The sequence below is a fragment of the Oncorhynchus tshawytscha genome, linkage group LG09, assembly GCF_018296145.1.
Source record: "Oncorhynchus tshawytscha isolate Ot180627B linkage group LG09, Otsh_v2.0, whole genome shotgun sequence".
NCBI lineage: Eukaryota > Metazoa > Chordata > Actinopteri > Salmoniformes > Salmonidae > Oncorhynchus > Oncorhynchus tshawytscha.
Window position 1 is genome coordinate 74,156,432 of NC_056437.1, and position 72,089 is coordinate 74,228,520.

The window sequence follows — 72,089 nt, forward strand, 5'->3', positions numbered from 1 at the left end:
CCCTAACCCTAGCTTCTTGTCCACATCCTGGTTCAACACTAATCCTCAACCCTAACCCTAGCTTCTTGTCCACATCCTGGTTCAACACTAATCCTCAACCATAACCCTAGCTTCTTGTCCACATCCCGGTTCAACACTACCCCCAGCCTCAACCACAACCTTAACCCTAGCTATTATATCCTACTTTACTCTTTGAATACCATGAGGCACTGGAGCTTGGCTTCAGGTAACACCAACTTAATTTACCCACTGGTTTCATCTTAGGTGTTCCAATTTTTCCCATACCAACATGGATTTATTAGGACTGTACACGAGACAGACACATTGTGCCTTTGTCAACAGGTAAAGGGAAACTACACCATTTTAATTTCCTTCAGGATTCTTTATTGAAGTGTCAGTTTGGTTTTGCTTTGATTAACATAGTAATGGTCATTTACAGTGAACTTATTACAAAACAAAACCAACATAACAGAAAGGGAGAAAAAAAACTCCACGATTTCAATGTGGTCACAAACACAAGTCCTGCAGTCAATCACCTTCAGCAGGGTTTTAAGAAACCTGAGACATCTGGTTTTCAGGGATACAGTATCTTCAACCTAGCTTCTTTTCCCCCTGAAAGCCAAATGTGGGGCTTTTACACCTGCTACATTAGGTCATACAGTCACTAACTGTCTGGTGCTTCCTCTTGCAAGATTTTATAGGGTAGCGACTCACTGAGGGGTCTGGCCCTCTTAGACTCCCTGCCTGCTCCTCCCTCTAGCCTGGCTGTAGGCCACTCCTCCACTGTAGGGAACAACACTAGTCTGTCATATGATGACACCATGCATTTAGGATGGACAGAATCCTTGTCTCCTTCACCCTTGTGCTCACTCCCTCAACCCCTTATTAAATTTGAGTCTCCTTTACACAGAGAACCTTAGCTGCTCACCCTGGCGGCCACCCTATAGGGATGGCCAAGTTTATCCGCGGCTAAGTTGATATTCCACTATTTAAAAAAAAAGGTGCTATATAGAACCATAAATGGTTATTTGGATGTCGCCATAGGAGAACCCTTTGAAGAACCCTTTTTGGTTACAGGAAAGGGTTCTCATATGGGGACAGCTGAAGAACCCTTTTTTCTAAGAGTGGAAGGTAGGGAACTTGCTATAAACTGCCAATCAGCTCAGATCTAAGAGCTGAGGCTGTCATACAGTGTAGTCAAGTTTGTGGTCATACACACATCCTTAAAAATACTGATATTTTGACCTGATGAAGATGTTCTGGCTTTACCTGATTACCAAGAGCTGTAGAGCAACATCCGGGTAGGGAGGAGCCTGCCTGGACAGCACCCAATCACTATCTGCTCACTGTTCTGCTATTGGTGGACGACAACAAGTGAGTTGGCTCATTCACATCATCAGTGCAGAGACTATCCTCATCATCAGTAGGGAGGGTTAGGTGACAAACAGAACTGTGAACACACAAACCAGCACGTCTACTGTACATTCAATCACACACACTCCAGGGACCACGCATGGATGGACTAGCTAAGGTGTGGCATCGCAGTGATGCTAGGCAGGATGCACATGTACTGTAGTCCATTTCAAATAAACGCATCACAGCGTAGACATTTACATAATATATCAATAAGTCGACTGTTTCCCTAAAAGGCTTCAAAGCACATTTGACCCAGGTTGTTGACTGGTCTACTATGAGCTCTGTAAGAGGTCATTGTCCATCTCTGTACAAAAACACATCCTTCCTATTTCTCCAGAGGTGGAACATGTTACTACTCTAATTGCCCAATGCTAACATTAATACTATTTCAAATGGTACATTCTGACAAATATGGCTTAACAGGCTAAAAACCAAAGATGTTGAATATGTTCTGTGATGTTTTCTACTGAAACATCGGGAGGGTACTGTATTGTCCACATCCTGAACATGTGAGAAAGCTATGCTGAATAGTTTTTAGTGTAATGAGTGTACATATCATACAGAGCACACACAGAGAGGAGCAGAGCAGGTCTTGCTGCAGAGCCTGTCCACATAACAGGGTCATGATTAGGATTTTACATTCACACCTCTCAGCCTCCACTCATTTTCAACGGTTTCATACAAACCATAGGAATATAAAAAATAAGTCGATAAACACCTTATTCATATATTCACGTAATACATATTATGTCTAGGATCCTAACTGCTGCAAGTTGCTGCGAACGGAACAGACACAAAAAATATGTTGAGGTGACCTGCGCTGGAAGCGGCTGATTTTATTGCATTTCATTGCAAGGTGCGATCATCATGCTCTATATATTTTTGCTCTATATATTTTCAAAATGCTCTTATGTTTTCTCTCTTTTTTTCTATGATGTATTACTGCTTGAGCTTCAAAGGGCGCTGGGTGATGATGTCAGAGACCTAAGCTTTGGTTACCACGCCACACATTACATGGGTCCAATGACGTTTCACCTACTGGGAACATCTTCCCTGACCGTAACCTCACCCACCGTCTAACCTGAAATCGTGACTTTCCAGACAGGGAAATATCATTGGACCTAAAGGAAGAGAAGCACCATAAGAAGCACCCACCCACTGGGCACAGACGTCACTTCAACGTCTATTCCACGTTGGTTCAACGTAATTTCATTGAACTAATGTGGAAACAACGTTGATTCAGCCAGTGCCCAGTGGGTAAGAAGCTACAGCAGCGGGGGGCGGCACAGTACAGCACTGTCCTACAGAGCAGTCAGATGCAAAAATAGTCTAGTGTGGTGAGAAGAAGTACAAGACTGGCATTGACATTGTTGTGGTCCTCTACACAATATGCCTGTGTGTGTGTGTGTGTGTGTGTGTGTGTGTGTGTGTGTGTGTGTGTGTGTGTGTGTGTGTGTGTGTGTGTGTGTGTGTGTGTGTGTGTGTGTGTGTGTGTGTGTGTGTGTGTGTGTGTGTGTGTGTGTGTGTGTGTGTGTGTGTGTGTGTGTGTGTGTGTGTGTGTGTGTGTGTGTGTGTGTGTGTGTGTGTGTGTGTGTGTGTGTGTGTGTGTGTGTGTGTGTGTGTGTGTGTGTGTTTGCATGTCCGGATGTTCATGCGGAGCAGCTCTTTTCCTGAAAGACATTTGTAATGAGTCCTGACCAGGCTGGTCGACAGGGCTGCTGTTGGTAGGGGCCCCTACACGCCGGGGCCTCTGATTCTGAAATAGCACCCCGATTTCAGCCGCATGTTCACTCTCTACTGGAAGTCAAACAGAAAACGAAGCGTGGAATGAGGATTACTAGCAATATAATAGGTTGTCCTGTCCCTGGTTTAACATCTCCATTCCCTTTTCTGCAGTGCACCAACGGCCAGTCTCACACCAACACGAATAGCACTACCGCTGGGAAACGTCAAACTACCACGGCTTCTTAGCGCTACCCAGCCATTTCACATGTTACTCTGAGGATTCTGAACAAGAATATTGGCGATCGTCTTATATTCCCGAGTTAAATGTCACATCTATTCAGTATGTTTTGTTGATCGTACATGACTGCTTCATTGATTGGTTTGGGAATCGGGTTAGGAATCGCAGAGCATACTGTAATTGGCCAAGCTGCTATCTAATGAAACGAACCATTAATACATGTTCCTCTTCATTGATTGGTTGGGAATCGGGTTAGGAATCGCAGAGCATACTGTAATTGGCCAAGCTGCTATCTAATGAAACGAACCATTAATACATGTTCCTCTTTTGTATAGGTATGCACTTTCATAGGCTGCAATACAACAAATATATGTTTATATGCCTTCCATTATTCTTTAGATATGTCATGTCAAAGCTTAGAGCTCCATGCTTTTTATAGCTTCTTCAATTGGTGTTAAGCAGGACAGGCTGTTTGCAGATGCCAGATTGTGCGTGTTGTTGTTGTTGCTGCACCGTTGCAGCATCTCTCTGTGGTGGATCCTAGCTCACTAGTCAAAGGATGGGGCGAGTGGGATAGTTTGGATGGCTTTATCGAAACGGCTGCAAGAGTGGATGGTCGGAAAGAGATACACAGTAGAGATGGCATTGATCTATCAAGTGATCTCATTGACAGACCTGCAAACCAGAAGAGGCTGCTGAATACGTGTTACTGCGTGTGAAATCTAATTCCCTCAGTTTAAGTCTCAAATCCTCAATGAACTCATGGGGTTATTTCTGATCTTGTTTTGCTCTGTCGAGGCACTTCAGTTGGTCAGCCTTTCAATACAGTGTGAGCCTGGTCGGTCGTCACTCACGCAATCCGGGCTTGATTTGATCCCCGAAGCCTGCAAAACTATGAACACATTAGAAAAACAACACTAGGTCGAGCACCAGGCTTAAGATAACACATACCTGGGGAAAGGAAAACAAAACCGAAAAGCAAATCAAAAAGTTAAAGGAATTATAAAACATAAACAGGTATTGTGGTTGTTGTAAGCCCCAAAACCTCCCCAGTTCAATCCCTCCCACCCCCTCCTCCCTCCCGCCGTTCCCCAGCCTGAGGTTAGTCACTCCGAAAGTCTTCCTCTATCGCTGGATATCGCTTCTTCTCCAGGGTCCCTGTCAGGGGCCTGGAGCTGCTGCCTCCAGGGGACTCCAGGAAGTTCTTGGGCTCGTTGGTGTGGTAGCTGCCCTTGTACCGGTACAGATAGATGTAGATGCTGTACAGACCTATGAACAGCAATATCACGGCTGCGGCGACGACAACTAGAGGGAGAAACACACACAGTCAAGGTGTGGTTAAAACAACAGTGTGTAGCAAACAGCTGAAAACCCATTGTTCCTCACAGTAGGGTTCGATGACTCACGTTGGAATTGCCACTGTGAAAAGATGTACCTGTATCTCAGTGGATGGTACAAATATCCCTTTCAATCAATACCATTGTGACTCAGTTGGTTCTCTGCCAAACTCACTTAACTTCCCTTTAGAGACAAGCGGTATCCTTTCTTATACAGCCACATATTGTTATGAGGGAACCATCAATCTCAAAGGATGTCTAATAACTGGAGGACGTCGGCAAGGGGACAGCAGGACCGGCCCAGACATCAGAAATCAAACTCACATGTTCTGTGTTACCATAACAACCCTGTACAGATGTCTCCAGTACATTAAGCTGAAGCATATATCTGTGATGAATAGTGGAGGGAGGGGCAGCTCTAAATATAGTTGATCCGGGTGAGGATCTCAGACAGGGATAGAGTGCAGACTACAGACTCTCTGAGCTGCTGTCCAATCCCATTTTCTTTGCCTCTCATGATCAACAGATAAAATAAAATATCCTTCTTTACATTCCAGCATTTGTTCTGGTACATGTCACATTTTTAGCTTTTAGCGTGAGGACGTAAAGCCTATTCTGGAATCTGATGGTCTCAGATTTTAGGATTAGGGGATTTTAGGAAAATGAAAATGAGAATTTCAACTACTACTGATCTGTGTCAGTAGGGGAGAGAGAGAGGTAGCAAGAGAAAGAGAGAGAGAGAGAGGTAGCAAGAAGAAGAGAGAGAGAGGTAGCAAGAGGAAGAGAGAGAGAGAGAGAGAGGTAGCAAGAGGAAGAGAGAGAGAGAGAGAGAGGTAGCAAGAGGAAGAGAGAGAGAGAGAGGTAGCAAGAGGAAGAGAGAGAGAGAGAGGTAGGAAGAGGAAGAGAGAGAGAGAGAGGTAGCAAGAGGAAGAGAGAGAGAGAGAGAGGTAGCAAGAGGAAGAGAGAGAGAGAGAGAGGTAGCAAGAGGAAGAGAGAGAGAGAGAGGTAGCAAGAGGAAGAGAGAGAGAGAGAGGTAGCAAGAGGAAGAGAGAGAGAGAGAGGTAGCAAGAGGAAGAGAGAGAGAGAGGTAGCAAGAGGAAGAGAGAGAGAGAGAGAGGTAGCAAGAGGAAGAGAGAGAGGTAGCAAGAGGAAGAGAGAGAGAGGTAGCAAGAGGAAGAGAGAGAGAGGTAGCAAGAGGAAGAGAGAGAGAGGTAGCAAGAGGAAGAGAGAGAGAGAGAGAGAGGTTGCAAGAGGAAGAGAGAGAGAGAGAGAGGAAGAGAGAGTAGCAAGAGGAAGAGAGAAAGAGAGAGAGGTAGCAAGAGGAAGAGAGAGAGGTAGCAAGAGGAAGAGAGAGAGAGAGAGGTAGCAAGAGGAAGAGAGAGAGAGAGAGAGTAGCAAGAGGAAGAGAGAGAGAGAGAGGTAGCAAGAGGAAGAGAGAGAGAGGTAGCAAGAGGAAGAGAGAGAGAGGTAGCAAGAGGAAGAGAGAGAGAGGTAGCAAGAGGAAGGAAGAGAGAGAGAGGTAGAAAGAGGAAGAGAGAGAGAGAGAGAGAGGTAGCAAGAGGAAGAGAGAGAGAGAGAGAGAGAGAGAGAGAGAGAGCAAGAGGGTAGAGAGAGAGAGAGAGAGAGAGAGAAGAGGGTAGAAGAGGAAGAGAGAGAGGTAGCAAGAGGAAGAGAGAGAGAGAGAGGTAGCAAGAGGAAGAGAGAGAGAGAGAGGTAGCAAGAGGAAGAGAGAGAGAGAGAGAGGTAGCAAGAGGAAGAGAGAGAGAGAGGTAGCAAGAGGAAGAGAGAGAGAGAGAGAGGTAGCAAGAGGAAGAGAGAGAGAGAGAGAGGAGAAGGTAGCAAGAGGAAGAGAGAGAGAGAGAGAGAGTAGCAAGAGGAAGAGAGAGAGAGAGAGAGAGGAGAGAGAGAGAAGAGAGAGAGAGAGAGAGAGAGAGAGAGGTAGCAAGAGGAAGAGAGAGAGAGAGAGAGGTAGCAAGAGGAAGAGAGAGAGAGAGTAGCAAGAGGAAGAGAGAGAGCAAGAGAAGAGAGAGAGAGAGAGAGAGGTAGCAAGAGGAAGAGAGAGAGAGAGAGGAGAGTAGCAAGAGGAAGAGAGAGAGAGAGAGGTAGCAAGAGGAAGAGAGAGAGAGAGAGAGGTAGCAAGAGGAAGAGAGAGAGAGAGAGGTAGCAAGAGGAAGAGAGAGAGAGAGAGAGGAAGAGAGAGAGAGAGGTAGCAAGAGGAAGAGAGAGAGAGAGAGAGGTAGCAAGAGGAAGAGAGAGAGAGGTAGCAAGAGGAAGAGAGAGAGAGAGGTAGCAAGAGAGAAGAGAGAGAGAGAGAGGAAGCAAGAGGAAGAGAGAGAGAGAGAGGTAGCAAGAGAAGAGAGAGGAGAGAGGGAGAGAGAGAGGTAGGTAAGAGGAAGAGAGAGAGAGAGGTAGCAAGAGGAAGAGAGAGAGAGAGAGAGGTAGCAAGAGGAAGAGAGAGAGAGAGAGAGGTAGCAAGAGGAAGAGAGAGAGAGAGAGAGTAGCAAGAGGAAGAGAGAGAGAGAGAGAGCAAGAGGAAGAGAGAGAGAGAGAGGTAGCAAGAGGAAGAGAGAGAGAGGGAGAGAGAGAGAGGTAGCAAGAGGAAGAGAGAGAGAGAGAGAGAGGTAGCAAGAGGAAGAGAGAGAGAGAGAGGTAGCAAGACGAAGAGAGAGAGAGAGAGGTAGCAAGAGGAAGAGAGAGAGAGAGAGGTAGCAAGAGGAGAGAGAGAGGTAGAAGAGAGAGAGAGAGTAGCAAGAGAAGAAGAGAGAGAGAGAGGTAGCAAGAGGAAGAGAGAGAGAGAGAGGTAGAGGGAAGAGAAGAGGAAGAGAGCAAGAGGAAGAGAGAGAGAGAGGTAGCAAGAGGAAGAGAGAGAGAGAGAGAGTAGCAAGAGGAAGAGAGAGAGAGAGAGCAAGAGGAAGAGAGAGAGAGAGCAAGAGGAAGAGAGAGAGAGAGAGGTAAAGAGGAAGAGAGAGAGAGAGAGGTAGCAAGAGGAAGAGAGAGAGAGAGAAGAGGAAGAGAGAGAGAGAGGTAGAAGAGGAAGAGAGAGAGGAAGAGGAAGAGAGAGAGTAGCAAGAGGAAGAGAGAGAGAGAGGTAGCAAGAGGAAGAGAGAGAGAGAGAGGTAGCAAGAGGAAGAGAGAGAGAGAGAGTAGCAAGAGGAAGAGAGAGAGAGAGAGAGTAGGTAAGAGGAAGAGAAGAGAGAGAGAAGAGGAAGAGAGAGAGTAGCAAGAGGAAGAGAGAGAGAGAGAGGTAGCAAGAGGAAGAGAGAGAGAGAGAGAGTAGCAAGAGAAAGAGAGAGAGAGAGGTAGAAGAGAGAGAGAGAAGAGGAAGAGAGAGAGAGAGAGAGAAGAGGTAGCAAGAGAAGAGAGAGAGAGAGTAGCAAGAGGAAGAGAGAGAGAGAGAGTAGCAAGAGGAAGAGAGAGAGAGAGAGAGAAGAGAGAGAGAGGAAGAGAGAGAGAGAGGTAGCAAGAGGAAGAGAGAGAGAGAGGAGCAAGAGGAAGAGAAGAGAGAGAGAGAGAGAGAGTGAGAGGTAGCAAGAGGAAGAGAGAGAGAGAGAGCAAGAGGAAGAGAGAGAGAGAGAGGTAGCAAGAGGAAGAGAGAAGAGAGAGAGAGAGAGGTAGCAAGAGGAAGAGAGAGAGAGAGAGAGAGCAAGAGGAAGAGAGAGAGAGAGAGAGAAGAGAGAGAGAGAGAGAGAGAGGTAGCAAGAGGAAGAGAGAGAGAGAGGTAGCAAGAGGAAGAGAGAGAGAGAGAGAGTAGCAAGAGGAAGAGAGAGAGAGAGGTAGCAAGAGAGAAGAGAGAGAGAGGTAGCAAGAGGAAGAGAAGAGGAGAGAGAAGAGGTAGAGAGAGAGAGAGCAGAGAGGAGCAAGAGAGAGAGAGAGGTAGCAAGAGGAAGAGAGAGAGCAAGAGGAAAGAGAGAGAGAGAGAAGAGGAGGAAGAGAGAGAGAGGAGGTAGCAAGAGGAAGAGAGAGAGAGAGGTAGCAAGAGGAAGAGAGAGAGAGAGGTAGCAAGAGGAAGAGAGAGAGAGAGAGGTAGCAAGAGGAAGAGAGAGAGAGAGGTAGCAAGAGGAAGAGAGAGAGAGAGAGGTAGCAAGAGGAAGAGAGAGAGAGAGAGAGGAGGTAGCAAGAGGAAGAGAGAGAGAGAGAGTAGCAAGAGGAAGAGAGAGAGAGGTAGCAAGAGGAAGAGAGAGAGAGAGAGGTAGCAAGAGGAAGAGAGAGAGAGAGAGAGTAGCAAGAGGAAGAGAGAGAGAGAGGTAGAAGAGGAAGAAGAGAGAGAGAGAGCAGAGAGAGAGAGAGAGAGAGAGGTAGCAAGAGGAAGAGAGAGAGAGAGAGAGAGAGGTAGCAAGAGGAAGAGAGAGAGAGAGAGAGGTAGCAAGAGGAAGAGAGAGAGAGAGAGAGAGAGGTAGCAAGAGGAAGAGAGAGAGAGAGAGAGAGGAAGAAGAGAAGAGAGAGAGAGAGCAAGAGGAAGAGAGAGAGAGTAGCAAGAGGAAGAGAGAGAGAGAGAGAGGTAGCAAGAGGAAGAGAGAGAGAGAGAGGTAGCAAGAGGAAGAGAGAGAGAGAGAGAGGTAGCAAGAGAAAGAGAGAGAGAGAGAGAGAGAGGTAGCAAGAGGAAGAAAGAGAGAGAGAGAGGTAGCAAGAGAAGAGAGAGAGAGAGAGAGAGAGAGGTAGCAAGAGGAAGAGAGAGAGAGGTAGCAAGAGGAAGAGAGAGAGAGAGAGGTAGCAAGAGGAAGAGAGAAAGAGAGAGAAGAGGAAGAGAGAGAGAGAGAGAGAGAGAGGTAGCAAGAGGAAGAGAGAGAGAGAGGTAGCAAGAGGAAGAGAGAGAGAGAGAGGTAGCAAGAGGAAGAGAGAGAGAGAGAGAGAGAGTGAGAGGAGGCTTAATCTGAATCTTGAGGTAAACTAAGGTCAGGACTCACAGATGAACACTTACATTAATAAATTTCACAAAAATCATCAAAGTATAGTTTCATGAGAAATGAGACATTATTGTGAATCGTAAGCAGTAAAAACTTACCTGTCAACCAAAACAGGCCTAGGTCATCGTGGATATATATGTATTCTGAAATTTAAAAAATACATCAATTATGTTATTATGGGGAATTTATATACTATCATCACTAGGTCATAATTGCTGATGGGATATGTAGTCCCATGTAAAGTAGATCTACTGATGGCTTCTGGGATATGTCGTCTCACCTATAGAAGTGAACCAGTGGTCCGCCTCCCAGGGGACATATCCATGGACAGGAGGGAAGGCCCCACAGTTAGACTCGGAGACGAAGCCCTGCACGGTGACCGGCGGTTCCGTCTCGTTCGGCCGGAAGAGGGTCTTAAGAGGTGCGTAGATGTTGTACCTCACCCCAGATATACAGCCCACCAGGCCAGGACTGTTATGCCTCTGGATCTCATAGTCAATGTCACCCACCTCTGAGGGGGTTAGAGAGAGGGACAGAGGAGTTACAATGTGCACATCCACCTCAACTAATTCCCAAACTTACAGTGGGACAACTGATACCTTACTTCCACGGGTAACAGTTTATTTGGATAGTCCATCTGTAGATGCTCCACAGACTATCAGTGACATTTCAACTATCTACTAACCCTAGTTCTAACCCTAACCCTAACCCTAACCCTAACCCTAAACTTAACCCTAACCCTAACCTTAACTCTTACCCTAACCATTATTCTAACCCTAATCCTAATCCTAACCCTAAACTTAATCCTAACCCTAAATTTAACCCTAACCCTAACCTTAACTCTTACCCTAACCATTATTCTAACCCTAACCCTAATCCTAAACCTAAACTTAACCCTAACCCTAACCTTAACTCTTACCCTAACCATTATTCTAACCCTAGCCCTAATCCTAATCCTAACCCTAAATTTAACCCTAACCCTAACCTTAACTCTTACCCTAACCATTATTCTAACCCTAACCCTAATCCTAATCCTAACCCTAAATTTAACCGTAACCCTAACCTTAACTCTTACCCTAACCATTATTTTAACCCTAACCGTAACCATAACCTCAGCAAGCAGTTGCTTATCAACAGATAGTTTGTTGATAGTATGACCATCTGCAGAGCACCTACAGATGGACTCTCCGGAATATCCAAATAAAGTGTGACCAAATCAATTCTCAATAGGAAAGCAGAAATGTTTCAGCTGGGGTTTAAAGTTTATCCAGAACTCAGATTGGAAGGCGTGGGCTTACTTGAGAAATCTTGTTGTAATAAATATATAAGATAAATGCTTCATTCACAAAACCAATTTACATGAGAGGAAAGTTTTTCTGGAACATGCTTATTCCTGACATTGTCTGGAAAAATGCATGGTTAAGACCTTACAAATACTGTATACCAAACAAAGGTAAGGAAGTTCACTTCAACATTTTACATAAGATATATCCATGTAATTCTATGATGTCCAAATTTGTGGCTATTGATGATATCTGCGTTTTCTGTGAAAAAGAAGGTGAGAATCTGTCTCACTTGTTCTTTGAATGTAAATTTGTGTCAGAATTATGGGAAAACCTTGCAAAGTACTTATTTACCATTATGAACACTGCCTATAACTTGAACATAAAAGATATAATATGTTACTATTGCAATGATAACAAAACCACTGAAATTATTGTTAATTTCTTTATTCTTGTTGCCAAATACTTTATACACAAACAAAAAGTCTATTCCAAAATTACCAATTTTTCTGATTGAATTTAATTATCTTATTAAAACACTAACCCTAGTGAATAACAAGAACATCTTCATGAATCATTATAATAAGATACAGTATTTTCAGAGTGAATATAGTTGCACTTAAATTGTTTATTTTTTGTATTTTATTTGTATTTATATTTTTTGTATGTTTGAGCATTGTTAATACCTGTGTTTGATTTGCTAGACATGTTGGATGTAGCAATGCAAGTTGATTTTTGTATTATGAATAAAATACATTTATAATAAAAAAAAATAATAATAAAATAAAATAAATGTTTCAGCTGGGGGGGGGTGAAGTGTAATCTTACCCATCACTCTCCCCAGGAAGATGTTCTTGGGTGAGTCAAACCTGCCGTCCTCCACTAGGGTGATCTTCTCCACTATCGGCTCCATGTAGTCCACCTAGGAGTTACACACGTCAACACAAACACATTGATATTCACGCACAACCATAAACCTGTCAACACGAACAAATAAATCAAAGACTGAAAATACACAAATGCACACAACTCACAAACCAAGTAAAGTGGTACCAGACCATCCTGGTTTGTGATTGACTGTTAAACGGTGGTGAAGGAGGTAGGTAGTGTTAACAGGTGTATACATTGGGGCGGAGCGTCAGCGTACCTGTGTCCTGATGGTCCTGTTGTGTCTGGTTATGTTGACGTAGTGGGGGTATCCATCTGCCAGGTTCCTGAAGGACAACTGGTACTTGTGGGTAATCAACCCCAGCCTATACCTCATGTCTAAGGTTCCTGTGGAGGGATGGGGCAACAATACACTCCACAGTTCATAACGTAAGGCATTAAAACATTATATTTCCATGAACTATTGTGAGAAGTATGGCTTGTGGCTGCTTCGCGTATTGTCGTCTCTACCTTCTTGCCCTTTGTGGTGTTCTCTGTGCTCAGTAATGTTTGTACCATGTTTTGTGCTGCTACCATGTTGTGCTGCTGCCATGTTGTGTTGCTGCCATGTTGTTGTCATGTTGTGTTGCTACCATGCTGTGTTGTCATGTGTTGCTGCCTTTCTATGTTGTTGTCTTAGGTCTCTCTTTATGTAGTGTTGTGGTGTCTCTTGTCGTGATGTGTGTTTTGTCCTATACATATAGATTTTTTTAAATTCCAGCCCTCTCCCCGCAGGAGGCCTTTTGCCTTTTGGTAGGCCATCATTGTAAATACGAATTTGTTCTTAACTGACTTGCCTAGTTAAAGTACAAAAGTATAAAACATATTGTAAAGTACAGTGATATATTTTTGTCCAAGTCCTATCTTGCTTTGTGTTTCCACTCAAATAAATTGGATGACTGAAGAACATACCACAGGAGGTTGGTGGCACCTTAATTGGGGAGGACAGGCTCGTGGTAATGGCTGGAGCGGAATCAGTGGAATGCCATTCCATTTGCAACCTTCCAGTCATCATTATGAGCCGTCCTCCCCTCAGCAACCTCCTGTGGAACATACAGTAATCCAACTTCAATCAGTGACAGTAAAATCTTCATTCAAAAGCCAGTTCAATTCGAATACTCTCTGCCTTGAATCTTAACCATAATCACCCATCATGTTAAAGCGCTCCTCCCTGCCAAGCGTTCCTACCATCTTTCTTCAGGATGACAGCCATGTAGTCCTGGACGAAAGAGCTGATGTAGAGCAGTACAGCCGGGGTCTGGAAGGTACTGAAGCTGAACTCTATCTCATCACTGGTGTCGTTGTAGCCCAGGCTGAAGTTGTGGTAGTGGGGGTCCAGCCAGTTAGCCCACCACTCCTCATTGGTCGTAGGCTTCTTTCTGATGTTGTAGCGCAACCACGAGCCTATCTCAAAGTAGGCCCCAATGTCTAAGGGGGTACAAACAGGATCAAGTTGAGCTAAATGCCCATATTTGGTTATCGCCAACACTGTTAAAATAAATCAAGGTTTTTGTTACTGTAACCCAGTGTGCTTAAGGCCGTCGTAGTGATTCTGGGGCTCCATGAATAACCGAGGTAACCCAACCTGTGTGGAGCTCACCTTTGTGGCAGTAGAATCCGTCGAAGGCAGTGTTGCCGCAGTCACAGGTGTAGGCGGCGTAGCCCTCGATACACTGGGCGGCGTTTCGACACGGTATGGTTGCGTTCAGACACTGGCCCGTACAGTTCCGCCGTATACCCTGTTCCTCATTCGCTTTGCCTTCCAAGTCAAGGGTTGCACCGTTCATTCGTAACCCTCGGAGGCAGCCCAGGAATGGCCACAGCGTGCGATTGGCTGCGCCTGGATATATTGGGACACCGTCAGTTAATCATCACGTTGTAAAGTTGAGCATTTTGGATTAAGAAGAATAAATATGTGTTCGTTATAAGAAAAGAAAAGAAAAACATATGTTTCCCGTGCTGTAGTGCTGTTTAAACTGATAAGAATGGACTACATCAACCAATGGGAGAAGTCCAAAATCCTTGTCGACCACCACCCCGCCCTCCCCAGCCCCAGCGGCCAGGTGACGTACCCACGAGGAGAGGGTGGGTGAACTCCATGGTGACAAAGGTCTGGCCAGGGAAGCGTCTCACAGCCCATGGCTGATAGTCCACTTTGATCCTGGCCAACTTCACGTTGAGCTCTGCCTGGACAAAGTGCCACTCGTTGTCGTTTAGAGGCACCGGCGAGCGTAGCGTCACGTTGAGGATGCCGTCTCCCACCATGAATATGAAGACCAGGTTCTGGGTGGCTGGGAGAAGAAGAGACAAAACAGAATGAGGGATGAAATATATTATAGAAATAAATACCGGAAAATATTGATAATATAATTTCGAAACCTTTTCATTCATCAAGTTTCACAGCAACAACATTTTTTGAAAATTGTAATTCGGAAATTATGTTTCCTGCCTTGGTCCTATGTGGCTTAGTCGGTAGAGCATGGCACTTAACATGCCAAAGGTTGTGGGTTTGATTCCTGGTAGGGCCACCCGTATGTACATTTTATACACGCATGACTGTAAGTCACGTTGGAGAAAATCGTATTTTAAATAGTGTATATTATATAAGTAATTTCATGTGATTCACACTAGATAATCTGTGGTAATTTACTGTTGAGCTCAATGCGTATGAAGTTACGGAGCCAGTCGTCTGAGTTCTCCAGGAAGACTCCATGGGGGCGGTAGGTTTTAAAGTGGAAGGAGATGTCGACGGTGCTGCCTGGCCTGAAGGTGGGGAACTCGATGTAGGTGGGCTTGGTGAACGATATGGTATTCCAGATGCTCCCTGTGAGTACAAAGAGGCCATGAGATCCAAACCAGAACCACGATAAACAATCATTTGACTAATTATATACCGCAGAATGGTTTAACTACAACTCACTGTCGCCGTGGCAACGTAGGGGCCCGAGGCTGATGTGGGCCTTTGACCCCGTCCTGTTGGTGTCCCCCACCACCACCTTCCTCACTGGGAGGTGGTCCTTCCACATCAGATAGCCCTTGTCTGAGTACCTGCACAATAGGTTCCATTTGTACAGTAATGTATATCAATCTATGGAAACACTTTTCTAAAAGTTATAGAAAATAGTCTTTCAAATCCTTTCTCTCTCACCATTGGCGGTAGTCAGCGTCACAATTACAGTGAAACCTGGCATCAGTGCAGGTCTGGTTGATAGCACAGCCACACTTCCCACTCTCAGGGAAAGCCCCGCCCCAGTACTCGTGACTCTCGTTATTTCGACCAATCCAGAAACTGTACGGTCTCCCATCTGAATGACATGACAATAGAGCAATGGAATATGATTATTATGATTTCATCATTGAAATGTTCTATGATATATATATATACAAATAGGTACAGATTCAGGTGCTTTCAATAGCTACCTTTGCCCATAGGCCATAACCACTCCTACTCACTGGGCGTGTTGAGGATGCGTGACTTGTAGCAGGAGTAGTCGATCCACTGTTCACAGTACATGGAGGTGTTGGCCAGTGCTGTGACATCGTCCCAGGAGGCATTCCAGTAGTTGACATCTCCTATGTAAGGACGGTCCACCGTGCTACCGGTCACCTTGATACCGTCGATACGGTCATGCATCACTATCGTCCATGCCTTGTCGGCTTTGTCAAGAGACAAGGAAGGGGTTGACATTAAAGGGTAAAAATGTATGATTGTGTAAGTGAGAAAGAGAGAGAAAACTAGCGAGAGACAAAGTGAGAGAAAGCACATCTACTACTGAGGAATCTGTTTTTGTGCCATGCTGTGTCCAGAGAACTGATATTATCACAGACAGCTCTAATGCAGTAGACCCTGACTAATCTAAGGGATTTACATGGAACCTACAGTAATAGATGTTGGTTAATTGGATAGGATTGGATGGAGAATACTCTGTCCCCACAACCAATTACTGATCTGGCCCCAAACTGGTTCTCCATTGTCCTTGTTGGAGTTCATTATTACATGATCAACATCCAACAGATGTGGCCCTGCTGTCTCCTCTGCTGCTGCTGTTGCCTTGTCATTCCTCATGGAACACACAGTCAACATTCACCTCAACCTGAACACAGTTTAATATCAGGGTCTCTGCCTCAACATGTTCAATAACAGTCCATTTCTGAATGGTACTGTGAGCACTGACTACCGTTATGTTCGATATGCACCATGGAATCATGTTGGTCGGATGGTATAATATAATTGTATACTAGTACATGTTATGAATGCATAAAAATGAATTTGACAAGCCAGTTACTCACATTTCATCGTGCAGTACACCTCGAATGGTTTCAAGGGTCCGCTCAGGTCCGGGTCTATGGTATAATTCCCTGACCAGGATTTGCCAGTAAGTCTGTAGGCCTCACACGACTCTTTGTAGACCGCTGTTGGGGAAGAGAGAAGCAGAAGTCGTATTTTAACTTACACCAGCAAGGTTTTAATGATGACATGGGTCTGTCTCACACTGCCGCAGGATATAGGCCTCAACAAACTGGTTGTTACACTGGCGAGGTTACGACAACATGCTGTCATTAGTACTCGCAAACAACATTAGGCTCTCTCAGGAAATACTCACACATATGGCACACCTCCCCTTTGTAGCCTGTGTTCTCGCACAGACATATGAAGTCATCCCAGGACTGGATGCATCTGCCCTCGTGTTCACAGGGGTTTGGAGTACATCTAGAGAGCACACCATGCAGGAGTGTGGGTAAAAGTGAAATGGGGCATGTACAGTGCATTCGGAAAGTATTCAGACCCCTTGACTTTTTCCACATTTTGTTACGTTACAGCCTTTTCTAAAATGGATTACATCATTGTTTTCCCTCAACAATCTACACACAATACCCCATAATGACAAAGCGAGAAAAAAAATGTTGACATTTTTGCAAATTTATTACAAATACAAAACAGAAATATCTTATTTACATAAATATTCAGACCATTTGCTATGAAACTCAAAATTAAGCTCTGGTGCTTCCTGTTTCCATTGATCATCCTTAAGATGTTTCTACAACTTGATTGGAGTCCACCTGTGTTAAATTCAATTGATTGGAAATGATTTGGAAAGGCACACACCTGTCTATATAAGGTCCCACAGCTGAGAGTGCATGTCAGTTCAAAAACCAAGCCGTAATGTTAAAGGAATTGTGCGTAGAGCTCCGAGACAGGATTGTGTCGGAGCACAGATCTGGGGAAGGGTACCAAAACATTTCTGCAGCATTGAAGGTTCTCAAGAACACAGTGTCCGCCATCATGTTTAAATGGAAGAAGTTTGGAACCACCAAGACTCTTCCTAGAGCTGGCCGCCCGGCCAAACTGAGCAATTGGGGGAGAAGGGCCTTGGTCAGGGAGATGACCATTCCCATTCCAACATGACAGAGCTTGAGAGGATCTGCAGAGAAGAATGGGAGTAACTCCCCAAATACAGGTGTGCCAAGTTTGTAGCGTCATACCCAAGAAGACTCAAGGCTGTAATCGCTGCCAAAGGTGCTTCAACAAAGTTGGGTCTGAATACTTATGTAAATGTGATATTTAATTTTATTTATCTTTTGCTAATTATTCCAAAAACCTGTTTTTGCATTGCATTATGGGGTATTGTGTGTAGATTGATGAGGGGAAAAAAATATTTAATACATTTTTTGAATAAGTCTGTGATGTAACAAAATGCTGGAAAAAGTCAAGGGTCTGAATACTTTCTGAATGCTCTGTACACTAAGTACACAAAACATCTCTTTCCATGACATAGACTGACCAGGTGAATCCATGTGAAAGCTATGATCCCTTATTGATGTCACTTGTTAAATACACTTCAATCAGTGTAGATGAAGGGGAGGAGACAGGTTATCAAAGGATTTTTACGTCTTGAGACAATTGAGAGATATGGATTGTGTGTGCCATTCAGAGGTTGAATGGGAAAGACAAAATATTGAAGTGCCTTTGAACAGGGTATGGTAGTAGGTGCCAGGCGCACCGGTTTGTATCAAGAACTGAAAAGCTGTTGGGTTTTTCAGTTTCCCGTGTGTATCAAGAATGGTCCACCACCCAAAGGACATCCAGCCAACTTGACACAACTCTGGGAAGCCTTGGAGTCAACATGGGCCAGCATCCCTGTGGAACACTTTGGACACCTTGTAGAGTTGAGGCTGTTTTGAGGGGGAAGGGTGCGGGGGATGTAACTCAATATTAGGAAGGGGTTCCTATAATGTTTGGTATACTCAGTGTATTTTGTTCGTTATATGGTAACAAGAAAACATTATTTGGGTGGTGAAAGAGTATGAAAGGACATGAGAGGATTAGGTCACTCAATATCTTTCTCTCTCACTTTTCTGTAGGACTCTGGCAGGTTTTATTTACTGTATGAGGGAAGATTTAAGGGCTGTGGTCGGCTCTGATTGGGGTGGGCGTTGTCTGCAGCCCCTCAGCCCTTAGCGTCGACTGATAAATTACTGTACAGGTCTTTCATATCATTTACACATATTGGTCTCAATATTGATTCTCAGGATCACTAAGGGTGTTTTCACACATAGTTTTGATCTATAGTTTGAATCAGAGTTTGATTATTTGTTACATTGCATTTTTTTCTGGTTGGTTTCACATTGGGGAAAAAAATGCTCACGTTAAATCCATCTATGATTATCATGAAGCATCACTTGTGTGCCCCAATGTTCGTATTACTTCCAACAACATTGACGGGGGAAACAGCGCAATAGCTGATCTAACTGTGTTGTGAATAGCCTTTATTCAGTCGCCTATAGCCCCGGTTTAGCCCCATCTTCCCTGCATCGGATGCACTCATAAATGCATTGCTACTGACAGAATGTTTCAGAGATACTGTATCAAGTTATGATGCTGTGTGCATTTCATCAAATCCTCGCAGTCAAACAACCAATAATACTGCATGACTCCTAAATTGAACTCTGGTGTGTTCACCAACTCAGTTCGGATAGTTTGGACTTGAATACTCTATCCGCACTAGGGAGAACAATAAACGATGCACCATGGTTCGCTCAAAAAGGGTGGTCTCGGGAACAATTACATTTGTACCATGGTGCAGTTCTTACAGGTGAGAATGCAGTACAGACCAAACAGGGAAAAAAACAGAGTCGGGCAGTATTATTGGTTATTATAGTATATTGGACTAGTATTATTGGACTGCGAGCATTTGATGAAACGCACACAGCATCATAACTTGAGATATTTGAAACATTCTGTGAATACCAGTGCATTTATGAGCGCATTCGATGCATATTAGGGGAGACTGGGACTATAACGGGGATATACAGTAGGATACTGAACATAGGCTATTCACGTTGTAGTTAGAGCGGCTATTGCGCTGTTTCCTGTTGTTGGAAGACCAAAGCGAAAAATAACATGAAGATTGGGGCACACAAGTGATGCTTGATGATAATCATAGATGCATTTTTGTCCAATAAATAAATGGCTTACATGGACACGTGGTTCTGGTTAGGAATTTTAGTTTGTTTGATATTTGGCAATGTGAAACCAACCAAACCAAATGAAAAAAAAAATACAATGTAACAAATAATTGAACTATAGATCAAAAACTGTGTGTGAAAACACTCGGAAACACCAGGAAACCAGGAAGACTCTGAACCACCAAGGTTGACGGCGCCACAGACATAGTCATGCTGATACCCTCGTGAAACAGAGCAGGCATGGAGAAAGTATCATACATCATGAAGCAGATAAATATGTAACATACTGATCTAAGCATGTGACACCAATACAAACTAGTACACAATGGTTTCGAACACAATGGTCTTTGCACATGATTTTGGAGAGAAACTAGCGCTCGCCCCGAACCTTTTTCATATAAAAGGAGGGGAGAAATGGAGGAGGAGAAAGGAGTCATTTGTAGAAAACGGTGGACTGAAGTTTAGTGTTACATGTGATGGTCTTACATTGACATTTTTCTAAAATGTTGATCTCGCAAACGTGTTGCAGTGAGAGAGGTTACATGTGGCGTGGCCGTGAAAATACTTCATACCGTAACATGGATCCTACTCTGATGTAAATAATCCTCCCAATCCAGACAGGTGCATTCAACTGAGAATAGCCCCTGTCATCAACCGGTACTACATCTCCTGGAGGTGTCTGAGTGTTATATGTCCCACGTCTGCCATGGGGGCTGAGATGAGAGGCCTTCTCAGAATGATTCATCCCTATAACAATGAGCCTTGACTCCTATAGCAATGAGCCTTGACTGTGTCTGTCACAATGGTCCATCAGGAATCAGGATGGAACATTCCAACACTATCTCTGTACTCCACTGATATTACAAGGCTGAGTATAGTGTTCAGAATGCATCCAATCAGTTTACCCATGGATTCATCATGGATACTGTATGTAACCTTTGCCCTTGTGGTACTATTGTCTAGCCCAGGCCTGGGCAACGGCCAGCCCACGACCTGATTCAATACGGCCCGCAGAATCATGCTCAGATAACGTAAAGAATTTGCGATAGTAAAGTTTTGAAAAACGTATTTGTTATTCAAATTAAAAGCCCAATGAATACTCACCTTTTGTGTAATGATTTAACTCCTACCGCTTGTGGGACATTTATTTTGAAGGCACGTATAAATACCAACTGCAAGAGGACAGACGGTGACTGACGGGCTGACACACGTCACAGTTACAAATAGTAGCTAGCTAGAAATTGTGAAAAAATGAGTTTTTCAAAGATTTCAAAGAAAAGGAAAGTAGACAATGAATGTAGGGTGTTTCAGCAAGAGTGGACATCGACATATTTCTTTATTGGGGTATCAGGGAAAGCTGTGCGCTTAGTGTGCAAAGAGAGCATCGCTGTCTTGAAAGACTACAACTTGTCCCGACACTTCCAGACGAAGCATGCAGAGAAATATAGGAATACGTCTTCTGAGCAGAGGGCAGGTGCATTTTGCTTTCTCCGTTGTAAAAGCAGCAAGGACTTGTCACAAAACTGCACTCAGCAAACGACAGAATTGCGAGAGCTAGCTATGAACTGTCCTACAAAATTGCTAAACATAGCAAGCCATTCGCTGAGGGTGAATTCATTAAAGAATGTTTAATTGACTCTGCAGCAATACTTTGCCCCGACAATAAAGAGCTGCTTGAAAATGTTTCCCTGTCAAGACGAACAGTGACATGGCATGTTGAGGACATCACAGAGAATATGAACAACAGTTGAAAGACAAGGGGAAGGATTTCACCTATTTCTTCTTGGCCTTGGACGAGAGCAGTGATGCACGTGACACGACGCTGTTGTTGATATTCTTACCAGGCATAAACCCAGACCTTGAAATTACAGACGAGCTTGCTTCAGCGCAGTTAAATGAAGAGCACAACCACAAGGAAAGGTTTATTGGAGGAGGTTAATAAGTATGTGGCAAATCTGGGACTGAGTTTTGAAAAGTTATCGTGTGTGACCACTGATGGGTGCCCAAACATGACAGGAAAAAACATTTGACTTTTGAAAAGGATACAAGATCAAGTAGCTGAGCTGAACCCAGATCAGACAATGATTGCATTATTCATCTGGAAGTGCTCTGTAAATGTTTATGAAAATAAGCCATGTTGTGGATACAGTCACTAAAGTGGTAAACTTCATAAGAGCAACATCTTTAAACCACAGGCAGTTTGTCTCGCTGTTGGCAGAGACAGAGTTGGGTCTTGCAGATCTCCCTTACCACACAAACATGAGATGGCTGAGTTTGGGGAAGGTGTTGAAAAGGGTGTGGGACCTGAAGTCAGAGATGGATTAAGAATAATTGGCTGATTTTGCCTTCACCGTGGACATCATGGCCCTCATGAATGAACTGAATTCCAAACTACAAGGGAAGGGTATTTTTGCACATCAGATGTACAGCCTTGTCAAAGCCTTCTAGGGAGAATTATTATTCCTCCTGACCCACCCAGTAGAAGCCCACAATCTCACCCACCTTCCTACACTACTAGTCTGTTCCCTATCAGATGACAACAATCTCACCCACCTTCCTACACTACTAGTCTGTTCCCTATCAGAAGCCAACAATCTCACCCACCTTCCCACACTACTAGTCTGTTCCCTATCAGATGACAACAATCTCACCCACCTTCCCACACTACTAGTCTGTTTCCTATCAGATGACAACAATCTCACCCACCTTCCTACACTACTAGTCTGTTCCCTATCAGATGACAACAATCTCACCCACCTTCCTACACTACTAGTCTGTTCCCTATCAGATGACAACAATCTCACCCACCTTCCTACACTACTAGTCTGTTCCCTATCAGATGACAACAATCTCACCCACCTTCCTACACTACTAGTCTGTTCCCTATCAGATGACAACAATCTCACCCACCTTCCTACACTACTAGTCTGTTCCCTATCAGATGACCTTCTGACACTACTAGTCTGTTCCCTATCAGATGACAACAATCTCACCCACCTTCCGACACTACTAGTCTGTTCCCTATCAGAAGCCAACAATCTCACCCACCTTCCTACACTACTAGTCTGTTCCCTATCAGATGACAACAATCTCACCCACCTTCCTACACTACTAGTCTGTTCCCTATCAGATAACTACAATCTCACCCACCTTCCTACACTACTAGTCTGTTCCCTATCAGATGACAACAATCTCACCCACCTTCCTACACTACTAGTCTGTTCCCTATCAGATGACCTTCTGACACTACTAGTCTGTTCCCTATCAGATGACAACAATCTCACCCACCTTCCCACACTACTAGTCTGTTCCCTATCAGATGACAACAATCTCACCCACCTTCCTACACTACTAGTCTGTTCCCTATCAGATGACCTTCTGACACTACTAGTCTGTTCCCTATCAGATGACAACAATCTCACCCACCTTCCTACACTACTAGTCTGTTCCCTATCAGATGAGCAGCAGGAGAAGTATACATCTCTGCTGCATGCTTTGAACAGGGAGTTTTATTGTCGTTTTGAGGATTTCAAAGTGTTGGAAAATGACATGCTGTTGGTTTCCTCTCCTTTCACCTTCAATGTGGATAACGCTCCCACTGACCTGCAACTTATCGATCTTCAGTCTGATGCAGTGATTGGAGAACTACTCAAAACAATGCCACTGACGAGGTTCTATGCATCTCTTGATGAACAAAACGTTCCAAAGATTCGGAGTCATGCTCAGAAGACGTTTGTAGTTTGCATAAAATAAGTAGCATATCTGGACGTGATTTACAGTAGATATACCTGTCAACACAGTCATACACATGATGTATAATCCTGTAATATGGTTCTGGCCCGCGATGGCAAAAATATATTCTAATGTGGCCCTCCATGGAAAATAATTGCCCAGGCCTGTCCTAGTATGTTGCAAACAAGCCATTTCACCATAGTATCTTAGTCTGTGCCCCTCCCCCTCTGCCAACCTCCTCCTCCCTCTGCTCTGTCTGTCACTGATGCCCCCTACCTGTCAGTGATACCACAGGTGCCCAACAACAGTTCAGCGTAGCGTCCCCAGCGTCGCTGCAGGATGATGTCGATGTCCACCGGCTCGTTGTCGATAAAGATCTGCTGCATGCAGCCGTGGAAGTGGTTCAGCTTGGTCTCACACTTCCTGATCGTGTTGTTAGTCTTCGGACACCCTGAGGATCAAAGCACAGAGGGAGGTGTGAAGATATGTTCCTATTGGGTTGTCATTTTGATAGTGAGAACATCAAAATGGTGGCTAGCGGTTAAGAGCGTTGGGCCAGTAACGGAATGGTCACTGGTTGAAATCTCCAAGCTGACTAGGTGATAAATCTGCCGATGTGCCCTTGAGCAAGGCACTTAACCCTAATTGCTCCTGTAAGTCGCTCTGGATAAGAGTGTCTGCTAAATAACAAAAAAAGTCAAAAAATAAATAATTAAATATAAAACAAATGATGTAGATGAACAGTGTTCTGGTATATAAGAGCAAAAGTAGTGCACTATAAAGGGAATTGGGTGCCATTTGGGACGTACCCCAGGTCTGGTCAACAGCTCACTTCCAGTGGTTGCTATTGTAATGTATGTTGATGTTGGGAACAGTAAAGTCAAGAGCCAGAACAGGTGTGGTGAACAGCTCACCTCCAAAGAAGTAGCGGTCCCCTGTGCGGACAGTGAAGGGGTTGGTGATTTTCAGCGGAGAGCCCTCCTCCTCATCTATGGTGATTGACAGTAGGTTGTCCCTGGCTGCTACGTCTACCGTGTGCCAGAAACCGTCATTCAAACGGTAACCTGAAGAGGAGAACAAACAGAAACAACATTAGAACAGCTTTAGATGTAATGAATGAGCAATCAGTATGAATGCAACATAATCCAGTATTCATTTGACAAAGCTGCATCTTCTACCGTCTCAACAAACGTTCTGCACATTATTTCGAATTTGTAGAAGAGTAAGAATTTATTAACGAGGCAGGGTGAGTTCAGTTCCACATTTTGGCTCACCTGCTGCGAACTGTAGTTTCTTCTTGCCTGGCTGAAAGAGTGTGACATTGACCTGTCCCTCACTCAGGCCCAGCTCCAAGGCTCCCAGGTCATCAGCGAAGCGTGTAAACATCAGCAGGCCTGTGTAGTCCCAGGAACGGAACTTAAACTTCACAAACATCCGAGGCTTCCTGAAGAACCCAGGCACCTGCAGGTAGTTGTTGGGCCCGGCGAAGGTCATGGGCTTCCACAGGATGTCACGGCACGCGTAGTGCATCTTTTTCTGAGAGAAAAGAATCATTGCATTTACAACAAACTACAAAGAAAGATTAGCTACATCACTGTAGGTCACAGGTAAATCGTGTGTGTGTGTGTGTGTGTGTGTAGGTAAACGAGTACGTGATGCAGAGGTGAAGTCGGATGAGAAGCTACACCTGCCGAGGGATGCGTATCTCAGGCTCCTGGTCCTGGGCCATGTTGATGACGTTGATCCCGTTGATGAAGACGTTCTCCAGGCAGCCACGGAAGTTAGGAACCTCTGGGAGGTGGGGCACATTGGGCTCAATCACTCCGCCCACATACATCTAGGAGAGTACCAGCAGAGGAATAAATTAGATAAATGTACCTGTATGATCAATGGAATATTATACTCAAAGGCACACATGTATTTGCTGGTTGTTTTTTTAACCTTTATTTAACTAGGCAGGTCAGTTAAGAACAAATTCTTATTTTCAATGACGGCCTAGGAACAGATCATGTGTATATCAACAAAGTACACCCTGAATGACAAGCAGGCGCCAGGTAAATAGTAGGCTGATCTCTGTCTATGACCATTGACCCCTTCAATGACCACTTCCTTCCTGTCCCTATGGACCACTGTCACAAGCCTGACTCCAAACTCTCCAGGCCCACTACCTTCTAATGTTCAGCAACAGAAAAAATGTCCAGACACACCTTAGCGTCTAGTTCTACGACCAACCTGAGTGTCCAGGTCTATGTAGGTGAAATCTCCTTTGCTAATGGTCGTCTCAGTGTGGGCGTCCACTGTGAAGTTGACCTGTCGACCGTAGCGCTTGATAGTGACGTAATGCCAGTGCTGGTCATCTAGTATGTTGCCAACGGTCATTGTGGTCCGACCGTCCACCTGGTTGACCGTACTGCTTCCTTTAATAGGAGAGCGGACATGAATGACGTAAGAATTTGATGGGATGATGGGAGTACTGCTATGTGAAACTCATTCAATAATCAAGTTCGCTATACTTCGCTATAGTTTGCTATAGTTCAAGCTATAGCTATACTGTAGGCCGTTTAGCAGATGCTTTCATCCAAAGCGACTTACAGTTCGACTTACACGACTTACAGCGTGTATACATTTTACTATAAATGTTTCCTTTAGAGAAGGTGGAGCTGAAGTAATGGCTATACCAACCTGAGTTCTCACAGATACAGAAGCCTAATGTCTGCTTCAGCAGTAATGGAGGATTGACAGGGAAGCCCTGTTTTTCATCCAGTAAAGAGAACTAGATCTAATCTAGGAAACTGAACCCTTACGTAATATCCCAGCCTATCAGATTGTATAATCACCCCACAACACGAATATTTATGTTCCATTAAGCATTTCATCTTGTGTTTATGACAATGAACAGATTGAATTTCCTTTGACTTCCATTTGTTTCGATTTGATCCTTCACAGACCAACAGGTCAGAGTGCTTCTTATCTGTCCTCCATCTATGGCATACCGCACTCTGACCAGTTTAGAGTCTCTGCCCAGCCGTACCCCACGCATTCCAGCTGATCCTACCTAGGCCGATGGTGAGGACGAGGCGTCCTTTCCTCAGTTCCAGGGTCAAGATGTCTCCCTGGACTCCCTCACTGTGTAGCAGCAGCCCGTCCTGCTCCAGGGTCTTAAAGTTCACGGCAAAATGGTCCTGCAGGGTCCGGAACCTCTTCCCTGGGAACATGAAGGCCACCGAGTCGTCTCCGTTCATCTGCATCACGTAGGAGTCTGGCCGAGAGAGAAGGGGAAAGTGGTTAGATGTTAGAGGTCGAATGGCACATTTGTCATCCTATGAAGATTCAAATGGTTGAGAGGCTCAAAAGTGTTCCTGTGATATGGTGTAGATAGATGTTTGATAGATACTGTTTAACGTGGGTGTCATTGAGTTGTGAGGGTTAACTCAATTGACTGTTGAGGTTAGTTACTGACTGTTAACTGTTATTTGCATGACTGTTGAGTGTGCTATCTTGAGATTTCGAAGAAGACTCCTACAGCAAATTATAGTTACAATGATTCTGAAAGATGTCCTTACCGTAAGCACAGCCAAACACCTCCAGCCTGACACCAATCTTGCCTCCATTCTCTGTGTTCCACCCCAGGGGCAGGAGGCGGATGTGTTTGGCTGTGAAGGCATAGTGGAACACATTCCTCTTCACCTGGTGGTAGTTCCAGTTCCCAGGCATCGTCTGTGCACAGCAGAGGGGGAGAGAGAGAGAGAGAGAGAGAGAAATAGAGAGAGAGAGAGAAATAGAGCGAGAGAAAGAAGAAGTTATTCATTCAGTAATAAACAGATAAAAACAGATTAGTGTTTTCAAACTCTCTCACTGAGGGATAATGTGGTAATGTTGTCTCTATTAACTGTTACTCTGTGGTGAACATTTCTAGAATGAACATGAAATCAAACAACCCACTGGGAACACACTGGTTGAATCAACGTTGTTTCCATGTTATTTCAATGAATTTCAATGAAATGACATTGAAACAACATGGAATAGACATTGATTTGAAGTCTGTGCCCAGTGTGAACAGACTGCCAAGGATTACATTTGAATGACTGTTTTTTGACCTGACAGACCCCAACCTAAATGGATAGTTCACTCAAATGTCATAATTTCATAACAGTCACTCCGAGCCTGAAGACAACTTTCAAGCTGAGAACAAATAATCAATAATTTGAGTAGATTATCCCTTTAACCCCCCCTCCCTACCGAGTTCCCTCCTTTCATAACGTAGGGCGTCCAGGAGTCGGGGCGGTCACCATAGAGTAGTGTGTACTTTGTGACCCAGTCATAGGAATTGAAGGTGCCCTGGGTGGCGATGGCCTGGATGCGGTACTTCCTCTTCAGATCAATCTGCAGCCAGGGCTGTCTGTCCCGGGGGGACGGGGACCAGCCACTGCTCCCTGGAGGAGGAACGCAACACACACACACACACGTCATCAACCAGAACTCACACTCTGACTTCATTACACACAAAACACACACATAGATATAGCCAAGAAAACTAACCATACAATTTGGCAAAGTTGGCAGAGTACAAAAAGTTATATCTGGAAGAGGCCAAGAAGGAGTTGGCATAGAGCGAAGATACCAAGGGATCAACACATTCATCTAGAACAAAAGATGAGAGAGAAGAGGCGGTTAAACACAGAGATTACAGTAATACTCAGACTACACAAGACATCATTCTCCAAAACCGTTCAAATCACACGATAACATCAGGGATTTCAGCTGAACAGAACCCAACATGTCTAGTGGTGCCTCTCCTCACACAGATAAGGGACAGACGTTGGATTGCAACTAATTAAGCACTTCATAATCTGTCCTGTAGCTGGGCCACAAGCTATGAACAGTCAACAAGTCTGATTACATTCAGAGGCAGGAAAACAAAAGCACAGACTAATTAGGCCTCTGTGTGGTGTGCAGTAATAACCCTTCCACAATATGACCTCCCATCTGCACAGTGCACGGTGCAGTCATCTGTAATGCTACAGTGTAAACTGGCTCCTTAAGAACAGGTGGAGCTGTACTGATGAATCTAACCATCAATCCTCCCAGATAAAGATGCAGAGACCTAACTAATGTCTTTATTTCAGCAGTAATGGATGGTGGATGGAGTCAGGCATGAAACCAGAAGCCAGTAAATATTTTTTCCACTGTGCCTGTGAGATGAATGATCGTTATAAAGAAGAGAACCTCCACCCATCCCCTTTTTATTGAGCTAAAGAAATGAATGGAATATGCAGAGGGCTTTCAGCTTTGCAAACACATTTGGAAATGAACAGTGCGAGTGTGTGTGTGTGTGTGTGTGAGCGTGTGTGTGTGTGTGCGTGTGAGCGTGTGTGTGTGTGCGTATGAGCGTGTGTGTGTGAGCGTGTGTGTGTGTGTGTGTGCGTATGAGCGTGTGTGTGTGTGTGTGTGCGTATGAGCGTGTGTGTGTGTGTGCGTATGAGCGTGTGTGTGTGTGTGTGTGTGTGAGCGTGTGTGCGTATGAGCGTGTGTGTGTGTGTGCGTATGAGCGTGTGTGTGTGTGCGTACGTGAGTGATCATATACATCTGTTTTGCATGAACTACTATGCAGTTAATGAACAGCGTTACTGACTGAGGCCTTGTCTCTCAGGGAGATGGGAGATAGCTGGTGTTATTCTATGGGTGCCTAGTGGACAGATAGCAGCTAAATAAATCAGAGGCGTTCCCTCATCGTCTCATCAACCGTCTGTCTCATCCGCCGTCCCCCCTCCTCGATAAATACCCTCAGCAATTAGGAATCACTATAATTCTGCCTAATCTTGTCACTGGCACAGATAAACCCACTATGTCCTCACCACGGTCACTAGAAAACACTGCCTTCTCTTCTGCAATGTCCTGACATGTCTGTTACTCCTCCGCACAGCTCAGAGGCATGTAGATAGGTGGGAAAGTAATAGATAGGGGGATAGTTGGACATAAAGGCTGAGAAGATGGAGAGAGAGAAAAAGACAAAGGGGGGAAAGAAAGAGAAACCCAAATCTCACAGTACAAAACCTGGGGAGGCTAAAACAATACTCCCCCTCCCACCCTCATGTCTTGGGGTAATCCTCTCTGTTACACGGTTGTTGTTTAAAACTAGTTTCATCGTTGTAGCTTCTATTAATACAGCTATCTCTGAGGTCAAACCGATGAGGGAGGGAGACAGGGAGCGACAGAGAGAGGTCGAAACCAAACCAAGGGAGACGTTTGCAGAATTAGTATTCAGCCTGCAGAGGGAGGGAGGGAGGGAGGGAGGGATTGTAGAACACCTCTTGAGGAGGGAGAGGGAGAAAATAAATGGAGACAGGAGCGGAAGAGCTCAAACAGGAACAACTATCAGGGGATAACCTCTGCTGAAGAATTGAACCTTATCTCTGTACTCTCCATACTACCCCACAGTATAGACAGCATCATTGAACTGGTCAGGAAGTTACAACAGTCAGTAGTACACTTTGCCACTCACTCTGAGCCTAAACGCCTTCTATTTCATTTCCCACCGTCAAAACAGCTCAATCTGTTTCATTTATCCTTTATTTTACCAGGTAAGTTGACTGAGAACACATTCTCATTTGCAGCAACAACCTGGGGAATAGTTACAGGGGAGAGGAGGGGGATTGAAGAGCCAATTATAAACTGGGGATTATTAGGTGACCGTGATGTTTTGAGGGCCAGATTGGGAATTTAGCCAGGACACCAGGGTTAACACCCCTACTCTTACGATAAGTGCCATGGGATCTTTAATGACCGCAGAGAGTCAGGACATCCGTTTAATGTCCCATCCGAAAGATGGCACCCTACACAGGGCAGTGTCCCCAATCACTGCCCTCGGGAATTGGGATATTTTTTAGACCAGAGGATAGAGTGCCTCCTACTGGCCCTCCAACACCACTTCCATCAGCATCTGGTCTCCCATCCAGGGACTGACCAGGACCTACCCTGCATAGCTTCAGAAGCAAGCCAGCAGTGGTATGTAGGGTGGTATGCTGCTATCACGGGACCTTGAATGCTGTCCTCCAAGGACCATTCAGGTGGAAAGAAATCAGCTGAGCCAGAGACATGTGCTGCCTTTGACCTTGACTGTTATAGAATACTGTCTCTGTCTGGGTATCTGAGTCTCGACTGGGTGACCTTTCTGGCCATGTCCCCTGATCCTCTCCTGCAGACATTACAGAATGAGAACTCACTGTTAATGAGGTATATCAAGAAGTACAATACTCTGCTGCCTATAGTTTGTTAGTCAAGTCAATAATTATTCAGCTAACTCCAACAACAAAGCCTATAACTAACCCTACACTAATAGAAGTTAAAGTTTACTTCCAGTTTAAGGAACATAGATTTTTGTTAATTTCTGTGGTGAGCAGTGTAGAGGGTTGTAGAGGGTGGAGAAGAACTACAGGTAGTAAAGGCATAGAGAAAGCAGAGAGCCAATAGGACTGCTGTAGGTTAACCCAGGCCTTGCCACTCAACGCCCACCTCCTACTGACAGGATGCTCTTATCTCTTCCTCTCCCCCCTCCATCCGACTCCAAACCTCCCTCCACCCTCTTCTCTCTCCTCACATCACCTATCCCTCCATCTCACTCAGCATGCCTCTTCTCTCTCTCTCTCTCTCTCTCTCTCTCTCTCTCTCTCTCTCTCAGAGCCATAATCATGAAGGAGCGCCTTACCTAACACCTTCCCTCTCTCTTCCTCTCATTTGATCTCAAATACCTCTCGAGTGGGTGTCGCTGTGTCGCAGTTACTAAAAGATGTACCCAGAGCTTATCCAGAACATTCCACCCCTCGCTCTCTCTTCCACTTCTTCTCTCTCCCTCACTTTCTTTCTCTCTCTCTCTCTTTCTCCTCTCTATCTCTCCCTCTCCATCTCTTTCACTCTCACCCCCTCTCTCGATCATGCTACTTCTCTATCTCACCCTCTCTCTCCCTCTCTCCTACCCCCCTCCCTCTAACTCCCTCTATCTATCTCGCCTTCTCGCTCTCTCTCTCTCTCCTCCCTCTCTCGCTCTCATAAATTGTATTTAAGGGCTTTATTGGCATGGGAAACATACATTAAAATTGCCAAAGCAAGTGAAGTACATAATAAACAAAAGTGAAATAAACATTACAAATTAACAGTAAACATTACACTCACAAAGGTTCCAAAAGAATAAAGGCATTTCAAATGTCATACTATGTGCAAATAGTTCAAGTACAAAAGGGAAAATAAATAAATGTAAAAATGGGTTGTATTTGTTCTTCATTGGTTGCCCTTTTCTTGTGGCAACAGTTCACAAATCTTTCTGCTGTGATGGCACACTGTGGTATTTCACCCAATAGATGTAGGAGTTTATCAAAATTGGGTTTGTTTTTTCGAATTCTTTCAGGGTCTGTGTAATCTGAGGGAAATACGTGTCACTTATATGGTCATACGTTTGACAGGTTAGGAAGTGCATCTCAGGTTCCACCTAATTTTGTGGGCAGTGTGCACAAAGCCTGTCTTTTCTTGAAATACAAGTCTGTCTATAGCTGCCTTTCTCAATAGCAAGGCTATGCTCACTGAGTCTGTACATCTCTCTCTCTCTCCCACTACCGTTCTCTCTCTCTCTCTCTCTCTCTCTCTCTCTACACCACCACCAGGGGTTCTCTCAATCCATCTATCATTAAGGGAATGGCTTGGCTCAGTCGGCTATAAGTGTGAAGAGCTGCTGCCGGCTTATCAGAGATGCTGACGCATCAGTCTCGTGTTACTGTAGGGTGGAGAGGCTGCAAGGGGCTGGGGCTGTCTGGGCTGACGCATCACAATTGCTGTGCATATTGAAACAGCCTCCTCCGGACACATCATGCAGTGGCCCATGATAAATGATGTACAGTGTGAGGAATATCTCTGCTTTTTCATGTATGGTTAGGAGCCAAGAATCCTAATGTTAAATGCCATAATGTTTTGGTATTTGGGTTGTGTGGCACACAGAGTGGAAGGCAGGCTGGTGCGTGTTAGAGTGCAGACTGAATTATTCATAGCCAAAGTCAGGCCTCACAGTGGGGAGTGTCTGCCTGGCGACACGGAGGACTGAGGGAAAGTTTAAAAAAATATATATTTTAAAAAGAGCTAAATATGAAAGACATCAAAGCCCCAAAACATCTCATATACAGGACCATCATCCCACAGCATCCTGCATCGGTCTAAGAATAGAACAGTTTCCACACTGGTGAACCTCTATCCTCCATATCAATTCCCATCACTCACACTCACACACACACACACAGCCACACACACCACAACACACAACTAGTCTCTGTGAGGACTGGAGATGCATGGGCAGCACACCAAGACGGAACAACACACATCAGTGCACACACACCCAAACAGATATATACACATTTTCACAGTAATAAACACATACATGCACAAACACCACAGGAGGCTGCTGAGGGGAGGACGGCTCATAATAATGGCTGGAACGGCGCAAATTGAATGGAATCAAACACATGGAAATCATGTGGTATTTGATACCATTCCACTGATTCCGCTCCAGTCATTGCCACGAGCCCGTCCTCCCCAATTAAGGTGCCACCAACCTCCTGTGACCCACACACACACACACACATACACACAGCAGGGCAGCTGCACAGACAGTAGCATAGTAGGAATGCTCCTGCAATGCTGTGTGTTAGCCCCACCCCAGATGAGCACGTCCCAGGAATGGAGTCTCCGTTCTAATCTTTAGAGTATATTCCTGGTTGCCTGCCTGACACAGCCTGAGTCGTGGGCACTGCCTCATATGCCTGCCAGCACCCAGATACACAGGCCGGCAGGCCAAACTACAGGGGGTAAATCACCACAACACCATCCCGGTAAACCAGTCAGGTTCCAAACACCATAGTGCGATACTACACCCCTAATGGCCAGCACTTACAACCAACTTCCCTCAATACTGAAGGCATACAGTAGTAACACAATAGACCACTGAACAAAATGCCACATCTAGAAAAACTGACCAGTGTGGTTACCCCCAACACACACATGGATTCCGTAACACCAACTAGTTACCCAAAATGGGAACCATGTGAGACCACAACAAAAAATAGACGTCGCACCACATGACCATAACAAGTGTTCACAACGTATTTATACAACCAAATGTACCATACATGGACATACAGTCCAACTCACCACAATATCACACCCAAATGCCCCAGATATTTAACTCCCACCTTAATAATCACTCTATCTGATAGTCCAGCAGCGCAGGATAGCCTGCCTGTGTGATCCTCTTACAGTAGTCTAACACCGCCACAGCACCAAGAGGGCACTGGGGCACTAAGTATTCACTAGTAATCCCTAATATAGCCTAGAGAGAGCAAAACAAACTACCTGCCCTGTTTACTGTACTATATGCAGTGATAGGAAGTGAAGTAACAATGTTTTTCCCCCTCTCCCTACACCCTACCCCCTTTCCCTCCCCCTCCACCCCACCCTCTCTCCCTCCACCCTACCTCCCTTTCCCTCCCCCTCCACCCCACCCCCTCTCTCCCTCCACCCTACCTCCCTTTCCCTCCCCCTCCACCCCACCCTCTCTCCCTCCACCCTACCTCCCTTTCCCCCCCTCCCCCCACCCTCTCCACCCCACCCTTTCCCTCTCCCTACCACCCCACCTCCCTTTCCCTCCCCCCTCCACCCCACCTCTCTATTAAAAAACTGCTTGGTGAATCACACTGCTGCAGCCTTTAATTCACATCTTCTGAGGTAATTGTTTGGACAGTGATTTATGGAAAAACATGGCACCAAGTTTTTCTCCACATGCATCTCAAATCCATCTCCCTACGGCCTTGCATGTTATAATACCCTGCTGTACAACCACATCCGAAGCGACTATTAAAAACGATATACATCATTGATCACGGAATTCCTGTTTGGAATTTTTGCTGCGTGATGCGTGTTCCTAGATGAAGGGGACGTTTTTGCTCGCGTACAGGTGATGAGCACACACTCTGCGAAAGTACTGCAGTGGGGTGGTCCCGCACGCAGCAGGCAGGTTAGGACACGGCTCAAATTATTCCATCATCCCACAGCATCCTGTAGCTTTTACAGATAATAAACCACATTTTCAGTGCCATCATTATCATACAGTTTGGGATATTCTCTGGCATGACCGTTACAGAATGCTGGAGAGGTGGGCGGGAAATGAACCATGCGATGCAGAAACTTGCACGCTGGCGCGAGACAGCACTGCAATGCAGAAAGCCCAGTACGAGACTGTAACCGCCGCGCGCCCTCAGCCCGCAGGAAACATGCCACTTGACTTTCCTCAGAATTCAAAGCAAAAAATATAGAGATTATGCAACTGCGTAAAACATAACAGCCATTGTTAACCCTTATACAATGTTTTGATGATTATTGGTCATTTTAAATCAGATGTTCTGCCCTTCAAGGACTAGATGCACCTATTACCCAGAGGTTTTTGCCGCTTCTTTCTTGATTCACATTTTTACAATGAATCCCTTTTTTTTTGTCAATATTGTTATCAATATGCTGCATATACAGGCTTAGGCTATTTCATTAATATGATAGCAATAGGCTAACAAAGGACAAGACACTGACATAAATGACCGTTACTGTTTCACAAGACTTACGTGATGAGCATTCTTGAACACCCCAAAATAAAAGGATTATGCTCAATATTTTGCAAATCATCCTTTACAGAGGACACGCGTTTCCGCACATGCTATGTTAATTAGATCGTAGATTGTGTTCTCCTATCCACAGGGCACGGTAGCATCCTTTCACCCCCCTTTTCCCAACTTTAACTAGCGCAGTTTCAACTCCTCTTCCGGGGATCTCGGGTAGCCTCTGCCGGGGCGGGGACGCGCATCAGTTACTGGTGCTGATGCTGCGCTTCACCGAGAGCGCGCACTGCTAGGCTATATTTTATGTAAATTGTTTATAATTAAGGTCACATATAGGGGACACATTTCCAAGTGATCATTGTGATCACTTTGTGGATGTGAAATACTAGCAACGCGTGTGCTTTGACTCTGTGACTTCAGTGGATCCACCAGAACTCCGCGTAGTTTTGGTCCAGAAGAAGGAAGGTAGGAAGGAAGGGGTGAGAGAGAAATAAACTTTTTGGTCCAGCAAGCTACTTCTGTTTCCCAGTAGATAATTTTAACGCTATTACGTTTGACGTTGTTGTCAATAGTTCCGCAAATATACCTAATCAGTAGTTTAGTAACCCAGGCTTTATGGGATTCGTTTTACTGTCGTAGAATAAGGTTGTTCCTTTCCCGCATCGTTACACTCGTATACTGCTTTGGTTTGGCATCTCCCATATAATATCAGTGGGCTTGGCATGCGGTACTTCTCACGGCCTCGCGCTGGTCATAGGCGCACTGAGCCTATCAGAGAGCAACATCAATTTGGTCAAAAGCCTCTTACTCCCCTGAGGCCAAAAGTCTGACAACGATTCTGACGTTTATAATGTCTGCCGTTGCTCCCTAGTTATGTGTTCGAGAATAATACTGTGCTGTACAAGAGAGAGTAGCCTACAGTCGGCTACACCACAACCAGTTATGTGGAGGACTGACCTTCACCTACAATAGGGCCCTGAATAGGTACCAACAAAATTACGAGACTGATAATGTGTGGCCCAGGTTACTGACTGCTAGTTTGTGGCTGATGCTGAGACAGGCAGAGGCAGAGAGGATAGGGTGGGGGCAGGTTGGTAAGATTGACTGAGGGATTTATCTATGAAATGCGTGGCACACTGGCCATAAACTAAAAAGGCTTTGGGATTAAGAAGTGGGTTTTATGGGTCAGCGGGCAGCGGCAGTGTCAGTGCCGAGATGGGGTGAGATTGGACGTCGAGGCCAGTATGGGATTTGCGTTTTCAATCAAATCAGATTGGCATTTTGTAATCTCTCTGCCTCCACCTCCCCCAGCAATATCAAAACATACTATATACCTTTGGAAATGGAATATATGAAGCCTGTACTCTAAAAAGATGAGGAGCAGGGGAGGAGTAATAGTCTAGAGTTGATTTTCTTCCCACTAATTGCTTGTATTAAAGAATAATCGTTGTGGTTTTAAAATGCATGTCACATTGATTGGATTGGTTCTCTCAGCAAAGCACTGATTGGTCAACAACAGTGAGAAAAATAGAGTTATGGGCCATACGGCCAAGGTAGATTAGAAAAAAACTAAAAGTCATCAATGAAAAAAAATAGCACACACACAAACACACACTGACACACACACACACACACACAAAAATGTTAATCTCTCTCATTCACACACAGGTGTATACATTCAGGTGGGGGTCAGGGGGCAAACTCAATGCAACATCCATCTTGATTACCATCAGTTTCCAGGGTGACCTTGATCTGTCTCTTACAGTTTGTGGTGAATTTTTTTAACTCTTTGTACATAACTCCAAACTGGTAACACTTCTAACAAAGCCAGTCTAACATTCAAAACCTTTCATTGTGCATTCATTTTGTTTGCAGACGTCTTTCACCACACAACCATTGATCCAACATATACGTTTACTGTGAAATATAATGAGTACTTTAGTTTAATCACCAAAACACAACATAATGATATCTTCTAAATGTAGTTATTTTAACAACCTGTTAGCAATAGCAAAAATTTAAGATACATTTTTTCAAAATTGCTATTTGAATGTAGATGCTACGGTACTGTAAATTACAGTACATTACACTGTTTTCACATTAGGCAATACACTTGTACTACCCATTACAGTTTTTTTCGATTGCTAAACGACAGTGGGCACAACTGGAGTCACATGTGCAAAACTCTAACTACAGTCTGCACTACCAACAGTCACCTGAGCTAAACAGTTCACATCACCTGCAAAACTCATTCCAAGCAACACAACTCTTAACACATGGCTCAAAACACACTCAGTGCAGCCAAACACTATGCACAACCCTCACTGAGATAACACACACTGTCACTCAGAACACACTGAGAGTAAAAACACTAGCATCAAACACCAATATAGAAAATACAAACTTTTCATCTTTACAGTTTGAACAATTTCAGTGACTTCATACAAAGTAATATTTTCTTCAAAGAAAAGAGTGACATTCTTTCACATGATTTATTAAAATTTTTAGAACATAATTCTTTAAAGTAAATGAAAATTAGCAGTTTGCTTCAATAGTCTGTAGTAATTTACGGAATTACAGTAATGAGAAAAAAAAAGGTAGAAACTAAAAGTACATACTGTAATTCGAACAAATAATTGAGGGGCTAATCCTGCCTTTCTAGCATCAGGCCACAGGTTTTCTTCAACATCACATCTAATGTTTTCTCTTGCCATGCACCGGGGAAGAACCTTCTGGAGTGCCTTATCCATCCCTGGCAGTCCTCTGGACTCGTGTCCTCACATCCGGCACGCATGGCTTCCAAAAGAGACATTTGGTCATGTGGGTGGTGACCAAACACTTTCCACCTCCAGGCAGAGAAAAACTCCTCTATTGGGTTGAGGAAGGGTGAATATGCAGGCAGGTACAAAACCATAAATCTGTGATGTGCTGCAAACCAATCTGTGACAGCTGCAGAGTGGTGAAAAGCAACGTTATCGCAAACTATGACAAAAACTTGGGGGTTTCTTACTGGCTCCCCCTGTTTTGCTGGCACTAGCTGAGCATAGAGCTGTTCTAGGAAAGCTATAAGCCTTTCTGTGTTGTATGGGCCAATGAGTGGTGTGTTGAGAAGCAAACCATCATTGGCCATTGCAGCACACATGGTGATATTTCCCCCCCTTTGGCCTGGAACCTCCACAGTGGCCCTTTGACCTATAACATTCCTTCCTCTGCGCCGTGTTTTGGCAAGGTTAAATCCAGCTTCATCGATAAATACAAATGAATGTGGTCTTTCCAGTGCTTCCACCTCCATTACTCTCTGAAAAACAGTAAGTGCACAGTTTTACTGTAGAAATGCTAGTGTTTTTTTTTTTTACTGTAAATATTTTGTATAGCTGTGTACGTAACCTCAGACGTCTTACCTGGACATATTGGTATCTTTGCTCTTTTACCCGTTCACTGTTTCTCTCAAACGGTACAGTGTATAACTGTTTCATTGCAACTTGGTGTTTCTTTAGGACTCAAGCAATAGTTGTTGTGCTGACCGAATTACAGTTTTTTTCGATTGCTAAACGACAGTGGGCACAACTGGAGTCACATGTGCAAAACTCTAACTACAGTCTGCACTACCAACAGTCACCTGAGCTAAACAGTTCACATCACCTGCAAAACTCATTCCAAGCAACACAACTCTTAACACATGGCTCAAAACACGCTCAGTGCAGCCAAACACAATGCACAACCCTCACTGAGATAACACACACTGTCACTCAGAACACACTGAGAGTAAAAACACTAGCATCAAACACCAATACAGAAAATACAAACTTTTCATCTTTACAGTTTGAACAATTTCAGTGACTTCATACAAAGTAATATTTTCTTCAAAGAAAAGAGTGACATTCTTTCACATGATTTATTAAAATTTTTAGAACATAACAATTCTTTAAGATTAAATGAAAATTAGCAGTTTGCTTCAATAGTCTGTAGTAATTTACGGAATTACAGTAATGAGAAAAAAAGGTAGAAACTAAAAGTACATACTGTAATTCGAACAAATAATTGAGGGGCTAATCCTGCCTTTCTCTAGCATCAGGCCACAGGTTTTCTTCAACATCACATCTAATGTTTTCTCTTGCCATGCACCTGGGGAAGAACCTTCTGGAGTGCCTTATCCATCCATCCCTGGCAGTCCTCTGGACCTGTGTCCTCACAAAACCATAAATCTGTGATGTGCTGCAAACCAATCTGTGACAGCTGCAGAGTGGTGAAAAGCAACGTTATCGCAAACTATGACAAAAACTTGGGGGTTTCTTACTGGCTCCCCCTGTTCTGCTGGCACTAGCTGAGCATAGAGCTGTTCTAGGAAAGCTATAAGCCTTTCTGTGTTGTATGGGCCAATGAGTGGTGTGTTGAGAAGCAAACCATCATTGGCCATTGCAGCACACATGGTGATATTTCCCCCTTTGGCCTGGAACCTCCACAGTGGCCCTTTGACCTATAACATTCCTTCCTCTGCGCCGTGTTTTGGCAAGTTTAAATCCAGCTTCATCGATAAATACAAATGAATGTGGTCTTTCCAGTGCTTCCACCTCCATTACTCTCTGAAAAACAGTAAGTGCACAGTTTTACTGTAGAAATGCTAGTGTTTTTTTTACTGTAAATATTTTGTATAGCTGTGTACGTAACCTCAGACGTCTTACCTGGACATATTGGTATCTTTGCTCTTTTACCCGTTCACTGTTTCTCTCGAACGGTACAGTGTATAACTGTTTCATTGTAACTTGGTGTTTCTTTAGGATAGTAGTTGTGCTGACAGAATGAACATTTTCAAATATATCATTATCAGCCAGCACTCTATCTTGAATCTCCCGCAGTTTTATTGCATTGTTGACAACAACCATGTCAACAATAGCATTTTCCTGCGCATCTGAAAATATTTTTCCTCTTCCCCCTGTTGGGGGCAGCCTTTGGGTCCTGTTGTAAAAATATATTTTACAGTTAAACTTACTGTAATATATATCTGTGTAAATATTCTATAATTGCAATACAAAATAGATTCCTGTAATGTTTTCATTTACTGTAAGGATGTAACTCTCACCTGTTTGCATGATGGAAAATTCGCATTACAGATGCCACTGTGGATCTTTGCAGATTGGGTTGCACCCTCAACCCTGCCTCTCTCAATGAGAGACCATGGTTCACGACATGGTCTATAAGTGTAGCCCTTATTTCATCTGAAATAACAGCTCTTTGTCTTCTTTGTCTTCCTCCACGCATCCGCCCTCTCCCTGCCACCCTTCTCCCTCCACGAACCCATCTTCCTTGTTCCATTTCCAAAATGAGTCTTTCTGAGCTCTACCTATATATACTGTAATATGTGTGTGTGTTCACTAACAAGTCTAAAACAAGACACCTGCTTAGCCTTTCAGCTGAAATTGCAATCAGCAGTGTTTGAAAGGCACAAGGCTGAAATCTATTCCGTTTTGAATGTGTGGTTCACAGTTTTGACAGCAGTGTGTTAGCATTTGAACAAAGTGCTGTAAATCCACAGTGTTGTGCAGGTTGTGGTTAAAGTCATGGGATAAGTGTGTAGAGTTTTGAAAACTGTGTTCAAGCAATGAAAAACGAACTAGAGTTTGGTCCACATGAACTGCTGCTGTGCAGACTGTAGTTAGAGTTTTGCACATGTGACTCCAGTTGTGTCCACTGTCATTTAGCAATTGAAAAAAACTGTAAAAGTGACTGAACATAACATTTGCATAATTTTTATCCCATTTGTGTCAAAGGTACAATCGTTGAAGACATCTTTCACAATATCCACTGTATATACAAAAGTATGTGGACACCTCTTCAAATTTGTAGGTGTATAAAATCAAGCACAGATCCATGCAATCTCCATAGACAAACATTGGCAGGAGAATGGCCTTACTGAAGAGCTCAGTGATTTTTAACGTGACACCATCATAGGATGCCACCTTTCCAACAAGTCAGTTCGTAAAATGTCTGCCCTGCTAGAGCTCAACTGTCAACTGTAAGTGCTGTTATTGTGAATTGGAAACGTCTAGTAGCAACAACGTCTAGGCCGCGAAGTGGTAGGCCACACAATCTCATAGAACGGGACCACCAAGTGCTGAGGCGCATATTGCGTAAAAATCGTCAGACCTTCAAACGTCAGCCAACTGCGCCAACTGCGAGCCATGCCGAATCGCCCAACATCTGTGCCCGACCTCACAAATGTTCTTGTGGCTGAATGGAAGCAAGTCATTGCAGCAATGTTCCAGCATCTAGTGGAAAGCCTTCCCAAAAAAGTGGAGGCTGTTATAGCAGCAAAGGGGGGACCAACTCCATATTAATGCCCATGATTTTGGAATGAGATGTTCAACATGCAGATGTCCACACACTTTTGGTCATGTAGTGTACCTTAAAAAAAGGTAGGGGCGTGGATCAGACAACCAGTCAGTATCTGGTGTGACCACCATTTGCCTCATGCAGCGCGACACATCTCCTATGCACAGTGTTGATTAAGCTGTTGATTGTGGCCTGTGGAATGTTGTCCCACTCCTCTTCTATTGCTGGACATTGGCGGGAACTGGAACATGCTGTCATACACGTCGATCCAGAGCATCCCAAACATGCTCAATGGGTGACATGTCTGGTGAATATGCAGGTCATGGAAGAACTGGGACATTTTCAACTTTCAGGAATTGTCAACTTCCAGGAATTGTGTACAGATCCTTACGACATGGGGCCGTGCATTATCATGCTGAAACATGAGGTGATGGTGGTGGATGAATGGTATGACAATGGGCCTCATGTCGTAAGCAATTTGAATGCACGGTATCTCTGTGCATTCAAATTGCCATCGATAAAATGCAATTGTGTTTGTTGTTCGTAGCTTATGCCTGCCCATACCACCATGGGACACTCTGTTCACAACGTTGATATCAGGAAACCGCTCGCCCAAACGAAGCCATACACATTATCTGCGGTTGTGAGGCCGGTTGGATGTACTGCCAAATTCTCTAAAATGACGTTGGAGGCTTATGGTAGAGAAATTAACATTCAATTATTTGGCAACAGCTCTGGTGGACATTCCTGCATTCACCATGCCAATTGCACGCTCCATCACAACTTGAGACATCTGTGGCATTGTGTTGTGTGATAAAACTGCACATTTTAGAGTGGTCCCCAGCACAAGGTGCACCTGTGTAATGGTCATTAATCAGCTTCTTGATATGCCACACCTGTCAGGTGGACGGATTATTTTAGCAAAGGAGAAATGCTCACGAAATGGGATGTAAACAAATTTGTGCCCAAAATCTGAGACAAATAAGCTTTTTGAGCATATGGGTCTTTTATTTCAGGTCATGAAACGTAGGACCAACACTTTATATGTTGCGTTTATATTTTTGTTCAGTGTAGTATACTGGTCTATGACTGGCCCAGTGGATATTAATTAAACCATAGGGACTTTACACTCTAGTCTATGTTACATGACAGGCCTTAATAGTTATTGAAAGTAATGGATCAACAGCTTAACAAACCATTTCATAGAGCCTCATCACACCGAAATGTCCCACAAGACATCATACCTAAATGTCCCACAGACATCATAACTAAATGTCCCACAGATATGATACCGAAATGTCCCACAGACATCATACCTAAATGTCCCACAGACATCATAACTAAATGTTGCTCCATGGACATCATATGAAACAATCAACATTCCAAAATGCATTTTGAAGGCAATGATTCTGCCCACTGAAATTGACTACAATTTACTTGATCAATGTATTAATTTGTATTAATTTGTGTGTCTAGCAGTAATGAGTTGAATATATTATGTGTTAAAAATAATGTCTGTCTATGATTCGTTGCATTCTTGTGTTATACATCAACTGACCACCAGATGTCACCTGAGGCTCAATGTTAAAGCTCAGTCCTTGAAGGACACAGGCTGTGACTGGTGCTGTCTACATCTCACCCTGTCTATTCATCACTAGACTTAATTCTCCCCCTCAAAAATGTGCCTTTTTACTGACACTAGGAAATGTATGAAAACTGAACACACTGGATGAATAATGTGCAAATAGCTGCTGGGTCAATATGCTACTTTCTCATAAGTATTACATATTGGACACTCTGCTTTTGCTGCCACTGTCTTGGTCTGTGGCCTTGTCCTCTACCACATTCCCCCACACCTCTCAAATGAGGCCCACGACCACCTCTCAGAAGGGGTGCTTGTCCCCTGCCATTCCTTTGACCACTGCGTATTCCTTGTCTTCCTCCTCCCACTGCTTGACCTCTATTGTGACCTGGATCACCTGCCAGCTCCATGTTATCGCTATATTGTTGAACGTGAATACGATTCATTTCACTATATACTGGTACCACAATGTGAAATCAATCATCACTAACGAGTTGGCAGTATTGGAAAAGCAATTACAAGGGCCTGCATACATACACTCACCGGCCACTTTATTAGGTGCACCTGTGTGTTAACGCAAATAGCCTGCTCCTTCGAACAGTGAATCATGTGGCTTCCTGCAACTCAATTTACAGAGTATATAGAGTAGAGAGCTTTAGCTGTTGTTCAACCAAACATTAGAAGGGGCAAGATGAGCAATCTAAGCAACTTTGACCGTGATATGATTGTTGGTGCCACACGTAGTGGTTCCAGCATCTCAGAAACAGCTGCCCTCCTGGGATTTTAACACACTACAGTCTCTAGAGTTTACAGAGGATGGTGCGATAAACAAAACACATCCAGTGAGAGCCAGTTCTGTGGGCAAAAACACCTTGTTAATGAGAGAGGTCAGAGGAGAATGTCCACTCATTCAAGCTAACAGAAAGGCCACAAATGCTCAAATAACAGTCGTTTAAAACAGAAGGGTGTGCAGAAGGGCATCTCTTAACGTACAACACTGTGAATAATTCAGGCTGTTGTGGAGGCAAAGGGGGGGTCCTACCCAGTTCTAGTTAGGTGTACCTAATAAAGTGTATACAGTAATGTCAAATCTGAAAACATGGTCTGGAAAGTGGTACATGGGACAATAGAAACAGTGTCTGATAAAGAATGATGATGAAATATTACATCCATGGATAATGTAGTCCAATCATCATTTGATCATCGGTTGTGAGTTTTGTGTCTAGAGTTTAGAAAAATGACATCAAGGTTCTGAAATTAGTGCCGAAGTCATTGTTAAAAAACTGTAATGAGACTCAAAGCAGAAAGGCTTCAGGTGATCGAGGGGTTCACCAAACATATTTACTTGGAATCTCCCACACCAACCCCCTCAAACCACCCTAGACACACTCACTCACCCACGCACACACACACACACACACACACACACACACACACACACACACACACACACACACACACACACACACACACACACACACACACACACACACACACACACACAATGTCTACTTTCTCACAGGGAATTTTTGAGCAGATTGTACTTTGGCCAGCCCCCATTGGAGAGTGTGTATTTTCCATAAGGGTGCCATTGTACAAGGCAAGGGACACAAGCTGTACACACACAAACACACACACACGCACGCACGCACACGCACACACACACACACACACACACACACACACACACACACACACACACATGGTCCGGTGCTGCAAAGAAGGACCTAGAAAAACTGTAGCTGGCCCAATACTATGCATACCAGTCTCTCTCGTAAGTATCGCTTCTTGTTTTTATAGGAAACATTAATGTGTTGACACACACACTTACCCCACCTTACATTTCTTTTCACAGCCCCCAAATCAAGTGAACCGAAAACGTGGCTTTAAAAAACAGATAGAGAAACACCTCACAGCACAGCGCCTCTCGCTTGTTTTACCTAAATATTTTGTGTGTATGTACTGATATGTATGTACCAGTGGAGGCTGTTGAGGGGAGGACAGCTCATAATAATGGCTGGAACGGAGCGAATGGAATGGCATCAAACCATGTGTTTGATGTTGTTGATACCTTTCACTGATTCCACTCTAGCCATTACTCTGTTCCCATCCTCCCCAAATAAGGTGCCATCAACCTCCTGTGGTATGTACTAATATGTAATGTACTGATATATATGTACTGGTATGTACTGTACTGATATGTATTTTACTGATATGTATGTACTGATATGTACTGTACTTATATGTATTTTACTGATATGATATGTATTGTACTGATATGTACTGTACTGATATATATTGTACTGATATGTACTGTACCTATATGTATTGTACTGATATGTACTGTACTGATATATATTGTACTGATATGTACTGTACCTATATGTATTGTACTGATATGAATTGTACTGATATGTATCATACTGATATGAATTGTACTGATATGTATGTACTGATATGTATTGTACTGATTTGTATTGTACTGATATGTACTGTACTGATATGTATTGTACTGATATGATTTGTACTGATATGTACTGTACTGATATGTATGGTACTGATTTGTATTGTACTGATATGTACTGTACTGATATGTATTGTACTGATATGATTTGTACTGATATGTATTGTACTGATATGTATTGTACTGATATGAATTGTACTGATATGATATGTATTGTACTGATATGTATTGTACTGATATGAATTGTACTGATATGATATGTATTGTACTGATATATATGAATTGTACTGATATGATATGTATTGTACTGATATGATTTGTACTGATATGTACTGTACTGATATGTATTGTACTGATATGATATGTATTGTACTGATATGTATTGTACTGATATGTACTGTACTGATATGTACTGTACTGATATGATATGTATTGTACTGATATGAATTGTACTGATATGATATGTATTGTACTGATATGAATTGTACTGATATGATATGTATTGTACTGATATGATTTGTACTGATATGTACTGTACTGATATGTATTGTACTGATATGATATGTATTGTACTGATATGAATTGTACTGATATGATATGTATTGTACTGATATGAATTGTACTGATATGATATGTATTTTACTGATATGTATTGTACTGATATGTATTGTACTGATATGTATTTTACTGATATGTATTGTACTGATATGTACTGTACTGATATGATATGTATTGTACTGATATGAATTGTACTGATATGATATGTATTTTACTGATATTTATTGTACTGATATGTACTGTACTGATATGTATTGTACTGATATGATATGTATTGTACTGATATGATTTGTACTGATATGTACTGTACCTATATGTATTGTACTGATATGAATTGTACTGATATGTATTGTACTGATATGTATTGTACTGATATGATATGTATTGTACTGATATGTATTGTACTGATATATATTGTACTGATATGTACTGATATGATATGTATTGTACTGATATGTACTGTACTGTATATACTGATATTGTACTGATATGTACTGTACTGATATGTATTGTACTGATATGTACTGATATGTATCTACTGATATGTATTGTACTGATATGTATATGTATGTATTGTACTGATATGTACTGATATGTACTGATATGTATTGTACTGATATGTACTGTACCTATATGTATTGTACTGATATGAATTGTACTGATATGTATTGTACTGATATGTATTGTACTGATATGATATGTATTGTACTGATATGTATTGTACTGATATATATTGTACTGATATGTATGTGTCACTGATAGCCTACGGTAGATGGTACTGAATGCAAATGTCATATATCCAAATGTAAATCCTAAATGTTTGACTATTCATGTGCTGTATTATGTAAATCATAAATGTAGGCCTCGAATATCAATGTTCTGTATTATGTAAATCATAAATGTAGGCCTCGAATATCAATGTTCTGTATTATGTAAATCATAAATGTAGGCCTCGGGTGGACCCCAGGTATAGTAGCTGCTGCTATCGTAACAGCTAATGGGGATCCTAATAAAATACCAAAAATACCAAATACACACACAAAAACATACACAATACACAACCGGGGATGCAGAGAAGTCCTGACGCACATCCAAATGTTCCCCAGAGATAGTTTCACTGATCATGGATGAGTGCTAGATGTCATGAAGATGGATGGAAGGAAAAACATGGTATGATGAGCACGTTCTTCATTTACATGTGTATACTGTGTGACAAACAAACAGTGAAGTTACAGTAAATTGAAGAGGACCTCTCTGTGTGTGTGTGTGTGTGTGTGTGTGTGTGTGTGTGTGTGTGTGTGTGTGTGTGTGTGTGTGTGTGTGTGTGTGTGTGTGTGTGTGTGTGTGTGAGCAAGTGTGTTTCCATCAGAGAAAACTGAATGTCTCTTTATGATGTTGAAGTGTACTACACATGATAGCTGGGTGCTTTTTGTAGACAGGCATTTCTCCGGCCCCCACCCATGGGAGCCACGAGGACCCCACACACTGGTGGCCTGTTGTCCATCCACCTGTGTGACCTCCACCAGGATGACTCAGTCCCAGCTGAGAGCATGCCCAGCAGGGGGCATCCAGACTGGGATCCCACCTGGTGTCAGCCCCCTCCTGGTCCAGCCACACTGTTAGCTCAACAGGTGCCTCCTGGACAGCTGCTAAAACGAGCAGAGCCCGCTAAAACACTCAGGACTTAGAGAGGACATAGACAAACAAAATAAGCAAGAAAACAGGCTTAAAATAGTGATTTCCCAGCCAATGTTTTTGTAATAGATATCTTTGCAATTCATGAAGTGTGTACAATGCAACAGATATCTCACAAGTGCATATCCAGCAACTTCCTGAAAATGCTTTGTGAAGTTCCTCTTAGGTGAAATAACTTCCCCCTAAGTAAAGTTTCCCCAATGGCACTGAGAGGAACTAATCCTTTTTTGTCTTTTCAGCCAGAGCAGTAGAGGTAGGGTTATAATAAGTCTTGGCCAGTATTCACTGCTCTATCATCACATTCCACTTTGCTATGTTGAAGTGCCATGACAGCAGCATGGTGCGGTTCACTCAGGTCATGTGACTGGGGAGTGTGAACACTGTCTGGGTGTCACTGGGCCTCCACCAACACACTGCTAATGAAGGACCACTTCATCATCTTTCTCTTACACACTTGCACGTGCGCACACGCACACACAGACACACACACACGCACACACAGACACACACACACAGACACGCACACACAGACACACACACAGACACACACACACACACACACACTCGCTCTGTTCATTTCCAAATGTGTTCGCAAAGCTGAAAGTCTTCTGCATATTACATTTATTTCTTTAGCTCAATAATAACCATTCACACACACATCTCCAACAAACACTCAAACACAAGGAGACGATGGAGACACGCACTGGTAGCTTCACAAAGACGGCAACACCTGCACTGAGTTTAAATACCAACAGCTGTGGCTTACTGGAGCAAGAGCTGAGGCTCTTTTGTTCCCACTGTTTGCTGCCAATCCCACACACATGCACGCTTGCGTGCACACACACACACACACACACACACAGACTCATGCACACTTCCCCCTGCCTGGTCCTATATTTCCCCACACGCCAGACAAGCCATGCATGTTTAGTCTGTCTGCCAGTTTGTTTGCCCACTGTCTTCTCTTTTTGTTTGATGTTGATTGCTGACTGTAGCACTTGACAATTGCAGCTGGGACGAGAGGGTAAAGGAAAACAGATGGGATCAGGTGACCGAATGTGAGAAAGGACTAGTTTGAGTGATGGGAATTCAACTTAGCACAACACAAACAATGAGTCTGAGTATACAGTACGAGACTGTTTCCACTGGAGTTTGTCCACAAAGGACACCTTGTGCCTGTGGAACAAGATCTTAGATAACAGACACAATGAGGTGGGGAAACCCAGTGATTCACTTGGTTTGGTCTCACTCACACTGTGTGTTCATCCTCAATGTAACTTCAGTTTTTTACAATCACCTTGGCACTAATTTCAGAACCTTGTAGTCATTTTTCAAAACTAACTCAAAACGGTCATCACTTGTAACACAGGCTGTCCAATGTTGTTAACATTGCATTGTGCATTCACATCTTTAAAGAAACCTTGCACTTGCAGAATCATCGGTTCAAATAACTCACACACACACAATAGGAACATTCATTTAGATCACCCACACACAAGATATTGATAGTTTCACTGTGTAGCTGTTCGTACAATCATTAAATATTGTAGTACAAAATATGTGATACATGTTTCATTGTGGTACTACATGTAAATACATCACTGTAAAAGGAGTAGTAGAGAGAATACTACAGACAGTGGAATCAATGAAGAAAATCTGAAATGTATTGATGAAATACAATTGAAACACAACATTAGTTTCTTTGAGTCAAGCAAAAATAATTAGCTACAAGAAAGAAAAAAATGACAGTAAAATGTGAACTGCAGTGTTCCTCACCTGGCTTACTGTAAAAAGCTAAACAAATAATTGATTACTGTACTTCTATATTTCCATCAACCCTGTCTTGTGGATTTGGCCAGAGGTTCTCATCCACATCACATGTTCTCATTAGCCAAACATCTTGGGAAGAATGGCGAATCCAGGCCTGACACTGGTCTGCCGTGATGTCATTGCATGCGCCATTCATGGCCTGGAGAAGGGTGGCTTGGTCGTGGGGGCGCCTATCATATACCTTCCACCTCCATGTGGAGAAAAATTCCTCAATCGGGTTAAGGAAAGGAGAGTATGGGGGTAAGTACAGGGTGGTAAATTGTGGATGGGCCTGAAACCATGCTTGCACCGTTTGAGCATGGTGGAACCTGACATTATTCCACACAATTACATAAGTCACGCCATCAGCTCTAAAGACCTGATTTAGCTCATCAAAGAATGTTACAAGGAGACCTGCATTATATGATCCAATACGAGGTCTGTATCCCACCACACCATCTTCCGAAATAGCCACACACATGGTGATGTTGGCCCCACGTTGTCCAGGTACTTGGATGGTTGCCCGCTGGCCAATGAAATTCCTACCTCTCCTCCTTGACTTGGCCAGCTTGAAGCCTGCCTCATCCAAAAATAGGAATTTGTGATGGTTTTCGTCAGCATCCAGCTCCATCACCCTCTAAAAATAAATTTTGGAAAGAGAATTACTGATTACAATGATGCAGAATTTTGGGGGAATTTTTCACAACAGGCATCTTGAAACTGAACATACCTGAACATACTCAGTCCTCAGTTGCTTCATTCTGCCTGCATTTCTTTCAAAAGGCACACAGTATAGCTGTTTTAGAGACACCTGGTGCCTTTTCAGCATGCAGGCAATAGTCGGCAAACTTATGGCTACCACATTGTTCAACATGTCGTCATTGTCCAAGATGTGCAGCTGAATTTCTGAATGGCGAATATCATTTCTGGCCCGAACCAATTTGACCACAGCCCGCTCTTGTTGGTCAGTCAGAATTTTTCCTCTGCCTCCCCTATTCCCCTATATAGTTCTGATGATTGAGGCCACGGTAGATCTTCTGAGGTTTGGTTGAATCCTTGCCTCAGCTGCCTCAGTCATTGTCGTGCCATCATTTAAGACATGGTCTAAAACTATTGCTCGGATTTCATTGGACACTCTTTGCTTTTGCTGCCACTGTCTTGGTCTGTGGCCTTGTCCTCTACCACATTCCCCCACACCTCTCAAATGAGGCCCACGACCACCTCTCAGAAGGGGTGCTTGTCCCCTGCCATTCCTTTGACCACTGCGTATTCCTTGTCTTCCTCCTCCCACTGCTTGACCTCTATTGTGACCTGGATCACCTGCCAGCTCCATGTTATCGCTATATTGCTATATTGCAGATTAATCACAGATTACTGCACCTGTACATAGCCCACCTATATTTTAGCCCAAACAACTACCTCTTTCCCAACTGTATTTAATTTTTATTTATTTATTTATTTTGCTCCTTTGCACCCCATTATTTTTATTTCTACTTTGCACATTCTTCCATTGCAAAACTACCATTCTAGTGTTTTACTTGCTATATTGTATTTACTTTGCCACCATGGCCTTTTTTGCCTTTACCTCCCTTCTCACCTCATTTGCTCACATTGTATATAGACTTGTTTAAACTGTATTATTGACTGTATGTTTGTTTTACTCCATGTGTAACTCTGTGTCGTTGTATCTGTCGAACTGCTTTGCTTTATCTTGGCCAGGTCGCAATTGTAAATGAGAACTTGTTCTCAACTTGCCTACCTGGTTAAATAAAGGTAAAATAAATAAATAAAATAAATATTGTTGAACGTGAATACGATTCATATCACTATATACTGGTACCACAATGTGAAATCAATCATCACTAACGAGTTGGCAGTATTGGAAAAGCAATTACAAGGGCCTGCATACATACACTCACCGGCCACTTTATTAGGTGCACCTGTGTGTTAACGCAAATAGCCTGAAATTAGTGCCAAAGTCATTTAAAAAAAACTGTAATGAGACTCAAAGCAGAAAGGCTTCAGGTGATCCAGGGTTTCACCAAACATATTTACTTGGAATCTCCCACACCAACCCCCTCAAACCACCCTAGACACACTCACGCACGCACGCATGCACACACACACACACACACACACAAACTGAGACACACTCCCTGAGACACACACACAGAGTTGGCCAGACAGTCCTACAGGCCTTTTCTCCTTCACCCTGGGCCAGTGCTGATTCCTTTTCCTTGAAGCAGAGAACTGAGCTCCAGTAAAGTACCTCTGGCAGTACGGCCTGTCCTCTCAGCGCTGCAGATGGCCCCCACTCAGCCCAGAGCATGTGTGTGTGTGTGTGGGGGGAGTGCTTCTCTGGATTGGCTGCTTTTACTCTCCCAGGCCTAGCAGAGCAGGCAGACTAGTGGCAGAATATGATTTTAAATGGAAAGTAATCATGTGATGTTTCTTTAATCCAAGCAGGCTTGTGTTGCACCAGTTGTTTGGAGGTCAAACCCATATTGAGTCTGTGTTAAATGTCTGACACAGCAGTCTGTGTTCCTGCATGATGAGAGAGAGAGAGACCTCACAGTCAACGGTGGCCTTTCTGAATCTTCTGGTCAGCCAAAGAAAAATAAGGCCATCAGCATTGATTGGTGGGGACGCTAAGAGATGGATGTTGCTCCTAGCATTTACAGAATTAACCCATGAGCGGTTCCTGAAGGAGACGGCAGTGGTGTGTGGTATGTGGTGTGTTTGGAGGAGGGTGCAGTAATGAAATACTGCCCCGCACATAGCAGGGTTCACCCTCCGCCCAGGAAACTGTTGCTTTTGGAGGTCATGGTGCCTAGCAACAGTCTTGAGCTGAGCCTCAGCAGAACCTGAGACAACACACACACACACACACACACACACACACACACACACACACACACACACACACACACACACACACACACACACACACACACACACACTTACAGTATACACATGGAAGACATGCTGATGTGCTTTTCAACCTTACTACCTTACATTGAGCTAAACACTCCCACAGGCAGAGCCAAATCAAAGGAGCAGAAGTTTCCAAAGGTCTTCTGTGAAGGTTCATTGCTAAGTTCGAGGTACAGCAGTGGCCACTTGTTTTCCTATATTCAATAATTATACTGCTTGCATTGCTAAGAGCCCTTCTCAAGGCTGATATCTACACACGGGAAACTAGGGCAAAACCAACTACAGATACACAGGCATCTTATTAGTCGCGCAGGGCAAAGGGTTTCCACTGAATCTGCCAATGTTTCTGACATGTCCATCATTCAGCCCTGTTGTGACTGCCAGTCAACACATTCCCCCAGCGTGTATACATGCAGACACACACACACACAGTCGTGCACACACTTACAGTACACACACACACACATATGTATGCTCACACACACACATGCACACGCACAAACACACACAGGTCGGCCCAGAGTTTTATTTTGGCAAAGTACCACACATTCTGTTTTCTGAGTACTGAGCACACAGTCGAAGAGCCCAAAATAGTTCAAGGACCCTGGCCATCTGCCCAGTCCCTTAACTCTCAATAAGTTACCCTCTCTCCTCTCTCCCAAACACTGAGCCTTTTACCCTCCCTTGATTCTCAACGAACCTCAGTTTTACTGCCTCCTTCTACCTCTCCAATGTCCACCATGCACGGAAGAGTGGCAATGCACGCACACTAACTCCAGAAAACGATTCAAAATGCTGTTTGGGCTTTTGAGCAGTGAGCCTTGCCCGAGGACAGAATAGACGGAGTGTAACTGTATTGAACTGCGCAGTGTGCATTCCATCAAGCCTTATCTCTCCTGCCTGTTCCCTTTAATGTGAAAATACCAGGCAATATGAGGGCGTCTGTCTCTCCTCACTGTTTGTTTGGCTTTTTCCTTGTTTTGTCTTCTACCTCTTCATCGCAAGCCCAGCATCTGTTCTATCCCGTTATCCCTCCTTCACTATCTCCTATCGACTATCTCCCTGTTTTTTCTCCCTCGTTTTGTCTCAAGGCTGTGAAGTTCTTTCCTGCCTGTTGTTTGGTTTAAAGATTAAAGTCGATGATAAGGGAGCTTAAGCTTTTGTTTCTTGTCTTGTTTTACATTTTGTGGTCAGTTGAGGAATTAGTGCCTATGGAATATTCATCTATCTATGAGTAACGGGGAGTAATGGTGTAAAGTCCTGTTATGTAATTCTACTGAGGGCACGCACGTCTTCGGTGTCCTTGGTATAACCTTATACTTAATCCGAAATACTTACAGCACTGTATACGCCTACTGTAACTCAACTCAGAGAAAGATAACATGCTTTGTAAACTCAGATTAGCTTTTTTATTTTTTAGGAGAATATCGTTTAAAAGGAGATAAATCAATGTCTCCAGACTCCTAAAAGAGTTCGACAGAACCCAGGGAAAAGTATTAAATGTTCCCTACTCTGACTGAAGGGGCAGAGGGTGGGGCAGAACCCAGGGAAAAGTATTAAATGTTCCCTACTCTGACTGAAGGGGCGGAGGGTGGGGCAGAACCCAGGGAAAAGTATTAAATGTTCCCTACTCTGACTGGAGGGGCGGAGGGTGGGGCAGAACCCAGGGAAAAGTATTAAATGTTCCCTACTCTGACTGAAGGAGCGGAGGGTGGGGCAGAACCCAGGGAAAAGTATTAAATGTTCCCTACTCTGACTGAAGGGGCGGAGGGTGGGGCAGAACCCAGGGAAAAGTATTAAATGTTCCCTACTCTGACTGAAGGGGCGGAGGGTGGGGCAGAACCCAGGGAAAAGTATTAAATGTTCCCTACTCTGACTGAAGGGGCGGAGGGTGGGGCAGAACCCAGGGAAAAGTATTAAATGTTCCCTACTCTGACTGAAGGAGCGGAGGGTGGGGCAGAACCCAGGGAAAAGTATTAAATGTTCCCTACTCTGACTGAAGGGGCGGAGGGTGGGGCAGAACCCAGGGAAAAGTATTAAATGTTCCCTACTCTGACTGGAGGGGCGGAGGGTGGGGCAGAACCCAGGGAAAAGTATTAAATGTTCCCTACTCTGACTGGAGGGGCGGAGGGTGGGGCAGAACCCAGGGAAAAGTATTAAATGTTCCCTACTCTGACTGGAGGGGCGGAGGGTGGGGCAGAACCCAGGGAAAAGTATTAAATGTTCCCTACTCTGACTGGAGGGGCGGAGGGTGGGGCAGAACCCAGGGAAAAGTATTAAATGTTCCCTACTCTGACTGAAGGGGCGGAGGGTGGGGCAGAACCCAGGGAAAAGTATTAAATGTTCCCTACTCTGACTGGAGGGGCGGAGGGTGGGGCAGAACCCAGGGAAAAGTATTAAATGTTCCCTACTCTGACTGGAGGGGCGGAGGGTGGGGCAGAACCCAGGGAAAAGTATTAAATGTTCCCTACTCTGACTGAAGGGGCGGAGGGTGGGGCAGAACCCAGGGAAAAGTATTAAATGTTCCCTACTCTGACTGGAGGGGCGGAGGGTGGGGCAGAACCCAGGGAAAAGTATTAAATGTTCCCTACTCTGACTGGAGGGGCGGAGGGTGGGGCAGAACCCAGGGAAAAGTATTAAATGTTCCCTACTCTGACTGAAGGGGCGGAGGGTGGGGCAGAACCCAGGGAAAAGTATTAAATGTTCCCTACTCTGACTGAAGGGGCGGAGGGTGGGGCAGAACCCAGGGAAAAGTATTAAATGTTCCCTACTCTGACTGGAAGGAGCGGAGGGTGGGACAGAACCCAGGGAAAAGTATTAAATGTTCCCTACTCTGACTGAAGGGGCGGAGGGTGGGGCAGAACCCAGGGAAAAGTATTAAATGTTCCCTACTCTGACTGAAGGGGCGGAGGGTGGGGCAGAACCCAGGGAAAAGTATTAAATGTTCCCTACTCTGACTGAAGGAGCGGAGGGTGGGGCAGAACCCAGGGAAAAGTATTAAATGTTCCCTACTCTGACTGAAGGGGCGGAGGGTGGGGCAGAACCCAGGGAAAAGTATTAAATGTTCCCTACTCTGACTGAAGGGGCGGAGGGTGGGGCAGAACCCAGGGAAAAGTATTAAATGTTCCCTACTCTGACTGAAGGAGCGGAGGGTGGGGCAGAACCCAGGGAAAAGTATTAAATGTTCCCTACTCTGACTGAAGGAGCGGAGGGTGGGGCAGAACCCAGGGAAAAGTATTAAATGTTCCCTACTCTGACTGGAGGGGCGGAGGGTGGGGCAGAACCCAGGGAAAAGTATTAAATGTTCCCTACTCTGACTGAAGGGGCGGAGGGTGGGGCAGAACCCAGGGAAAAGTATTAAATGTTCCCTACTCTGACTGGAGGGGCGGAGGGTGGGGCAGAACCCAGGGAAAAGTATTAAATGTTCCCTACTCTGACTGGAGGGGCGGAGGGTGGGGCAGAACCCAGGGAAAAGTATTAAATGTTCCCTACTCTGACTGAAGGGGCGGAGGGTGGGGCAGAACCCAGGGAAAAGTATTAAATGTTCCCTACTCTGACTGGAGGGGCGGAGGGTGGGGCAGAACCCAGGGAAAAGTATTAAATGTTCCCTACTCTGACTGAAGGAGCGGAGGGTGGGGCAGAACCCAGGGAAAAGTATTAAATGTTCCCTACTCTGACTGAAGGAGCGGAGGGTGGGGCAGAACCCAGGGAAAAGTATTAAATGTTCCCTACTCTGACTGAAGGGGCGGAGGGTGGGGCAGAACCCAGGGAAAAGTATTAAATGTTCCCTACTCTGACTGAAGGGGCGGAGGGTGGGGCAGAACCCAGGGAAAGTATGAAATGTTCCCTACTCTGACTGAAGGGGCGGAGGGTGGGGCAGAACCCAGGGAAAAGTATTAAATGTTCCCTACTCTGACTGAAGGGGCGGAGGGTGGGGCAGAACCCAGGGAAAAGTATTAAATGTTCCCTACTCTGACTGAAGGGGCGGAGGGTGGGGCAGAACCCAGGGAAAAGTATTAAATGTTCCCTACTCTGACTGGAGGGGCGGAGGGTGGGGCAGAACCCAGGGAAAAGTATTAAATGTTCCCTACTCTGACTGAAGGGGCGGAGGGTGGGGCAGAACCCAGGGAAAAGTATTAAATGTTCCCTACTCTGACTGGAGGGGCGGAGGGTGGGGCAGAACCCAGGGAAAAGTATTAAATGTTCCCTACTCTGACTGAAGGGGCGGAGGGTGGGGCAGAACCCAGGGAAAAGTATTAAATGTTCCCTACTCTGACTGGAGGGGCGGAGGGTGGGGCAGAACCCAGGGAAAAGTATTAAATGTTCCCTACTCTGACTGGAGGGGCGGAGGGTGGGGCAGAACCCAGGGAAAAGTATTAAATGTTCCCTACTCTGACTGGAGGGGCGGAGGGTGGGGCAGAACCCAGGGAAAAGTATTAAATGTTCCCTACTCTGACTGAAGGAGCGGAGGGTGGGGCAGAACCCAGGGAAAAGTATTAAATGTTCCCTACTCTGACTGGAGGGGCGGAGGGTGGGGCAGAACCCAGGGAAAAGTATTAAATGTTCCCTACTCTGACTGGAGGGGCGGAGGGGGAAAAGTATGGGGCAGAACCCAGGGAAAAGTATTAAATGTTCCCTACTCTGACTGAAGGGGCGGAGGGTGGGGCAGAACCCAGGGAAAAGTATTAAATGTTCCCTACTCTGACTGGAGGGGCGGAGGGTGGGGCAGAACCCAGGGAAAAGTATTAAATGTTCCCTACTCTGACTGGAGGGGCGGAGGGTGGGGCAGAACCCAGGGAAAAGTATTAAATGTTCCCTACTCTGACTGAAGGGGCGGAGGGTGGGGCAGAACCCAGGGAAAAGTATTAAATGTTCCCTACTCTGACTGAAGGGGCGGAGGGTGGGGCAGAACCCAGGGAAAAGTATTAAATGTTCCCTACTCTGACTAAAGGAGCGGAGGGTGGGGCAGAACCCAGGGAAAAGTATTAAATGTTCCCTACTCTGACTGAAGGGGCAGAGGGTGGGGCAGAACCCAGGGAAAAGTATTAAATGTTCCCTACTCTGACTGAAGGGGCGGAGGGTGGGGCAGAACCCAGGGAAAAGTATTAAATGTTCCCTACTCTGACTGAAGGGTGCGGAGGGTGGGACAGAACCCAGGGAAAAGTATTAAATGTTCCCTACTCTGACTGAAGGGGCGGAGGGTGGGGCAGAACCCAGGGAAAAGTATTAAATGTTCCCTACTCTGACTGAAGGGGCGGAGGGTGGGGCAGAACCCAGGGAAAAGTATTAAATGTTCCCTACTCTGACTGAAGGAGCGGAGGGTGGGGCAGAACCCAGGGAAAAGTATTAAATGTTCCCTACTCTGACTGAAGGAGCGGAGGGTGGGGCAGAACCCAGGGAAAAGTATTAAATGTTCCCTACTCTGACTGGAGGGGCGGAGGGTGGGGCAGAACCCAGGGAAAAGTATTAAATGTTCCCTACTCTGACTGAAGGGGCGGAGGGTGGGGCAGAACCCAGGGAAAAGTATTAAATGTTCCCTACTCTGACTGGAGGGGCGGAGGGTGGGGCAGAACCCAGGGAAAAGTATTATTAAATGTTCCCTACTCTGACTGGAGGGGCGGAGGGTGGGGCAGAACCCAGGGAAAAGTATTAAATGTTCCCTACTCTGACTGAAGGGGCGGAGGGTGGGGCAGAACCCAGGGAAAAGTATTAAATGTTCCCTACTCTGACTGGAGGGGCGGAGGGTGGGGCAGAACCCAGGGAAAAGTATTAAATGTTCCCTACTCTGACTGAAGGAGCGGAGGGTGGGGCAGAACCCAGGGAAAAGTATTAAATGTTCCCTACTCTGACTGAAGGAGGCGGAGGGTGGGGCAGAACCCAGGGAAAAGTATTAAATGTTCCCTACTCTGACTGAAGGAGCGGAGGGTGGGGCAGAACCCAGGGAAAAGTATTAAATGTTCCCTACTCTGACTGAAGGGGCGGAGGGTGGGGCAGAACCCAGGGAAAAGTATGAAATGTTCCCTACTCTGACTGAAGGGGCGGAGGGTGGGGCAGAACACAGGGAAAAGTATTAAATGTTCCCTACTCTGACTGAAGGGGCGGAGGGTGGGGCAGAACCCAGGGAAAAGTATTAAATGTTCCCTACTCTGACTGAAGGGGCGGAGGGTGGGGCAGAACCCAGGGAAAAGTATTAAATGTTCCCTACTCTGACTGGAGGGGCGGAGGGTGGGGCAGAACCCAGGGAAAAGTATTAAATGTTCCCTACTCTGACTGAAGGGGCGGAGGGTGGGGCAGAACCCAGGGAAAAGTATTAAATGTTCCCTACTCTGACTGAAGGGGCGGAGGGTGGGGCAGAACCCAGGGAAAAGTATTAAATGTTCCCTACTCTGACTGAAGGGGCGGAGGGTGGGGCAGAACCCAGGGAAAAGTATTAAATGTTCCCTACTCTGACTGAAGGGCGGAGGGTGGGGCAGAACCCAGGGAAAAGTATTAAATGTTCCCTACTCTGACTGGAGGGGCGGAGGGTGGGGCAGAACCCAGGGAAAAGTATTAAATGTTCCCTACTCTGACTGAAGGGGCGGAGGGTGGGGCAGAACCCAGGGAAAAGTATTAAATGTTCCCTACTCTGACTGAAGGGGCGGAGGGTGGGGCAAGGAGCGGAGGGTGGGGCAGAACCCAGGGAAAAGTATTAAATGTTCCCTACTCTGACTGGAGGGGCGGAGGGTGGGGCAGAACCCAGGGAAAAGTATTAAATGTTCCCTACTCTGACTGAAGGGGCGGAGGGTGGGGCAGAACCCAGGGAAAAGTATTAAATGTTCCCTACTCTGACTGAAGGGGCGGAGGGTGGGGCAGAACCCAGGGAAAAGTATTAAATGTTCCCTACTCTGACTGAAGGGGCGGAGGGTGGGGCAGAACCCAGGAAAAGTATTAAATGTTCCCTACTCTGACTGAAGGGGCGGAGGGTGGGGCAGAACCCAGGGAAAAGTATTAAATGTTCCCTACTCTGACTGAAGGGGCGGAGGGTGGGGCAGAACCCAGGGAAAAGTATTAAATGTTCCCTACTCTGACTGAAGGGGCGGAGGGTGGGGCAGAACCCAGGGAAAAGTATTAAATGTTCCCTACTCTGACTGAAGGAGCGGAGGGTGGGGCAGAACCCAGGGAAAAGTATTAAATGTTCCCTACTCTGACTGGAGGGGCGGAGGGTGGGGCAGAACCCAGGGAAAAGTATTAAATGTTCCCTACTCTGACTGAAGGGGCGGAGGGTGGGGCAGAACCCAGGGAAAAGTATTAAATGTTCCCTACTCTGACTGGAGGGGCGGAGGGTGGGGCAGAACCCAGGGAAAAGTATTAAATGTTCCCTACTCTGACTGAAGGGGCGGAGGGTGGGGCAGAACCCAGGGAAAAGTATTAAATGTTCCCTACTCTGACTGGAGGGGCGGAGGGTGGGGCAGAACCCAGGGAAAAGTATTAAATGTTCCCTACTCTGACTGAAGGAGCGGAGGGTGGGGCAGAACCCAGGGAAAAGTATTAAATGTTCCCTACTCTGACTGAAGGGGCGGAGGGTGGGGCAGAACCCAGGGAAAAGTATTAAATGTTCCCTACTCTGACTGGAGGGGCGGAGGGTGGGGCAGAACCCAGGGAAAAGTATTAAATGTTCCCTACTCTGACTGAAGGGGCGGAGGGTGGGGCAGAACCCAGGGAAAAGTATTAAATGTTCCCTACTCTGACTGAAGGAGCGGAGGGTGGGGCAGAACCCAGGGAAAAGTATTAAATGTTCCCTACTCTGACTGAAGGGGCGGAGGGTGGGGCAGAACCCAGGGAAAAGTATTAAATGTTCCCTACTCTGACTGGAGGGGCGGAGGGTGGGGCAGAACCCAGGGAAAAGTATTAAATGTTCCCTACTCTGACTGGAGGGGCGGAGGGTGGGGCAGAACCCAGGGAAAAGTATTAAATGTTCCCTACTCTGACTGAAGGGGCGGAGGGTGGGGCAGAACCCAGGGAAAAGTATTAAATGTTCCCTACTCTGACTGGAAAAGGGCGGAGGGGAGGGTGGGGCAGAACCCAGGGAAAAGTATTAAATGTTCCCTACTCTGACTGAAGGAGCGGAGGGTGGGGCAGAACACAGGGAAAAGTAATTAAATGTTCCCTACTCTGACTGAAGGGGCGGAGGGTGGGGCAGAACCCAGGGAAAAGTATTAAATGTTCCCTACTCTGACTGGAGGGGCGGAGGGTGGGGCAGAACCCAGGGAAAAGTATTAAATGTTCCCTACTCTGACTGAAGGGGCGGAGGGTGGGGCAGAACCCAGGGAAAAGTATTAAATGTTCCCTACTCTGACTGAAGGAGCGGAGCGGAGGGTGGGGCAGAACCCAGGGAAAAGTATTAAATGTTCCCTACTCTGACTGAAGGAGCGGAGGGTGGGGCAGAACCCAGGGAAAAGTATTAAATGTTCCCTACTCTGACTGGAGGGGCGGAGGGTGGGGCAGAACCCAGGGAAAAGTATTAAATGTTCCCTACTCTGACTGGAGGGGCGGAGGGTGGGGCAGAACCCAGGGAAAAGTATTAAATGTTCCCTACTCTGACTGGAGGGGCGGAGGGTGGGGCAGAACCCAGGGAAAAGTATTAAATGTTCCCTACTACTCTGACTGAAGGGGCGGAGGGTGGGGCAGAACCCAGGGAAAAGTATTAAATGTTCCCTACTCTGACTGAAGGGGCGGAGGGTGGGGCAGAACCCAGGGAAAAGTATTAAATGTTCCCTACTCTGACTGGAGGGGCGGAGGGTGGGGCAGAACCCAGGGAAAAGTATTAAATGTTCCCTACTCTGACTGAAGGGCGGAGGGTGGGGCAGAACCCAGGGAAAAGTATTAAATGTTCCCTACTCTGACTGAAGGGGCGGAGGGTGGGGCAGAACCCAGGGAAAAGTATTAAATGTTCCCTACTCTGACTGAAGGGGCGGAGGGTGGGGCAGAACCCAGGGAAAAGTATTAAATGTTCCCTACTCTGACTGAAGGGGCGGAGGGTGGGGCAGAACCCAGGGAAAAGTATTAAATGTTCCCTACTCTGACTGAAGGAGCGGAGGGTGGGGCAGAACCCAGGGAAAAGTATTAAATGTTCCCTACTCTGACTGACTGGGGGCGGAGGGTGGGGCAGAACCCAGGGAAAAGTATTAAATGTTCCCTACTCTGACTGGAGGGGCGGAGGGTGGGGCAGAACCCAGGGAAAAGTATTAAATGTTCCCTACTCTGACTGGAGGGGCGGAGGGTGGGGCAGAACCCAGGGAAAAGTATTAAATGTTCCCTACTCTGACTGGAGGGGCGGAGGGTGGGGCAGAACCCAGGGAAAAGTATTAAATGTTCCCTACTCTGACTGAGGGGCGGAGGGTGGGGCAGAACCCAGGGAAAAGTATTAAATGTTCCCTACTCTGACTGAAAGGGCGGAGGGTGGGGCAGAACCCAGGGAAAAGTATTAAATGTTCCCTACTCTGACTGGAGGGGCGGAGGGTGGGGCAGAACCCAGGGAAAAGTATTAAATGTTCCCTACTCTGACTGGAGGGGCGGAGGGTGGGGCAGAACCCAGGGAAAAGTATTAAATGTTCCCTACTCTGACTGAAGGGGCGGAGGGTGGGGGCAGAACCCAGGGAAAAGTATTAAATGTTCCCTACTCTGACTGGAGGGGCGGAGGGTGGGGCAGAACCCAGGGAAAAGTATTAAATGTTCCCTACTCTGACTGGAGGGGCGGAGGGTGGGGCAGAACCCAGGGAAAAGTATTAAATGTTCCCTACTCTGACTGAAGGGGCGGAGGGTGGGGCAGAACCCAGGGAAAAGTATTAAATGTTCCCTACTCTGACTGAAGGGGCGGAGGGTGGGGCAGAACCCAGGGAAAAGTATTAAATGTTCCCTACTCTGACTGAAGGAGCGGAGGGTGGGGCAGAACCCAGGGAAAAGTATTAAATGTTCCCTACTCTGACTGAAGGGGCGGAGGGTGGGGCAGAACCCAGGGAAAAGTATTAAATGTTCCCTACTCTGACTGAAGGGGCGGAGGGTGGGGCAGAACCCAGGGAAAAGTATTAAATGTTCCCTACTCTGACTGAAGGAGCGGAGGGTGGGGCAGAACCCAGGGAAAAGTATTAAATGTTCCCTACTCTGACTGAAGGGGCGGAGGGTGGGGCAGAACCCAGGGAAAAGTATTAAATGTTCCCTACTCTGACTGAAGGGGCGGAGGGTGGGGCAGAACCCAGGGAAAAGTATTAAATGTTCCCTACTCTGACTGAAGGAGCGGAGGGTGGGGCAGAACCCAGGGAAAAGTATTAAATGTTCCCTACTCTGACTGAAGGAGCGGAGGGTGGGGCAGAACCCAGGGAAAAGTATTAAATGTTCCCTACTCTGACTGGAGGGGCGGAGGGTGGGGCAGAACCCAGGGAAAAGTATTAAATGTTCCCTACTCTGACTGAAGGGGCGGAGGGTGGGGCAGAACCCAGGGAAAAGTATTAAATGTTCCCTACTCTGACTGGAGGGGCGGAGGGTGGGGCAGAACCCAGGGAAAAGTATTAAATGTTCCCTACTCTGACTGGAGGGGCGGAGGGTGGGGCAGAACCCAGGGAAAAGTATTAAATGTTCCCTACTCTGACTGAAGGGGCGGAGGGTGGGGCAGAACCCAGGGAAAAGTATTAAATGTTCCCTACTCTGACTGGAGGGGCGGAGGGTGGGGCAGAACCCAGGGAAAAGTATTAAATGTTCCCTACTCTGACTGAAGGAGCGGAGGGTGGGGCAGAACCCAGGAAAAGTATTAAATGTTCCCTACTCTGACTGAAGGGGCGGAGGGTGGGGCAGAACCCAGGGAAAAGTATTAAATGTTCCCTACTCTGACTGAAGGGGCGGAGGGTGGGGCAGAACCCAGGGAAAAGTATTAAATGTTCCCTACTCTGACTGAAGGGGCGGAGGGTGGGGCAGAACCCAGGGAAAAGTATTAAATGTTCCCTACTCTGACTGAAGGGGCGGAGGGTGGGGGGGCAGAACACAGGGAAAAGTATTAAATGTTCCCTACTCTGACTGAAGGGGCGGAGGGTGGGGCAGAACCCAGGGAAAAGTATTAAATGTTCCCTACTCTGACTGAAGGGGCGGAGGGTGGGGCAGAACCCAGGGAAAAGTATTAAATGTTCCCTACTCTGACTGGAGGGGCGGAGGGTGAGGCAGAACCCAGGGAAAAGTATTAAATGTTCCCTACTCTGACTGAAGGGGCGGAGGGTGGGGCAGAACCCAGGGAAAAGTATTAAATGTTCCCTACTCTGACTGGAGGGGCGGAGGGTGGGGCAGAACCCAGGGAAAAGTATTAAATGTTCCCTACTCTGACTGAAGGGGCGGAGGGTGGGGCAGAACCCAGGGAAAAGTATTAAATGTTCCCTACTCTGACTGAAGGGGCGGAGGGTGGGGCAGAACCCAGGGAAAAGTATTAAATGTTCCCTACTCTGACTGGAGGGGCGGAGGGTGGGGCAGAACCCAGGGAAAAGTATTAAATGTTCCCTACTCTGACTGAAGGGGCGGAGGGTGGGGCAGAACCCAGGGAAAAGTATTAAATGTTCCCTACTCTGACTGAAGGGGCGGAGGGTGGGGCAGAACCCAGGGAAAAGTATTAAATGTTCCCTACTCTGACTGGAAGGGGCGGAGGGTGGGGCAGAACCCAGGGAAAAGTATTAAATGTTCCCTACTCTGACTGAAGGGGCGGAGGGTGGGGCAGAACCCAGGGAAAAGTATTAAATGTTCCCTACTCTGACTGAAGGGGCGGAGGGTGGGGCAGAACCCAGGGAAAAGTATTAAATGTTCCCTACTCTGACTGAAGGGGCGGAGGGTGGGGCAGAACCCAGGGAAAAGTATTAAATGTTCCCTACTCTGACTGAAGGGGCGGAGGGTGGGGCAGAACCCAGGGAAAAGTATTAAATGTTCCCTACTCTGACTGAAGGGGCGGAGGGTGGGGCAGAACCCAGGGAAAAGTATTAAATGTTCCCTACTCTGACTGAAGGGGCGGAGGGTGGGGCAGAACCCAGGGAAAAGTATTAAATGTTCCCTACTCTGACTGGAGGGGCGGAGGGTGGGGCAGAACCCAGGGAAAAGTATTAAATGTTCCCTACTCTGACTGAAGGGGCGGAGGGTGGGGCAGAACCCAGGGAAAAGTATTAAATGTTCCCTACTCTGACTGGAGGGGCGGAGGGTGGGGCAGAACCCAGGGAAAAGTATTAAATGTTCCCTACTCTGACTGAAGGGGCAGGCGTGGGGCAGAACCCAGGGAAAAGTATTAAATGTTCCCTACTCTGACTGGAGGGGCGGAGGGTGGGGCAGAACCCAGGGAAAAGTATTAAATGTTCCCTACTCTGACTGAAGGGGCGGAGGGTGGGGCAGAACACAGGGAAAAGTATTAAATGTTCCCTACTCTGACTGAAGGGGCGGAGGGTGGGGCAGAACCCAGGGAAAAGTATTAAATGTTCCCTACTCTGACTGGAGGGGCGGAGGGTGGGGCAGAACCCAGGGAAAAGTATTAAATGTTCCCTACTCTGACTGAAGGGTCTGAGGGTGGGGCAGAACCCAGGGAAAAGTATTAAATGTTCCCTACTCTGACTTAAATGTTCCCTACTCTGACTGAAGGAGGGTGGGGCAGCGGAGGGTGGGGCAGAACCCAGGGAAAAGTATTAAATGTTCCCTACTCTGACTGAAGGGGCGGAGGGTGGGGCAGAACCCAGGGAAAAGTATTAAATGTTCCCTACTCTGACTGGAGGGGCGGAGGGTGGGGCAGAACCCAGGGAAAAGTATTAAATGTTCCCTACTCTGACTGGAGGGGCGGAGGGTGGGGCAGAACCCAGGGAAAAGTATTAAATGTTCCCTACTCTGACTGGAGGGGCGGAGGGTGGGGCAGAACCCAGGGAAAAGTATTAAATGTTCCCTACTCTGACTGGAGGGGCGGAGGGTGGGGCAGAACCCAGGGAAAAGTATTAAATGTTCCCTACTCTGACTGAAGGAGCGGAGGGTGGGGCAGAACCCAGGGAAAAGTATTAAATGTTCCCTACTCTGACTGAAGGGGAGCGGAGGGTGGGGCAGAACCCAGGGAAAAGTATTAAATGTTCCCTACTCTGACTGAAGGGGCGGAGGGTGGGGCAGAACCCAGGGAAAAGTATTAAATGTTCCCTACTCTGACTGAAGGGGCGGAGGGTGGGGCAGAACCCAGGGAAAAGTATTAAATGTTCCCTACTCTGACTGAAGGGGCGGAGGGTGGGGCAGAACCCAGGGAAAAGTATTAAATGTTCCCTACTCTGACTGAAGGGGCGGAGGGTGGGGCAGAACCCAGGGAAAAGTATTAAATGTTCCCTACTCTGACTGAAGGGGCGGAGGGTGGGGCAGAACCCAGGGAAAAGTATTAAATGTTCCCTACTCTGACTGAAGGGGCGGAGGGTGGGGCAGAACCCAGGGAAAAGTATTAAATGTTCCCTACTCTGACTGGAGGGGCGGAGGGTGGGGCAGAACCCAGGGAAAAGTATTAAATGTTCCCTACTCTGACTGGAGGGGCGGAGGGAGGGTGGGGCAGAACCCAGGGAAAAGTATTAAATGTTCCCTACTCTGACTGAAGGGGCGGAGGGTGGGGCAGAACCCAGGGAAAAGTATTAAATGTTCCCTACTCTGACTGAAGGAGCGGAGGGTGGGGCAGAACCCAGGGAAAAGTATTAAATGTTCCCTACTCTGACTGAAGGGGCGGAGGGTGGGGCAGAACCCAGGGAAAAGTATTAAATGTTCCCTACTCTGACTGAAGGGGCGGAGGGTGGGGCAGAACCCAGGGAAAAGTATTAAATGTTCCCTACTCTGACTGAAGGGGCGGAGGGTGGGGCAGAACCCAGGGAAAAGTATTAAATGTTCCCTACTCTGACTGAAGGAGCGGAGGGTGGGGCAGAACCCAGGGAAAAGTATTAAATGTTCCCTACTCTGACTGAAGGGGCGGAGGGTGGGGCAGAACCCAGGGAAAAGTATTAAATGTTCCCTACTCTGACTGAAGGGGCGGAGGGTGGGGCAGAACCCAGGGAAAAGTATTAAATGTTCCCTACTCTGACTGAAGGGGCGGAGGGTGGGGGCAGAACCCAGGGAAAAGTATTAAATGTTCCCTACTCTGACTGAAGGGGCGGAGGGTGGGGCAGAACACAGGGAAAAGTATTAAATGTTCCCTACTCTGACTGAAGGGGCGGAGGGTGGGGCCAGAGATTTCTATTGTATGTTCTAAACTGTCCCTTGTTTTATTGTCCAGAGGGTGAGGTAGCAAAACGCTCGGTTAGTTTTTGTATGCTCAGTCAATACGCACACAGCCAGTCAATTCAGCTCCTGTCCTCCTGTGGACATACACCACAGTGGCCTGCTTAAACAGAAGAGGCTCTTTAAAGCAAAACATTCCTCACGCAGTAAACTCCCATCTCTCAACACAACGCTAGCAGTGTACCAGTAACACAGTTTAACACAAAGTCTCTTCCAGTCCAGATTGAGGGGCGTACTGGTGTGACATGCAGGTGTGATCAGTGTAACAGGATGGTAGTGCTAGGGGTATTAATACTGTACTGGAGCCAGAGAGGGGTTGTGGGTTAACTTGGGCGAGGGGGTCAGAAGTTTAAACTGGGAAGGTTTCCCCTTCTCGCCCTGGCCCTGACACCGGTCCCTCTGCTCCGCCACTGGCTCCCTTTCTCTCTGGGAACAGATGTGCCCGCGGCGATGGTTCAAAACCCCATGATCCTCCACTGCTAGTTAACATGACCCCTCAGGCTGACCAGGGAGACCTGCTGTAAACACACACACACGCACAAGCATGCGTTACACATACACACACAACATACACTGATTACACTCACAGTCCACATCGTCATTCCTTTAATTCTATTTTTTTCCATTACATGGCCTTTCTGTCACATAGTATTGGGTGGCGCAGCGGTCTAAGGCACTACATCTCAGTGCTTGAGGCGTCACTACAGACACTTTGGTTCAAATCCAGGCTGTATCACAACCCGGCCGTGATTGGGAGTCCCATAGGGCAGCACGCAATTGGCCCAGCGTCTTCCGGGTTTGGCCGGTGTAGGCCGTCATTCTAAATAAGAATTGGTTCTTAACTGACTTGCCTAGTTAAATAAAGGTTAAATATATATATATATATATATATATATATATATATATATACAGCAGGATATTCCTCAGAGGGAACTTCCGGTCAGGTACTGTAGTTAAAGGGCTCCACTATCCAGTACATATGGGCCAATAGCACAACATCCCTCTATTCACCAACGAACTGTAGCCTCAGTGTAAACCTCCACCATACCTAACAGAAGTAGGGTGAGGGGTGGAGAGATGAGTTGGGTGGTTAAGTTCAACGCTTGACCCAGTGGGGACTCAGGAAATCCTGTAGGAGACTGGGTTGAGAGGTCAATAGGGTAAAGTAGATAGTCTAAATCCCTATTTCAGAGGAATGAGATGACCCCTGACCTTTGAACACTGGGACTGCATCTGTAAGATGGTGGTTGTAGCCAGCTCTTCAAAGACAGATCTCCTTCCAAAGGAACCCCCTTCCCTCCTTTCACAGCGTCGACCAGTCGTAGCTTCAGTTATTGGCCATGTATTGTTTGCTGTTGAAAATCTAGATGGATCCAACTTTATTCAACTTCTGCACCTTTAAGTATAAACCACAATTTTGCATCAATAAATAAGTAGGTCTACCCCTCTCCAATCCCAACCTATCAACTGCTCCAATCTCTGACAAGACCGTAGGGTCCACTAACTGACACTGACTTTCAAAGCTTCACGGAAACGTCGATGTTAATAATCAGTCAAGTACACCCCCATAAGACGTGTGCAGTAATCCTACATGTAACTGGATTGGTGCACAGAGAGACTGTGAACAACAGGGCCTGCTCTGCTCTGTCTCCCATCAGCCTGACATGTGTGACTTGGGTCTATCCTACAAAACGTCTCCCTTGGAAACACCAAACCACCAATGTCAACAAACGGGCTGGGGCGGCAGTGGAGAGGAGAAGAGAGGAGCGGAGCGGTAGGAAGACAGGAAATGGGTACGATCAGCCAACAGAAAGGCTTGGGGGAAATATTTGATTAATACCCCACCAGGAGAAAGAGAGTTAGTGAGTGGGTGGGAGAAGGAGTGGAAACAAGAGTAAGTGATATGTTTATGGCTTTAGTCCGTCTCCCTGTGTGGACCTCCTCCCCAACAATGACTACAAATACTAGAGCAATCTCTCCTACACACCTATGGTCTTTTTCCAGGGATAACAGTGTCTATCCCAATCCCATACATACCAACCAAGCAGGACCACCACCCCATCATAACAGAGCCCCCACCACCCCATATCAGGTTAGCCTGCCTGAGTGAGTGGGTGTGTGCATGCGTTAATGGAGCATCATATCTCAACTGAGGGAAACTGAGAGGCAGGAGAGAGGGGGGCCTGAAGGAGGAGAGCAGGGGGAGAGGAAGACAGAAGGGGGAAGGGGAGAGATGGGGGAAGCGAGAGAAAGAAAGAGGGGGGCTGGGTGAGAGTGTTGGCGCACAGTGATGCAAACAGAGAAAGAGGAATATTGAATATTTTGGGTGCTCCTTCCTTCAGCAAACAAAGTAAAACTAATCTGACCAGCTGACTATGAATTCTCTTGATCTATGATGGTAATCATAATAACAGCCATTCACTTTCTGTGAAACTTCAACTCTTAGAAACCGTATGGAGGGAGAGGCCTTTCTTTTTTTTCATTTTATTGCGTTGGCGTGGGCTGAGCGAGCTCTAAAAATAAAACATATGTTTCTGCAGGTCTGTGGGAGCTGGGCCTCTGGGTATTGTTTTGGGAGATGGGGGAGGATCTGGCCCAGAGGGAGAGAGTGAGAGAGAACTGAGAATGGATACAGATAGAGGGGAGGTGGGGGAGGGCCGTTCACTCAAGACAAGGGGAGAATTACTGAGGAGAGCTGCTGGGAAACTCTCCATACTCAGATAAAAACACATCCATACACTCACATACATACTCACTATAAACAGAACAAAAACTTCACGCCCGCACCTCAGCCCCCCCACTCTCTCGCTCTGCCTGTGTCATGGTACAGTTGTTGTAAAACAGTGAGCAGCTCCACTCCTCTCCCCCTTATAGTGCTGGGGCTGGGGTGGCCTGCGGGGCTGAGGGAGGGAGGCAGGCAGAGAGCTTATGGTACATGACACTCTGCATCGTGGAGCTGGCACTCGGGCAGAACAGGGACATCCATAGGCTTTTATTGAGCTGCTGTGCTGCACACAATAATGAGAGTTCCTCCCTCACAGCACTATGGGGCACAGACGAGGTGGGGGGTTCACAGAGCATGGGGGGAGACAGTAGTATGCGTGTGTGTGTGTCTGTTCGCGCGCACGTGTGTGTGTGTGCGTGCGTGTGTGCGTGCGCTTGTGTGTGTATACATGCAGACATGTGCATGCATGTGCTTTGGAAATGCTAAAGGGATTGAGCCAAGAGCGGCACGTAGACAACCAGTAGGGAATGACAAACTAGTAGTCTGCAGAACACAGTGATCCCTACTGAATGTCCCTACAGTCAAGAATGAGTTAAGGCCGGCTGAGCATGAATGCACGGGGGAGTTTACTCCAAGCAGCGCAGTGGAAATGAAGGGATATTAAGGGAGAAATGAGAGTGAGCGCCGAGGGGTCTAGAGAGATATCACGTGTCTGGATTTAGTACCAGTCACTCTGCCTTCTACCACGGCATCTTTACATAGTGCTCAGCAAAGTGGAAGAGGGGAAGGTGGGGGGGGATTGGGGAGTGTGTGTGTGCGCTTGTGCTTGTGCGTGTGCGTGTGCGTGTGTGTGTGTGTGTGTGTGTGTGTGTGTGTGTGTGTTTGAGGGAGTCAAAAGGACAGTATAAGAGTTAGAGTTTGGGTTGGACAGCAGTGGAGTGTTGTAGTGTAGAAAGAGTTTTATTGACACAAATACAGTGAAATGCCTTTCTTACAACCTCTTTCCCAGCAACGTAGTAATCAATATCCGTAGTACTATCAATTGAAGTAAAGTAGGACATAAACACATGAGAAATATAAATAAGAAGAACAGGAAAAAGTAAGTAAGCTATATACAGGGTCAGTTCCTGGGTCAGTGGCTATAGACAGGGTCAGTTCCAGGGTCAGTAGCAATATACAGGGTCAGTTACGGGGTCAGTAGCTATAGACAGCGTCAGTTCCAGGGTCAGTAGGCTGTATACAGGGTCAGTTCTAGGGTCAGTAGGCTGTATACAGGGTTAGTTCCAGGGTCAGTAGGCTGTATACAGGGTCAGTTCCAGGGTCAGTAATTATATACTGGGTCAGTTCCAGGGTCAGTAGCTATATACAGGGTCAGTTCCAGGGTCAGTAGCTATATACAGGGTCAGTTCCAGGGTCAGTAGCTATATACAGGGTCAGTTCCAGGGTCAGTGCCAATACCATATTTTCAGTGTGCAGGGATACTGGAGTGGTAGAGGTAGATATGTATAGGGGTAAGGTGACTAGGCATCAGGATATATGATAAACAGAGTAGCAACAGCGTATTTAATGATTGTATGTGAGTGTGTGTGCATGTGTGTAGAGTTAATATGAATGTGTGTGCGTGTTATGTGTGTGTGTGTGTGTGTGTGTGTCTCAGTGTAAGTGGGTGTGAGTGAGTGTGTAGAGTCCTGTGAGTGTGCATAGAGTCTGTGCAAAAATAAAAATTAAAGGGTCAATGCAGAAAGTCTGTGTAGCCATTTTGTTAGCTATTTTGCAGTCTTACAGCTATTTTGCAGTCTTACACCTTGGGGATAGAAGCTGTTCAGGAGCCTGTTGGTGTCAGAATTGTTTCTCTGGAACTGCTTGCCGTGCGGAAGCAGAGAAAACAGTCTATGGCTTGGGTGGCTGGGGTCTTTAACAATTCTCCTTCCTTTCACACCGCCTGATATAGAGGTCCTGAATGGCAGGGAGAGATATACTCGGCTCTCCACACCAGCCTCTCTTGCACCATGCGATCGAGGGCGATGCAGTTGCCATACCAAGCAATAATGCAGCCAGTCAAGATGCTCTTTCTGAGGATTTGAGGTCCCGTGTCAAATATTTTCAACCTCCTGAGGGGGAAGAGGTAATGTCGTGCCTTCTTTGCGACATTGTGTGCGTGTGGACTATTTTAAGAGGTTGTAGGCCTATGTAAGTCAGGGGAATGTGGATAGAAGTTTTGAGGTGTTGGTTATTTTCTAGTTCTCCTGAATTGCTCTCAAAGCAAATTTCATACACTAGTCTAGTCTAGTGTCAAAGCTATATTGTATGGTAATTACTTATCAATATTCACTCTGGAACAGAACAACAAATATAATTTGCTAAATTTATATTGGCTAAAAACACATCTAGATATACTCTGATCAAATCTGGTGGTCATTATTAAGAAGTTCCAACCACAAAGTAATACACTCATGAGTTCAATCTGATATCACAAGTAGAGAAAAATTGCTTTCTTGTGGTGCAAACCCAAACAAAGTCACAGACAGGCTTTTCTCTGTTAACATTTGGGAAGAAGAGCTCTGTCTATTAGTGATCAGTGATCACCATAACTGCCCGTGAAGTCATTGAAGGGAGTTTACTGGAATAGAGAATAAAGGGAGAGAGAGTCCATCTGCTTCCTATTGAGGCATTTCTTGTGTTTCTGAGGGCAAATGCCTGTATTAACATCATCATTAGGCATGCACACACACTCACACACTCACACGCACAACACACATGCACACATGCTAAATCAACCAGAAAAAACAGCATGTAAATACACATTTACACAAGTACTGGCTTAGGCCTACCAACATTTACAGTAGCCTTCACACAAACATGAAGTAGACATGTGGTAAGAAAACATATTTTCTCAAGAATGATGGGCAAGGATGCTAAAGTTGTAGGTCATCAAAGAGGCATGTGACGCAATAGTCGGTTGGAAGAGGGGGCGTGTAAGATAGGCGTGCCTTCTCTGGTCGTGTTATAGTCCAAGCCAGTTATATTTCGCATTCGACATG

General features: G+C 45.6%; 1 protein-coding gene across 1 annotated transcript; it reads right to left on the reverse strand.

The window, feature by feature from the left end:
* Nucleotides 1–2,981: 2,981 nt before the first annotated feature.
* Nucleotides 2,982–35,327, reverse strand: LOC112258677 (contactin-associated protein 1). Its single transcript, XM_024433206.2, has 24 exons — nt 34,678–35,327; nt 27,569–27,670; nt 27,269–27,462; nt 26,593–26,746; nt 26,085–26,288; nt 25,262–25,446; nt 24,717–24,866; nt 24,304–24,565; nt 23,944–24,093; nt 23,306–23,480; nt 16,435–16,541; nt 16,121–16,243; nt 15,284–15,487; nt 14,979–15,135; nt 14,751–14,878; nt 14,481–14,654; nt 13,903–14,121; nt 13,431–13,670; nt 13,019–13,258; nt 12,051–12,178; nt 11,732–11,825; nt 9,901–10,131; nt 9,719–9,763; nt 2,982–4,684 (listed from the first exon to the last, which is right to left on the reverse strand). The coding sequence occupies exons 1-24, from the start codon at nt 34,736–34,738 to the stop codon at nt 4,482–4,484; spliced, it is 3,930 nt and encodes a 1,309-aa protein (XP_024288974.1). The 5' UTR covers nt 34,739–35,327; the 3' UTR covers nt 2,982–4,481.
* Between the last annotated feature and the right edge of the window lie 36,762 nt (nt 35,328–72,089).

Coding starts and splice junctions, on each gene's coding strand:
- LOC112258677 (XM_024433206.2), bottom strand. CDS start 34,738: ATGATTTGCAAAATATTGAGCATAATCCTTTTATTTTGGGGTGTTCAA. Junction 14,655..14,750: donor CCTACGTTGCCACGGCGACA/GTGAGTTGTAGT, acceptor TTGTACTCACAG/GGAGCATCTGGAATACCATA. Junction 12,179..13,018: donor TGTCATCCTGAAGAAAGATG/GTAGGAACGCTT, acceptor ATCCCTCCACAG/GAACCTTAGACATGAGGTAT.